Genomic DNA, 60,948 nt, shown 5'->3' with positions numbered 1-60,948 from the left:
ACGAGTTATGCACAATAAAGAGCAGACCTCTGTGAAAACTGTCCCCCTCATTCCCTGGTCTATTGCGGTGTAACACTAAGAGTCGCCTTGGCCGTGCTTGTGAACAGGAGGGAGTCCGCCGCTGTTGTTTTGACTGAGTTGTCTGTTTGTGTTTGTACGCAACCTGGACACCTCCTCTGGTCTGGTTTATTTCCAAAACTCTTGAATCCAGAAGCACACAGCTGCTTCGAAGGTCTTTACTCACAGCCTGAGGCAGCAGATCTGTGCCTTCATCTCTTTTGTAAAACCTGATGGAAACAGATCAGACGGACAGATCATTTTTATTTCCCTTCCCATTTCCCAGTACTGTCAATCTGAAAGCATTGTAAATATTAATATGGTTTCTGTATTCAAATTACTAGATTTCTCAGGACTATAATAAGTCATCTCAAGACTTTTTAATCAATTTTCTCTTTGTTTTAGGGAAGAGTCACCAGTTCTAATAGAAATTTAGAGCTGCAGAAATTCTCATTCAGACATTCTGTATCAGGGATCCTACTGTACTGTATAGTTCTTAAGGAATAACAACATCCAAGAATCAGGGGCTTTGCAGATGTTTGATTATTTAATTATAAAAAGTTTTGGTTTTATCTGCTTTGTTAAGAGGTGATCGAATGAGGACGTTCGACCTTCAAAAAGAAGCAAGTGAACCCCAAAACCACCAATGCAGAAACAGACAGAAGGAATATTGAAATACTTAAATAACATTAAAGGAGAAGGCAAACATTAAATATGTGGGACACTCTGAGACAGAGATTGACCATTTGCCTGTGTGTCACCTGATCGACACTGTTTGTCCCAGAGAGTAACGGGCCGACAGTGTGTACTGTCTCAATCTCTCTGTCAAGATACCTGTTACTGACTGTGAGCAAGCAATTTACAGCCAGAACTGATCTGTCCTTAATTAAGAAATGGTATATATATTTGAGACATGTTAAAACAAAACGGGCAGATTACAGGTATAAATCGAAAAATGCTAGGCTTTTTATGCATTTTATTTGAGTACTTTGTATGTGAGTAAAAATACAGTTTGTATGAATGATTTTTTATTGTTGCCTGGTAGCACTGGAGCCCTGGATTCAATTTCCGGGATGATCACTGTGTGGAGTTTGCATGTTCTCCCCAGGATCACGTGGGTTTCCCACCAGGTGCTCTGGTCTCCTCCCACCATCCAAAGACATACTGGTAGAATAACTGGCTGCTGGGAAAATTGACCCCGGCGTGAGAGTGTGTGTGTTTATGTCTGTCTGCCCTGCAATGGAATGGCTTTCATATAGAGTGTATCCTGCCTTGCACCCTTTGCAAGTAATGTAATGTAGAATCATATTGTATTCTGTATATATGTGGTTGTTTTTTTCTTGTATTTGTCATTTTTTTGTATCTCTGTTATTTCAAGCACACCACAAAAGAAAAGGTTTGGTTTGGCATGATGTTTACGTTGACATTGTGCCCCATTATAAGTTAAAGTGGTTAGGAAATGGATGGATGGACTTTCTGTCCCACCAGGAATCATGGTTCTTGTGAGCATGATCAATACCAGAGATATGAGATGTGATCAGTATCTTGCTTTTAAGCCTCATAATCAATATGATTTAAATGAGAAATAATATAATTATATTTCTTTGAATATTGTGACTGTTTTAAAGGTCTCTTACAGTACTAAAATAAACTTGTAAGTGCACCTGCAGTAGGTCCCAGCTGCAGCAGTGCAGTTGCTGTGCAGTCCTGCTGAGGGAGGTTTTTGTATGGCTGTGTAACACTGTGTTAACAGTTCTTTGCTGTTGATGTAGTGCCAACTCTTACAGTAATAATCTGCTGCATCTTCAGCCTGGACTCCTGTGATGGTCAGATTGAAGTCAGTCCCAGATCCACAGCCACTGAAACGCTCTGGGATCCCAGTATGACGGGTAGTTGCATAAGAGATCAGGAGTTTAGGAGCTTCTCCAGCTTTCTGTTGGAACCAGGCTAGGTGATTATTACGCACTGCAGCACTGGTCTTACAGCTCACAGTGACTGTTTGTCCAGGGAGAATATATTTCACTGCTGGAGTCTGAGTCACAGTAACCTGTCCACTGGATTCTGTAAACAAGACAAAACACAGGACATGCAGCAATTTAACTTGAATGCTTTAGTCTCTTTTAGCTATTTTACACTTTTCTGTTATACTCTGTCACAAATGTAAAAAAAAATAAGTCAGCATCCAGTCAAGTATTAAATTATACCTTTAGCAGAGATGAATAGCGTCCAGATGAAGATGGTGATGAAGGTCATTGTTGCTGTTGGTTCTGTTGCCATGAAGGGCAGCTCTCAGTCATGAAGTGTTAAACTCACAGGGCTATAAACACTCCCAGAGCACTGAAGCATGTGCTGCCAATGCAAAGTGTCTCTTCTATGCAAATTGTCTTCCTGGGTTGAGCAGCACTTGTAGCCAGTCAGTGCTGGAAACACAGGCTTGGTGCTGTGTATTGTGACAGAGCAAGAGGAGCAGTTTGCATGAACACTCCCAGGACAGCAGGACTAGACAGAGGGCAGCTTTATAAAGAGCAGAGAATGAGACACAATCAGCTGAGCCCTTATTCCACTCAACACAGTTGGAATGGAGTGGAGTATGGAGAGTCTGGTTAAAGCAGCACTTGGCTCTGTGTGCTCAGACACATCAGGACTGAAGGATTAAAGATCAGAATTATAAGGAATCAGTTAACTTTTTCTTAAAGTCAGGTGAGTAAGTCCCTCCTCAATTTCAGCACTTTGTGTGGGGGCTGGAGAGCGAAACATTGAACAGGACATCTCTTGACTTCAGGGAGAAACTCTAGGGTAGTGATCCCTCTTGTGGAACCAAAGTTATAGTTTGTTTAAATGAAAATAAATTTACTGAAATCTCCCCCCTATAGATTGTCTTTTCACCTGAAAATGCAGCCAGAAAATTATTCCTATACATTGTGTTTCAACATGGAGCACATGCTTGTCTTGCCTGCTTAGATAAAATGATCAAAGAAGGTACAAACTGTTCAGAGAAACAGGGATACAAAAAAACAGGGAGGCTAGTGGGCCCATCTTGCTGTCTCGTTTCCAGTTAGGTAATTGGAAGACTGTTGTTTGAATTTTCTGTTGTTGTGCCCTTTTAGAACACACTTCACCCAGATTGCTGCAGTAAAATGCTTGGATGGATCAATGGCAGTCTTAAAAATGACAGCCAAACTAATTGGTGATTTTTGATGATTAGTGGTGTTCTTCCAGCCTCTTCTTGAATAGAATCACCTTCAACACAGCAGCTATGACAGTTTGTGCCACACACCTACACTTCTGTGTATAAAGAAGTACTTTCTGTTTTCAATCCTATAAAATCTCTTTCCTCTCCTATTACTTTCCCAGAATCCAGCCTTGATCCAGGTGTTGATCTTGACATAGGATATTTGATAACCTTAGACCCTTTCAGGATTTTGAATTTTCAATCCCAATTCCTCTCTTGTGCTCTCTGTTTTCACTGTGAATAATGTCTGAGGTGCATTTGGCTTCATTCAAGATGTTTTGGCCACAATATTTCACCAGGGGGACTGGAGAATAGGACATCTGTGACTTCAGAGAGATAGTCTGGGAGAGTGTGCCCTCTGGTAGCACCAAAGCTACCACCTCAGCTGTGACAGCTTGTTCCATGCACCTACACTTCTGTGTGTAAAGAATTACCTTCTATTCTCAATGCTATAAACACTCTTTCCACTCTGTGGTGGCTCAAGCCAAGGCTTTGTCCAGGGCCTCTCCTGGGAGTGAGAATTGGACATACCTGGCTTCACTGCCTGGTCAGTGTCCTGTGTGACTGGAATGCCACTGGAGCTCATGTGATTGGTCCAGTGAGCAAGGCCAGCCCTGGGCACAGGAGAACTAGGACACTGCTCAGGGCCCTGAGGCCACCAGTGGGCCCCCTCAACATGCAACAGAACATCTTTTTAATCGGCAAGTTTTTAAGTGAGAAAAAAAAGTCCCTGTAGTGGCTTCTGTTGCTGCTGTGGCTTATCCTAAAAAATGGCAAATCATAATAATGAACGTAATGCTTCCGAAGCACAGAAAAAAATAGTGGGATAAGTGATCGCAAAATAGAGGTGCACTCAAAGTATTATAATAATGCATAATATGCATGATAGTGTAAAACATTGTATTTTATTATGTTTTGAATCTGTCAGATCAATGTAATTAGCAAGCCGTTTCAAGTCCCAGTCAATGCTGAGGGCAATCTTTTTCCAATTATAGAATGTAAGTTGTATACTGTTTGACTTGTATTAATTTTAAACTGTATTACAGCATATTAAATATTGAACTAATTAAAGAGGAGGTATATTTTACAGAAGCAAGATTGGTCAGTTGGATATATAAAACATAGTTTATTATTATACTGTAGCTTGTGAACGAATTGGGCCTCTTTCAGGTTTACTGTATATAATCTTCTTAGTGTAGACTGTAGTTCAGGACCTGTTAACTGATAGTAATTGTTTTTTATCTATCTGTCTGTCAGAGAGTTAGTGTAAAAATACTTATCAGTTACTTTCAAAAATAGAACTGCCTTGCATGAGCACTTGTGAAACACTACAGAATTGAAAAAGATGGAGGATCACTGCCATTTAACTATTTCCAGGCAGCACTAAAAGAAATAAGGCCATGCATTTGTAGCTTTTTCGATTGGTCCTGACATTGTTTCTTTTTCTGCTCACACAAAACACAGTCACTTTCATTATTCTGATGAAAAAAAGGTTTGTTTTTGCAAAATGTTCATGATAATGAAATCTCCAGCAACAGACCTCACTAAAATGCACACTGAATATCAAAAAGCCATGTTACAAAGGGTGAGAAGAGGTACAGTACAGAGCAGAACTCTTTAATTATTATTATACTCTGGGCTCTTGTTTGGATTTTTTACTGTATCAGATGCCAGCAATTGCTTATTGCTTCTATTTTCACACAAAAAGGGCAGGGTAATTAGATCTGTTAGCCAACCATTTAAACTGCTTCTAATGCAGATAGAATAAACGCTGAATGTGCGTTTCTTTCTGCACAGGATGCTGCTGAAGGACAAGGCTATGCTTTCCCTGAGCTTGTGGAGAGCAACCAGACAAGCCAGCGAAGACCTCAGTGCTGTCACTGCCCAGCTAGTGAGGACTGTGCTCATGTCTGGTTTCCACAGCACAGCTACTGGTGTTTAAGCCCTCAGGATATATTCACAAGACATCAGGCTCTGAAGACCATCAGCAGTCAATCCAGTGCTTCCTACATTCATCAGAACGAAGTATTCAGAATTAGAATTAGAATTAGAATAACACTTTTCTCAGCCTCTTCCTAAATTTACATTGTTAGCACTTACAGCTGTATTTTTAAAGAGGTGTAACTGGTATGGAATTAATTACATTATTTTTTCAAACAGGAAAAAATGTATACTTTTTTGTTCAGATGCAGCCATTCAAAACAAGCGGGCGATACTGCATTATTTTGCGATGCGCTTTACACAATGTACCGCGAGTTACCGTAAATTCTCCTATAGTACCGCAAGTAAAATAATAGTATCCGGAATTTCCGCAAGGTAGAGCTAATAAAGCTCAACCTCTCATGTTTGAGCTGTCGCCATCAAAGTCTTTAACGAAGATATTACTAATAGTATTAATAATGAATGACCTAAAAGGTCCTGACTCTCTGTGGTCATTAAAAATCCCAGGGCGCTTCTCGAAAAGAGTAGGGGTGTAACCCCGGTGTCCTGGCCAAATTTCCCCCCTGGCCTTTACCCCATCATGGCCTCCTAATAATCCCCCTCTATGAATTGGCTACATTACTCTGCTCTCCTCCCCACTGATAGCTGATGTGTGGTGAGCGTTCTGGCGCACTATGGCTGCCGTCGCATCATCCAGGTGGATGCTGCACATTGGTGGTGGTGGAGGGGAGTCCCCATTACCTGTAAAGTGCTTTGAGTGGAGTGTCCAGAAAAGCGCTATATAAGTGTAAGCAATTATTATTATTATTATTATTATTAATGTACTGTCTGGCGGAATAAACTGAAGAGGTTAGTTAATGCGACACGGAATTATTAAGAATTATCACCTCTTTTTACAATTTAGAACAAATGAGAACATTCCACTCAGTGGGCGGTGCATTGTTATCTCAATCACCTGCTAATTCGTTTTACAGCACTGGACGACAGGAAAATGTGACTGTATCTGTACAGAATGTGTGTTTCAATCAATACAGTAATTGATTAAAATTGCAATCGCATGTTTAATTAAATGCCTTTTTGATTCACAATATGAAAATTAAAACCGCAGTAAAGTCACCTTGAATTAAAAATAATGATTTTGGCACGCCTGTAGCATTTTCACAAAACCTCCTAGAGTTGTGAGAACACTTGCTTTGTGTATAAAGTACATTGTGAATGTTTTCACAGCCTTCACTTTGTCGTTTTTATGCCATTTTTTTGACCACGCATGAATATTCCTATGTCCGTATCTTCGCAAGGGAATCAGTGTGACTTTTAATACTAATTAAATGACCGCAAGCACTTTCCACCCCCTCTACATTCTCAGAGTAGAACAGACTAACCTTCTAATGTCCACCCCCCACGGACAGGAAAAGTGCCCACAGGCACTTAAACTTAATATGGTCAGTAACAGTAAACAGTAACATGGTCAGAAGGAGCACGTACAAACATTTCCGAAATAACCACATGTAAGACTCTGGTGCTTAAAACGTTTAGGGAGAAAGTGGAATACTGGTGTGTATTTTTTCTTTAAACTACCAATACCAGCCATATACAGTCTGTAACGTAGGGATTTCTATATGTCTTTATATAGTGGTTACATTAGTGATAAAGGCTAAACTTTTAGCTTCAGTAACGCGTACGCCGTATCGCATACATGTTTGTTTTGGGTTTTGCTTGTTCACATATCTCCCCTTTTTATAAAACGACATGGTTGAAAACTGTTCCAGAGCCACTGTTGTTTCATCAGTGAAAAGTACATCATGAAATGCCTCTCCCTGTTCAATCCACTGGAAAAAAGAAAAGGATCATAAAGTGTCTGATGGTCATAAACAATATTAATTTAGGAACAGCATCAGAGATATGTTTTAACTGCACTGCATCGGAGAGAATACCATAGTGTGTTTTTTTTTACTCCCTGGCGGAAACTGGCTTCCATAAGAATCAGTATGGCTCAGAGATTAAATAAAACTTCACTCGCACCAAAAAAATTTAGATTTCTAAATATCACAACATGATCGAATTTAAGTCATTTTAATAACAATGAATAATCACCTAGGCGTTACAATATAAACATTTATATTGATTTAAATCGCGTTTTGATTTAAATCGCAAACGCGTGGTTTAAATATATGTATTTTATGATTCACAATCAGACAAATGCAACATAAATTGATATCGTTGTCTTCTAAGTATCTTAATAAACTTTCAGCATAGCTTTCTCCCCGTTTAGATTTATTTTTCTTGGGATCTTGGGATCAAACATGGAAAGATTAGATTGTAATCGTTTTTATTTTTTAAATACATTTTAGAAAAGTGTAATCTATACTAAAAAGCTGTACACCACCTGCTATAAAGATACATATTGTAATACTTTCGGGTTCGGATAGGACAGACACAAGAACTTTAACTAAAAGAGTTAAAGCAAGTTAAAGCCTTGATTTTATATATCACCTTTAAAAGTGGTATCTCAAAGCAAAGTAAATACCCAACACTGATTGTACCCATCTGTCATGCTAATAAAGCACCTTGAATTGAATTGAATTGAATTGAATTGAATTGAGGGGGGGGCGAACGAGCGAGAGAGCACAGCCAGGACAGACAGGCAAATAAGATACACTCCACAGACATTCACAACAGCGACATATCATAAAACTTTTGCACATATTGTTAAATTATTATTTGTTTTTCAGGAAGTTAAAAAAACACTTGAATTACTTATCCAGTCTCTCGAAATAAAATTATTTTTCAAGCAATGCAACTACCATTGGGCAACGTGTTTTTTTTAATTCAACATTGATAGCCAAATCTTAAATCTTGTCAGTCAGCTCTTTTTTCTCTATTTGAATTGTGGCGATTCAAACAACCTGGGATAACAAGTGGTCTCAAAGTCACTGAGCTCACAGAGCTTCATCAACAGATGACAATTCCCTTAGTCCTTCTTTAGTCTTCCTGAAATTGTCAAATTATGAGTGAATAAAAGCATTTTATTAAAAACGTAATAACAATTATTATTTAAATTATTTGTTTAATTTAAAAACTCCCTTGCTTTTAACAGAGCGTTTCATAATTTCTAACTACGAAAATTATTTAAACTGCGACACTTATCATTCAACCAGAGCTCGAAATATCACAAGGATCCTCAAGAGCACAGCAAAGACTGTATTAAAAGAATACTAGTGACAAACTAGTATACTTTAGATCTTTTTTTCTGAACCGGGGAAAATCTGATCATGTTTCTCTATAACAATAATAAAAAACATTATTTTACATATCACCTTTATGTGATATCACCTTAAGGACAGCACATACAAGGGTTAATTGCACAATGGACCGCACAAAGAAATTTAAAATAGTCTTCTTTAGGTGTGAGGGCAGGAGTGGATCGCAGAAGGCATAATCAGCAAATTAGGAAAACAAAGAACAGGACAGGCGAGACGTTTATCCAGAGAGCGAATGATCAGAAAAAGGAACAGCTGTTACGCCCAGGTTTTACGCTCTCTCTCTCTGCTGAATGAATAAAAGCATTTTATTAAAAACGCGTTTGTGTTTGTCTGGGTATTTACTTTGTAATCTGTGGTTTACATCTACTGTATTGCTTTGAGATGCCACTTTTAAAGGTGATATGTAAAATAAAGTTTTTTATTATTGTTATAGAGAAACATGATCAGATTTTCCCTGGTTCAGAAAAAAGACGATTAAAATCTGTAATCTTTCCACTTGTATGTCATCGGAAAATACAAGAAGTTTCTGCTTTTTGTAAGGATGGTATCAAAAAGTAATCTAAGTGGTGAGAAAGCTGTGCTCCTCAAAGCGCTTTACAGGATAAAAACAATAACAACAATAGTGTTAGGCTGGGCAAACGATTTTTTTATAGAAATACAAAATGAGATATAATGATGTGTTCCTGTTTAGACATTAAAGAGTACAACCCCTTTCTCTGTGGGAGTGCTAGCTGTGACGAATTAAACCGGTTTCACAGGTATTTTCAAAGTAAAAGGGGGCGAGATTTCCAGCGAAAGACACCTCCCCCCTCCAAAACCAAGGAAGTACAGTACTTAGTAGTTAAGAAAGCTAGGCTCCTCAATGAAATCGCTTTAACATGCTAATGCATTGGTGTAACAAACCGGGCATGGCAAGCTTCTAATGTCAACTCGACTACGGCGAAAGGAACCCTTCTTTCATTGGAAGAAAATTAACATATTCTAGCCCTTAATGAATTAATAGCAAACATGGTTTACATAAAATACATTTTTCCAAGAAAGTTTATAATAATACAATCTATAGTTGAAATCTGAGCCTAAATAAAAAGAAAAAGCATTTTCAGAGAGCAATTACGCTGTGTTTATGTAGAAAAAGTGATTAGGTTTATGAGCAATCTAATTACTTATTTGTTTAAAACGCTATATAAAATAAAGTTTATTATTAATTTGCTGGACAGAGCGGTGAACATTATTATGGATAAGACAAAGATAACGATCCTGATCAGTTTAGAAATCTGCGTACACTGTAAGGTTTTTACTTCTTAAACTTTTAAAATACACGTTTCGAATAGAAAGAAATCATCTTCCTGGTACAGTATGTATAGCAAACCAGCACGTCTTTTTTCTCCAATCAGAGGGGTTAGACGCTTGGTTAAAAGCAAAGAAGATTCGTCTGTTATAGTGGACATAAAAACAAGAGTTTGCTGGTATTATATCCTAGAAGACATAGATCGGCGCCAGACCGGGAGAATGCCCGCAGCGTAAAAGAAAATGCCTGATGAACTAGGGATTGGACAGTTTCCAAGTGCTTGTACAATCGATGGAAATGTTCAAATAAATGTGCAAAAGAAATAAAATAATCATTTATTTCTTTATCATATTGGCTAGATAATGTCCTCTCTTTGCTAGTTAGTGGCTGTGTTTCTGCGTTGTGTAGCAACGGGTGACTGTTCTCAGGCGGAAGATGTAAACAGCTTAATTTTTGTGTTAAATATTTATTTTTTTTAAATTAAAATTCATTCCATACAGCAATTTGGGTACCGTTTCATAAAACTTTCATGCTTAAAATGTTTAGGGAGAAATGGAAGACTTATCATTCATTCCATTCCATTCCATTATCAGTGTCGCAGTTTAAATAATTTTCGTAGTTAGAAATTATGAAACGCTCTGTTAAAAGCAAGGGAGTTTTTATGTCCGTTGCAGTAAAAGAAAATGCCTGACAAAGTAGGGCTTGGACAGATTCCAAGTGCATTTTTGCAATTTACGTTGCATTGTCCATTGTGCTGCTGTAATACAGTTTAAAATATGTTTAAACTGTATCAGCTTTATTTATGGGTTGCAATTTAGAAAAAGTCAAAAACCGCACTCAAAATGCAATTTAGAGCTTTCTGGCAAGAGGAGACACCCAAATTAATAATGTTACATGTCACTGTTTGTGCATGAACAAAGTTATACTGCTATTTCCTTAGATAAGCGATTAAAAAAATACATTTTTTGAATCCCCAGGGGAACACATTCCATAAGATTCAGCGCTTTTATATATCGCCTTTAAAGGTGGCTTCTCAAAACGCTTTACAGGATAAAAACAACAATAACAGCAACAACAACAATATTGTATTTTATTGCACTTTGAAAACCAAGTAATAACTTAACTATATGTGCAAACGTTTTATGATATGTCGCTGTTGTGAATGTCTGTGGAGTGTATTTGCCTGTCTGTCCTGGCTCTCTCCCTCAATTCAATTCAATTCAATTCAAGGTGCTTTATTAGCATGACAGATGGGTACAATCGGTGTAGGGTATTTACTTTGCTTTGAGATTCCACTTTTAAAGGTGATATATAAAATCAAGACTTTAACTTGCTTTAACTCCGCAATGTATTTAAAAAATAAAAACGATTACAATCTAATCTTTCCATGTTTGATCCCAAGATCCCAAGAAAAATAAATCTAAATGGGGAGAAAGCTATGCTGAAAGTTTATTAAGATACTTAGAAGACAAAGATATCAATTTATGTTGCATTTGTCTGATTTTGAATAAAAAAACACATATATTTAAACCCGTGTTTGCGATTTAAATCAAAACGCGATTTAAATCAATATAAATGTTTATATTTTAACGCCTAGGTGACTATTCATTGTTATTAAAATGACTTAAATTCGATCATGTTGTGATATTTAGAAATATAAATTTGTTTGGTGCGAGTGAGGTTTTATTTAATCTCTGACCAAGGGAAACGTTTCATTTTTTCAAAGAAATGTTTGTTAAAAAAAGTCATGGTTCCACAGTGGGATTCAATCACAGACCATGTGACATGGGAGTCAGGAACCTAACCCACAGCGCCACCGGCAAGGTCACATGCAGAGTGTTGAAAAAGCACTACAGAAACATTATCAACAGACAATGTACAGCATGTACTATTCTTGTGTTGCGGTACATGAATATAATTATATCGTTATTAATTTCTTTAGATACGCGATTCCATATTATATTCCCTTTTAATCAAATTCTAAAAGTATGCTTGTTGACTCCAGTATCTCGTTAGTTAAAGACTTCGATGCTTAAAATGTTTAGGGAGAAATGGAATACTGGTGTGTATTTTTTCTTTAAAGTACCGAGACCAGCCATATACTGTATGTTTATGTTCCAAAATTAATATCGTTTATGGCCTTCACACGTGTTACAGTATGCTCCTATTCTTTTCATGCTCAGCTACTAAGATTTCCCTTCAGTGGTAAAATTCCATATAAATATTCAATATTACAACGGGCAGATTAAAGACGTTTAATGTAAATCTTTCTACAACAGACCAATGGATCACGAGTGCCCCTGTCGGTCAACCAATCACGTACCGCGGTACCGCGCGTCATCGTGCGTCACAATGCACGACACCGTAGCCAATTACCTCCGGTACGTGTCTGTACCGTGAACTTTGAATGGCTGCATCTGTACAGTAATGTTTATGTTCCTAAATTAATATCGTTTATGACCTTCATATGCGTTATGCTCCTCTTCTTTTTATGCTCAGCTACTAAAATTTCCCTTTAGTGGTAAAATTCCATATAAATATTCAAAACTAAGGCGATTTAAATGTGCACAGTAAAGACATTAAATGATGAAATCTTTTCACTACCAAAAGTGGCTTGTGGGTAGATTACCGTACCGCGGGTTTGTACCACGCATTTTGAATGGCTGCATCTGTATATAAGTGTATATATATATAAGCTATTATAATTATTATTATATGTATTAGTATTGGGAAAATGGAAGTGGAATTACTGACATTGCTTAATGTATATGTCCCACCTGGTAGTGATTTTAATTTTTATAAAAAAAATGTTCGATTTGATGGCTAATGCACAAGGGATACTGATTTGTGAGGTGATTGGAATGTGCGTCTTAACCCAGGCTTGATTCTACAAATATATCTTCTCAGAGGGCTAATTCATTGCATAAAAAGATTAATTTACTAAAGGGGGAAATGGGAATAATAGATCTCTGGAGCGATGTCTATCCAAGTGAGCGTGATTACACTCACTATTCCTTCCCTCATTCATTATATACAAGGATTGATTATTTTTATATAATAATAATAATAATAATAATAATTTCTTACACTTATATAGCGCTTTTCTGGACACTCCACTCAAAGCGCTTTACAGGTAATGGAGACTCCCCTCCACCAATGTGCAGCATCCACCTGGATGATGCGACGGCAGCCATAGTGCGCCAGAACGCTCACCACACATCAGCTATTAGTGGGGAGGAGAGCAGAGAGTAATGAAGCCAATTCATAGATGGGGATTATTAGGAGGCCATGATTGGTTAAGGCCAATGGGAAATTTGGCCGGTTACACCCCTACTCTTTTCGAGAAACGCCCTGGGATTTTTAATGACCACAGAGAGTCAGGACCTCGGTTTTACATCTCATCCGAAGGACGGCACCTGTTTACAGTATAGTGTCCCCATCACTATACTGGGGCATTAGGACCCACGTGGACCACAGGGTGAGCACCCCCTGCTGGCCCCACTAACACCTCTTCTAGCAGCAACCTTAGTTTTTCCCAGGAGGTCTCCCATCCAGGTACTGACCAGGCTCACACCTGCTTAGCTTCAGTGGGTTGCCAGTTGTGAGTTGCAGGGTGATATGGCTGCTGGATATATACCACAGAGATAGTCATAGGATTCAATGTTGCGATATTGGCAGAATTGATTTTTCAGACCATGCTCCTACTGTATGTCATTGTCCAACCGATTAAGTAACAATCGATACAAACAGGTAAATACTTATGCAAGTAACATATTTTGTTTTTTTGATCATGTTTGCTGTTTTTAGAGACATAACTTCTTTCACCCATAAAACTGAAACAGGGTTTCTACGTACTGGTGCAGGTACTGGCTGTGCAGCTGATAGAGAGAGCCTCCTGGAACATCAGTCTGCGCTGGAGAGTCACAACAATCTGGACTCTGAGGGGAAAGTGATTTAAAATAAGTTATAAATGTTTATAGATTGTGAATCTATAGGGTATAAGCACTCAGAATAACCTGAGTGTGACAGTCAGGGTGAGTCACTGCTTAAGAGGAGCCAGCTGTCAGTTGTTATAGTGCTGATGCTGGACAGCTGAGCTCCTCCCTGTTTAAATATCTGGCCTCTTGTCAGCAGGGTGTGAAGCAGCCAGGAGAGCTAGATAAGGAGCATACCTGCACTCTGTAGAACAGCCCAGTATCTGAAAGAAAGACTGAGAGAAATACAGAGAGAGGGAGGGATTCTGTCCAGTTGCACTCATTATTTTTAAACAGCTTGCAACACCTAGATAATACTGTACATTTTTCATTAACTCAAAGGTTGTAATTGCATATTCAGGCATAATATTTAGAAAGATAATATTCTTTTTCAGAAAAGAAGGTTTCCTCTTCATCTTCACATTCAGGCAGGAGCCCCAGTGTCCCCAGCAGTAAAATCAGTGACATCATTGTCCTGTGTGTCAGTGACTCTGAAAGGGCTGTGTTTTACCTAGAAGTGAAAGTGAATGTACAGTACAAAAGACTGTTCAAAGATTATATGTAATTGGCATTAAAATGCATGTTTTTTTAAGTTTCCCTTGTATTTCATTAAATGGTGGTATTGGGAACCCAGCTTGTACCCCTTCGGATTGCAGTCGCTCTCCTAGTGACAGCAGCAGGAGCAGAGAAGAACTTTTTGAAGCTCAAGTTGATTAAAACATACCTGAGGTCTAAATTACAGGCAAATTAATTTATAGATTTAATAAATCTTTCCCATCTGCTTAGCCTGACTGATCTCATCTGCCTTGGTATTGAGTGCACTTGTATTTTTCAAAATTTCTTACATAATTTTATATTTATTCCTGCAATTCCTTTCTACAAAGGTTTCAGTGCAGTACTCTGATTTAATCAAATTTGGAAGTAACAGAGATCCTGTTTGTCATTATGTATTGTTGTTAATGCTCCTTTGTATTACTTTCAATGTTAGAATATGTTATCTTTGTAAAAGGTATGCCTCATGTGTCCTGTGTATAAGTTCGTTATTATGTGTTACGTTCTGTTTTTTTTAACTCCCCTCCCATGCGGGAATCCATTTTTGGAAGTGGGCGTTGTCACACCCTGTACACCTAGAGGGTGCTGCTCTCCTGTCCTGTTCCTAGTTTCCTGTGATTATTCATGTCTTTCTGGTGTGTCTTGTTGTGTAGCCTATTTACTTCCTGCTTCTGTTCTGCTCCTCACTCAGCATTGAGGTTCGGATGTCCTGAGACCCGCCTAGCACCAGGTCACTCCTGTCCTTGACCTGAGGGCATAGGTTTCTATACGGCATGTCCTGAACAGCTGAACCCGGGCTAACCCCCATCTCTCCGCTATGCGTAGGGTCTTTTATGCTCTCCTGCCATTTCATGGTTCGTCCCTTCTGACATCCGTGACAGGCGTACAGTATGCCTAAATTAAGTCTCTCTCTCTGGATTGGTTGAAGAGAGCGGTCCAGTTTTAAATGCCGGTACAGGACTTCCTCAGATGAGTTTGAAGTGAGGTGTAAGAAGAAGAACGGTGAAAATGAGAGAGGTGTCAGACTTGTTTTCTTAGCTGTGGTGTTGGGATTGTTGTGGCACCTGTGTTTTGTTTATTTTTTTTAGTTTAGTACAGAGTAGAAAGATAGCTTGGTAAAGACTTTTCTTTGGCTTTGCTTCTTTCTCAGATACATGGGTTGTGGAATAGTGTAGTTAGTTGATTTTTTTACTTCCTAGTTTTTTCCACCATCCTACACATAGGGGTGTATTTCTGTCTGTTAAACCTTGGCTCATATGTTAGTCCCCATTCGCCCCTAGACTGAGCCATATTGGCGACGTAACATATGTGTTCATCAAAGCTGTATAATTAAGGTTTTCTAGTATATAATTCATTTATCTTAAAGTGATATCTTATAATCTGTTATCAATGAAGGCCTGTTTCCTCTCTCATCATGCTGTCTGCAACAACACCTGTGGCTCCCGCCCATCACACTATTACGCTTAAAAAGCTCTTGCAATGCCCACAAGAGGGTGCTCATTGCCAACATCAACAGTACCAATATCACTGAGCTGCTCTGTTTCTGTCTCTACCTGGCGTGAGTGGGTTCCAGCCTATCAGTCTTCTTCCTCTTCTCTCCAGCTCTATCAGGCTAATCTCCTTGTCTCCTATCTCCTCTCACACTGGGCATATTTTATCCTCATGTACTTTTCAAAACAACCCACTTTTCACACAACATTATAGGGCAGTTAATAAAAGCTTAACTGTGGCTATCTTTACCTGTACTCGCGAATGAAGAAATGGGACACTTTTACATCCCTGATTTCTTCTGAAAATTATTATATTATATTTGCAAAAGATCTATACATTTGTCAAATTACACTTTGCACAGTGACAATGTAATGAGAAATACATTGCAATGAAAAGCAATATAATTATTAATATTTCATCTGTATTGGTATAATATGGGAACATTTAGATGGTCAGATGAAGATCAAGACTGAGAAAGAATTAAACTGCAAGGAATCTGGGAATCAAACTTATTGAAGGACACTTGGATATCTTTGACTGATCGTGGATGTTTTTTCTGGTTTGAATCCCACCTGTGGAAGGACTCAGAGTGTGTCCTCTCTCTTTTTGCATCTTCTAAATGTTTTTTTGAAACATTAAAAAATAAATTAATTTCATCCCTTTTTTATATCACGGGCAACTTTATTTCTTCAGGAAATATTTTAATACAGAGACGACAGAAGGACAGTGCTGGAGATCTTGAGTGGGTCCTCCCTTGTCTTTAAAGTCTTTTGTACTGTACCACTGATGGTTTCTTTAACTTATAGCTCAAGGGCTGTTTGTTTTACTGCTGCTATCAAACATTCCTAATCAACAGCAGTGTATTCTTTATCTCAGATTTTACATTCCAGGTGTTTACAGCTGCCATTCAAGTGTTTGTACCATACACATCTGTCCCATGTCAATATGGTTGTGCATGTCCCAACATGTGTGGCACAGTTCCATTAAAAGAACTAACTAAAGTAAACCAGAAGCTTAATAATAATAATTGCTTACCTTTATAGCGCTTTTCTGGACACTCCACTCAAAGCACTTAACAAATAATGGGGACTCCCCTCCACCACCAGCAATGCGCAGTATCCACCTGGATGATGCGACAGCAGCCATAGTGTGCCAGAACGCTCACCACACATCGGCTATCAGTGGGGAGAAGAACAGAGTAATGAAGCCAATTCAAAGAAGGAGATTATTAGGAGGCCATGATTGGTAAGGACAAATGGGAAATTTGGCCAGGATGTTGGGGTTACACCACTACTCTTTTCGAGGAACGCCCTGGGATTTTTAATGACCACAAAGAGTCAGGACCTCAGTTTTACGTCTCATCCAAAATACAACACATTTTTACAGTATAATGTCCCCATCACTATACTGGTACATAAGGACCCACATAGTCCACATGGTGAGCACCCCTTGCTGGCTCCACTAACACCTCTTCCAGAAGGTCTCCCATCCAGCTATTGATCAGGCTCACACCTGCTGAGCTTCAGTGGGTTGCCACTTGTGAGTTGCAGGGTAATATAGCTACTGTCCCAAATGTTTCTTACATTCTGGGTAAATTATTAAGATTGCCAAGTGTAGGATAAAAGACAGAAGACAAGCCAGTTAAAAAAGAGACCAGAACAGAAAGAGAGAAAAGAGTGGATAAGAGGGTACAGAACATAAATTGGTGGTCAGGTAAGAGGTCCTTGTCCAGGTAATCCATAAAGACCAGATTGGAGCTGAGTATTTGTACCTTGCTAAGAGCGAACTATGATTTCCTGAGTGAGGAATCCCTTGGTTAAAAACAGCCTTTCTTGATTAGTTGGTGCATTTTAGAATAGGAAAATAGGTTCCCATTCATTTTATGGCATCCAGACGTAGAGAGAGAAATTTAACCACAGGTTGTAAGACCATCTCCTGTTCTTCTGCTGAAGAATTTCCCAAAACATTCTTCAGGTTTTCTCAATTACCAGGTGGCCAAATCAGCTCATGGCCATAACACAGCCAAGTGACAGCAAGCCATATCTCTTTGACTGCAGAAGAAAAGAGGAAAACCAACACAAAACCCAAACAAGCTCCAACTGTTTTCACAGCTCAGATTTCATCTAACTGTCTGTGACATGATTTGTAAACAGGAAGGAGATTTGCATACCTGTGCCGCCTTACTGCTCCAAGCACTTTAAGACTCACAGTGTGGATCAGTCACTGATCAGCCCTTTCAGAGTCACTGACTCACACAGGACAATGATGCAACTGATTCTACTGCTGGGGACACTGGTGCTCTTTGCTCAAGGTGAGGATTAAAGTCTTTGTCTTACTATTGTCTTACTATTAACATGTATGTCCGCAGACTGTACATTACAAGACACTCGTTATCCATCTTGAGTTACACACGACTTTGCATACACTTTCCTGTCGGCTAGCTAGCTCATGAGGGTGCACACTCGGGGCTTGGCTAGCAGTTTCCTATTTTCATACACGCAATACATTATCTCCTCTTATTTCAAAATCCGTTTCTGTTACCTGAAGAGACACAAACACAAACTCCGTTTATCTTCATTTGTACTTATCTGTGTGAGAGCGCGCTCTGTCTGTTTGACTCTTCCGTCTTGCTATCCGAATTCCTGGTATGGTGGCCTCTTGGGTCCAAACTCAATACCTGTTTTCAGCTTGGCTTTATAATGTCAACGTGGAGTGGTGCATGCGCCCATCTTCCAGTAAAGGAAGTACCATTTTTACAGGAGGTTAAAAATAAGTGAAATATATTCAGGGTTGGTGTTTTTTATACATTCTGTTTACACTATTCTTTAAAAGAAAGAGAGAATTCCCATGTTAGGGAAATTAGTTTATCTGGGGTGAAATGCAGCTCCATAATTTTCTAACAGTGGTACAGTCCAAGGGAGCAGGGCCATATGGTACCTATTTAGGAAGGGGGGATAGATCTAACGGGGTTTTAGTCTCGTTATCGCTACAGTGTGGAGCTGATAGAACCTAAGTGTGCTAGAACTCCTGACCTCTTTCTTAGAGAAAGGGTTTTTTTTTTGTTTTGCTATATATAAATAGTCTGTGGGGAGCATTGTCATAATATACCATCATCTTTGCACCTAAGCGCAATTGAGCCATCATTTACTTTTAAAAGGACTCACTTGGGCACCCCTCCTGCCCTCCCTGTGACAATGTATCATAAGTACAAAAGGTAAGTTTTAATTCCTTAGTGTAAATGTAGCACATGTGTTTACTGAGACAAGTTCATACACAAATGTTTACTGTATAACAAGCAAGTATTAACAATTCTTTTTGTTACCATCTCACTTTCAGAGTCCAGTGGACAGATTGTTCTGATTGTTCAGTCTCCAGCTCAGTCTGTTCTCCCAGGAAGCTCTGTCTCGATCAGCTGTACAACTAGTCAGTCTGTTAGCAGCTATCTCAACTGGTACCTGCAGAAACCTGGCCAGGCTCCACAGCTCCTGATATATTATACCTCCAACCATCAGTCTGGGATTCCTGACCGTTTCAGTGGCAGTGGGTCTGGGTCACAGTATAAACTAACCATCACAGGAGTCCAGGCTGAAGATGCAGGAGATTATTAATGTCAGCAGGGTGTAAGCTTCCCTTTCACACAGTGATACACGTCTGTACAAAAACCTCTCTCAGCTCTACAGGAGCTGCTCGGGCTTATCAACAGGAACTACAGAGGACTGAGAGCAGCTGCAGAGCTGCTTCTTCTGCATTGAACTTAGCTGGGTTTGTATATCATTTATGAAATGTATTCTTATATTAAATTTTAAAAGTAATCTGTAACAAAAGTACAGTTATTGTTCATAATGTTCTGATACAGAATATGAAAATATGTTATTTTCTTCTAAGAGTTGCATTACTTTACTGTTTTAAATTTACAATAAACAAAAACCTTTTTTCAAGTTAAACAATGAAAGTGATAGAAAGTGGACAAATCTCTAACTAGAGCTAAACATTAGATTTACTCCTCACCAAAATAATATTACAAATGGGGGGTTACAAAAAAGGGAATAGCAGACAATGACCAAGCAGATTATATATAGACAAATATACCCAAACAGTTTATATGATTAGAGGCACATGAGTTCTTTGTTTTCTGGGACAGCTATGGTTGAAAAAGAAATAATGAACACTCACTGGGTTAAACAATATTTATGTCATTTATGTCATTATGTCATTTATGGTTACAATATTTATGTAATTTACATATTTACAATAAAAACTTGTTCAAGTAGGGGCTGCGTCAGCATTCGTAGGCTACAAAGGAACAAGTAAGGATTTATTCCATGCTGAAAAGAGAAGAAGAGAAACAACGTTTTGGTTGTGGAGCCTTCCACAGACACCTGAAGAAGGCTCCACAAATGTTATGTTTCTTTTTTTGTCTTTTCAGCATGGAATAAACCCTTACTTGTTCGTTTACAATAAAAAGAATGTGGATTTTAAAATGGTTAAAACTGTTACATTTATTGTAACATGATGGATTTTGATATGCATATGTTAAAGATGGTGAACCCTAAATAAAGAAACTGCTTTTAAAATTAGCTCTGTAGCATTTAAGACTCCTTTTCCCCCACAGTAGGGTCTTTACAGATGCAGCCATTCAAAGTGAACGGTACAGACACGTACCGCAGGTAATTGGCTGCGGCGTCGCGCATCATGATGCAAGATGACGCGGGATACCGCGGTACGTAATTGGTTGACCGACAGGGGCACTCGTGGTCCGTTGGTCTGTCGTAGAAAGACTTACAGTAAACGTCTTTACTGTGCCTGTTGTAGATATTGAATGTTACCAATGAAGGGAAATCTTAGTAGCTGAGCATAAAAAGAATAGGAGCATACTGTAACGCGTGTGAAGGCCATAAATGATATTAATTTTGGAACATAAACATACAGTACTGTATATGGCTGGTCTTGGTACTTTAAAGTAAAAAATACACACCAGTATTCCATTTCTCCCTAAACATTTTAAATGTTCATTTTGTAACGCATAGGTGACTATTCATTGTTATGAAAAAGACTTAAATTCGATCATGTTGTGATATTTAGAAATATAAATTTGTTTGGTGTGAGTGAGGTTTTATTTAATCTCTGACCAAGGGAAACGTTTCATTTTTTCAAAGAAATGTTTGTTAAAAAATAAAGTCATAGTTCCATGGGATTCAATCACAGACCATGTGACATGGGAGTCAGGAAACTAACACACAGCGCCACCAGATTTGATAACGCTATAAAAACGCTATAAAATAATGTGACTAGGCACAGAACAAGTTTACAGCACAGTACAATAATAAATGCTGACCATGACTTTAGAAGCATAAATTACCTTACACTCAATTTAAACACAAGCTGTCTTTCTGTATGAACCTCTAAGCTGGTTCATACAGAAATGTAGAAATCCATTAGCCTGATTATGATTAAAAAACACATAATTAAACACGCGTTTGCGATTTAAATCAGAACACGATTTAAATCAATATAAATGTTTATATTGTAACGCATACTGTCCAGCCTCCATTTCTCTATAAAAATTTACTCTATTGCACACACACACACAATAGAAGCAGGAACCGTTGTCAGAAGGGAAGAAGGTGACTATTCATTGTTATCAAAAATGACTTAAAATTGATCACGTTGTGATATTTTGAAATATAAAAGTCAATTGATTGTCCATAATATCGCTATTCTATTTTTTCGAAGAAATGTTTGTTAAAAGAAAAGTCCAGTACCAGCTGGATTTGAACACACAACCTGTGAGTTGTTAGTCAAGCACATAGACCAGTAGGCTACAGGGGAAGTTGCATGAACAGGGAGGCAAAACAGCCCTACACAGCCCTGTCGCAGTACACGAATATAATCATATCGTTATTAAATTCTTTAGATACGCGATTCCATATTATATTAGCAGAAAAGCTTAAAACTACCACTTTTTCACACGCTATTTCACATGCTAGTTAAATACTTCGATGCTTAAAATCGTTAGGGAGAAATGGAATACCGGTGTGTATTTTTCCTTTAAAGTACCGATTCCTGGAATCTGACTGGCTGACACCCTTCTGAAGTGGTTCCATAAAATCTGTCATACGGAAAAGAAAGCGTTGATACATACAAGTATCTTTTAATACAGTCTTTGCTGTGCTCTTGAGGATCCTTGTGATATTTTGAGCTCTATTTGAATGATAAGTGTCGCATTTTAAATCATTTTCGTAGTTAGAAATTATGAAACGCTCTGTTAAAAGCAAGGAAGTTTTTATGCCCGTTGAAGTAAAACAAAATGCCTGACAAAGTATGGCTTAGACAGATTCCAAGTGCTTGTACAAATGTGCTAAAGAAATTATACTTTGAGTATATAGCTTGTCCAAAGTCATCCATTATTAATACTATTAGTAATATCTTCGGTAAAGGCTTTGATCCATAAATATTTCTGATAAAGGTATGTTGTGTACTTTTGTCCAACTGAGCAATCTTGCTTTCATAAAATATACCAACATTTTAATGACTGATGATTAACATGCTGTAATACACAGTTTAAAATTAAAAGCTCAAATGCTGTACATGAGAGGTTAAGCTCCCCCTGGCGGTTTTACAAGGTGACGCCGGATAGTTTTCGGCAGAGCGTCAAATGACATGCGATTAACCACGTGTCACTGCGTGTCACCGCGTGATACCGCGACACGCCCACCGGGGTATGCCGCAAAATACCCCACCCATTTTGAATGGCTGCATCTGTATATCTCTCAGAACCACCAGTGCACCCACAGTCCAGCACCAGACTTTAGTCTTGCATAAATGCAATTTATTCTTTAGTGATTACAACATGTCTCACTGTGTACTCAAAAACATTGAACCCACGACACACAAAGTTTCTCCGAGGGACACACTCGATCACCAGAGGTTCAATAACCCATTTACTGTAGGTAGAAAAGAAAATGGTCCTTCAATATTATTTTCCCTATACAGTACATCAATTCACAAACAAGGAAACCATTTGTCCCCAATAGTTCCTGTTTGGAAGAAGAAGCAAGAACTCCCCACAGTCTAGTCTCCCCAGTCTCTGTACTGGAAATCCTCCCCCAGGCATTGCTCCACTCTGTCTGTGTCCTCAGTTCTGACTCTGCAGCCCCGTTCCTTTGTTCTGCCCCCAGGAAAACGAAGTTCTAGTACAGGGCCTCAGTTCTGGCACTAAGGTCTTTCCTCTCCCCTGTCTTACAGAAGACAGCTTCTCCTGCTCTGCCCATCATGCATAGAGGCCCGTGGGAGGAAGAGAGTCCTGTATCCATTCAAGTCAGAGTCTTTTGTTTCCTTTTCTGCTTCCCCTCTGCCTCAAGTGTGGTCCGGAGTGGATCAGCACCACCTCAACTTTCCCCATGTCAATTTCCAAGGTGTAATAATTGTAGGGACAAGGCCTATTATTTCACTTAGAATTAAGTGATATTAAGTATTTCTAAAAATCTTTGGGTGCCTGGACCAAACAGCCTGTTGCCTGTCACAGGAATGTAGTGAAAGAGGCCCTTCTCTGTGTTCAGCCACAGTATGACCTAGAGGTCTTTGCGTGAGAGCAAGTGAGGGAGACCATTTTATCTTTTGGATAAGGATCTCTCCCGGGACAATGCAGAACCATTATCAATTCTCCCTTAAGATGAATGTTGACTGCTAGCATCTGGATGTCTGGCAGAGGGACATAGGCACATCCAGAAATAATCAGAATCAGAATCACTTTTATTCGCCATTATGTGTCAGTTACAGGAATTTGCCTTGGCACATTTGGAACCTGCTCAACACAAAAATCATAGAGGTGCAAAAGGAGCATTAACATTACTAACATAATTACATTGGACAATATACAAAAGGTGGGAAGTCACAAAAACACAGTCATAATACGTGCTCATAGTTCAGTACAGATATGCAGAACATATAGACATTTCTAAGACACAAGAACATTCACATTTTACAGTACAGTGGAAATGTACAATCAACATTATAGTATATGCAGGACACATTGTAAGTTCAGAGCATATGCGAAAGTACAGTCTGAGGAGTTAGCTGCAACTATGTAAAGATGTTGGGAAAACGCACTGGTTCTTGTGCAAAATCTATCTACAAGATATACTGTATGAACCAAGTTGGCAATAATACTAACTCAATGTTTTTCAGCTGAAATGGGGAGTTGTAGGAGGAGGATGCTGGTTAAGCAGAAATATGGCATTGGGTAAGGAACTGTTCAAGTGTCTGTTGGTTTTGGTTTTTATTACTTTGAAGCATTTTCCGGAGGGAAGCTTTTGAAATAAGTGATGTCCCGGGTGGGAGGGATCTGCAGCAATCTTGGTGGCCGGATTTACTGCTCTAGATTTGTAAACCATGGCAAGGGATGAAAGATAAGGCGCTGCAATTGGTTTTTGGACTGTGCAGTAGCGGAGCCAAACCGGACAACAATAAAGGAAATTATCACACTTTCAAAAATTGCTCTGTAAAATATGAGAATAGATTGTGCAATGCCAAGCTTCTCGGGATGTCTCAAAAAGTACACGCTCTGCTGTGCTTTCTCTATAATGGAAAAATGTTTTCATCCCAGTGGAGAGTGTTAGAGATAACATGACCCAGGAATTTGCAGGATTCCACCACATTGACAGTAATGTCCTTAATTACCATGGGAGGAAGGTGCTGGAGGGTGCTTTCTGAAGTCAATTATCTACAGTTTTAGTGGTGTTGAGATCCAAGTTGTTAGTGATACACCACGTTGTGAGGTGATCCACTTCCTTTCTGTACCGGCTCTCATTGCCATTTGTGACGAGGCCTATAAGAGTGGTGTCATATGCAAACTTGATAAATTTAACTGAGGGGTCGCCAGAAGTGCAGTCATTGGTGTACAAGGAATAGAGTAGAGGAGAGAGCACATTTGTGCTGATAGTTCGACAGGTTGAAAGATAGGGACCCACTCGAACATACTGCTTATGGTTAGTCAGAAAGTCGAGAATCCATTTACAAATGGACTGGCTTACATTAATTTCTGAGAGTTTGCTAGGAATGATTGTGTTGAATGCTGAGCTAAAATCCACAAACAGGATTCTAGCGAACGTGCCTCTAAGGTCCAGATGTAGCAGGACAAAGTGTACGCCCATATTCACAGCATCATCCACTGACCTATTAGCCCTAGATGCAAACTGCAGGGGATTAAGGTGAGTAGCAGTGACAGTCTTCAGGTTATTAAGAATCAAGTGTTTAAATGCATTAATTATCACTGATGTTAGTGCGATGGGTATGTAGTCATTGAGGCAGGTTATTTTGTCCTTTTTTGGAACAGGAACAATGATTGAAGATTTAAAGCAGTGCAATTTAAATTCACTGCTTTATCAGTGCCTGCTATGAATCCTTAAGGTGTCCATCCTGCAATGTTGTTATGAACAATATCAAGTGCATATCTGCTATCAGCATATACTGTATTGTGAAGTCTTTTAGATGACATCTACTGGTTTTACATCCATTCCCGGAGGACATTAATCTTGGGTTCCACTTTGGTGGCTGAATTAAACTATCCTGTTGCTGTTTACTGAGCACTATTCAAAAGTAGGTGATGTAACTGCTCACTGTAAATGAAATAATTTTTGAGGGTCAGTAATGCCCAATGCTGGAGCAGCAGTTCATCAGATTTTGCTCTGTGCAAGATCTAAGGGGAACTGTCAGTGATTCTTTCAATCAACATTAACAACAAACTTCTATTAGTCTTTTTGTTACGGTCAAATTATTTTTTTTTATTGTTGAAACGTATCTACTTACATCCTGTATTTTCCTCAGCATATTTTATAAATTGGCAGCAATAGGTGTGAAACAAGCAGTTCTATTATCCAGATGCTTATAATCAATAGAGAATCTCCAGGAGCCATCTCAAGCTGGGACTTGATATACTGACAAATGTTTATTGGATATCACTGGAGATACCATACCCTTAGCACAGCTATTGGATTTCTTTGAAATCTGCTTCAGTTTCTTTCATTGTTTCATAAGGTTATGTGGTTGACCTTTATTTACAATTTCCACACATTCACCTCAATAATTTTTCAACATCACCTATACTTTAGTGTGGTTCTTAAAAATAATACCTATATCTTTTTTTTAGTTTCAATGTGATTCTAGCCTTGTTTGTTCCCATTTGACTAAAGTCATGTTGTATTCTGTATTATTTTAGTTCCTGTAAAAAAAATTAGAACTATGTTTTGTGTTAGTGGTAAGGTATGACCAATCCTTGGCAAATATTCCAGGTTATGGTGTTAGTGTTTAACCCTGTGTATTCCTTGTTGTGGATAAACAAGTGATAATTTGTAATAATTTAATCATTTGTGTACTGCCCATATCGATTACCAAAAAGGCCCCAGATCAGAGCAGTACAAGAAGTGATTTTGTGAAAAATAGCAGTAATTGGTTTGCGCCTAGCAGGGTTGTTAACAGAAGAAGTGGTCAACTTGAAAGAACAGGATGTAAACCACCCAAAACTGAATCAAACCCACCTCACCAGTTTGTACTGCAAGAGGCTATACTGTTTTAGAAATCTTTAGTAAGTTGTCTGTTCTGAGAGGCAGACTCCTCACTGTGGTGTTGCATATAATGGCTGAATCTGCACAAGGGCGACTCCTGCTCCTCTGTTGAACAACCATGGGAAGAAAAAAACAAACTTCACAAAAAACAAGATCATCTTTCTTTATAGCATAAATAAATGCGGATTGAAAGATGAAAACTATTTTTTCTCAATTGCGTGCACATCCAAAGATGACTGAAGTTTGCAGAGAAATGTGCTTATCTTATAAAGTTGACCATATGGGAGCAGTGATGTTTTTCACTCAATATGGGAATGAAATTTCTTTGCTTGTTTTCAGAAATTATGAAATCAATGTTAAAAGTCAAACCCCTGTATCTGAGATGATAATTTAAGAAAAGTACAACATTATTTGAAGTAGTAGTTCAGGTGGGTAGCTGCGTCGGCATGTGTAGACTGCAAAGGAATATAGGTTTATTCCATGCTGAAAAGATAAGAAAGAAAATACAGTGTTTCGGCTGTGGAGCCTTCTTCAGGTGTGAGAAAGACAGGGCAGTAAGCAAAGATAATGTAGTGGGAGAACAAGAGCTGGGAGAGAGGAGGAGAGAGGGGAGGAGCAGGGGACAGAAAGAGAGGCCAATCAGGAAGTATGAAGTCAGTATAGGTGAGGAGGGTGTGAAATGAAACCTACAATGAATAGAGAGAATTTAAAAGAAAAGTAGTCTGTCGTTGAGAGAAGGGGGAAGGTGTGATCCTAGCTGCAGGATAATTTTAGTTTCTGTAGTCTTTCTGATGTATGACTTAGGAATTATATTCATTATTGAAGTCTAGTTAAATGACTTTCAGGTGAATTTTCAGGTGACCCATCACTGGAGATGGTATTTTATATTAAGTATACTGTATATTGAAGATATAAATACAGTTTACTGATGTGTCTCAGTTTGAACAATGCCAGTCTATATTTGGAAAACTTGTCTATTTACTAGCTTTTTGATACAAATACATTTAAATTTTGCAATCGCTTTTCCTAGATGTAAAGAGAACCTCCACTGTAACTAGATTAGAGTTTGTTAAATAGTTTACTTTCCTTATATTTCAATTAATACTCAACCTGGCTCTTCAGGTAGTTCTGTTTTGCTGATGAGTTAAAGCATTTATGATGTATCTTACATTTTAAAAATACAGTCTAATAAAATAAAATGTAATGAGAGAGTAGTTGATATTTCACAAAGATGAAGAATTAAAAAAAAGAAAATTAAAGAAACAATGAGCATTCAGATATTTAAGAGTCTTTATTTTCTGAGTTACCTCTAGAAAAGACATTATAGACTGAAACACCATTTATTGTCACTTACTGAGCAAAATATAATTCCAGAAACCTTTCCACTAATTTAAGTCAAACAGGGGAAATAACACAGCATAGCTTCACTGCCTGACATTCACAATGTGATCTGTAGTAGATCTGTGACAATTCCAAAGCTATATTTTACTGCATATGTTTACTGGCACTGATCACTCTATCTGAAAAGACAAACAGAAACTTAAAAACTTTGGCTAAAACATATTCATCCTTGTTACATAACATTTGCCAAATTAACATGCATGTCTTTACACAGATATCAAATGATTATTTGCAGTCTGGTTTCATTATGTTGAAGTTTCTGCAGACGTACAGTATTACAGAGAATTAGTCACAGTCATTGTTTCTTGTCTTAACAGTTCTCTCAAGGTGAATCTTTCCCCGCCAGCAGCCTGATGCTTTCCAAAGGGTTCCAGTTCATATTCAGCTGCAGCAAGCGTACTTTGAATGATGCTTTCTAATTTTTCTTTGGCAGCAAGGGGCGCACATGGCTGGCCACATCATTGAAGGAGATCTTGACATAATTGGGAACATTATCCCCAGGGAAGGAAACAAGCTGGGAGCCCTGGCGATTGACACCCTCGTACAGCACCCAGACACCACCTTTCACTTTGTGGGAAGAAGCTATGTCGCTGAAAGCGATTGCCTGAAGATTGGTTTCCTCTCGTAGGATCACTTCCCTTCCTTTGTAATTGACATGCTCAAACAGCTGGATTTCAGGGTTGTCCAGTTCATCTGTGATCATCCGTAGGGAAGAAAATTTTCCTTTGTCATCAAGGGTAGGGTACTCTCCTTCCTCAAACACCCGTTGCTTTCCAACAAAATTCTTTTCATAATATGCTACCCATGGCGCACCGATAACTTTCAAAGATGAGATGGCGTTGTCGAAGCCCCTTTCCTCTAGGTCATGGACATTGTTCTTGAATTCAGCTGTTCTGCCGGTGAACCCCTCGTTTGTAAAAACAATGATCTTGCTCATTTTGAATGATGGCTGGACGAGGTCAGAGGCTGGGAGAATGCAAGTGCTTCTTATGCAGCTTCTTGTGACTCTGCTGAGAACAGTGACTGTTACCTGGCGAGCAGAGCTGCCCTTTTATCCTAATCTCTTCCAAAGTGGGTGTTGACAAGGACAATGCGATGGGCGTGTCGCATCATTTCGCGTCATGTCGCGTCATACCGCATCATATTGTATGCAAATTAGATTATGTTAATAGTATCAGGAATCACCTTGTAAAACCACTAGGTGGAGCTAATAAAGCTTAACCTCTCATGTACAGCATTTGAGCTGTTGCCAGACAACACCTGGTTTTGAATCCCGATCACTGCTGAGGGATAATCTTAAGAAATTAAGTTGTATACTCTTTAGACTTTTAAATTTAAACTGTGTATTACAGCATGTTAATCATTATACATTAAAACGTTGGTATATTTTATGAAAGCAAGATTGCTCAGTTGGACAAAAGTACACAACCAACCACCTTTATCACAAATATTTTAATTGTGCAGAAATATTTTATGCATCAAAGTCTTTACCAAAGATATTTCTAATAGTATTAATAATGAATGACCTTGGACAAGCTGTAAACTCAAAGTATTACCCTGGTCCACATTCTTTGTAACCGTCTTTGTAAACCAAAATACTGACAAAAAGTAACACCACAGCATTTTGTTGATCCGATCACACATTCGTTTCCAATTATACAAAGTAAGTCTTGCCTTTCACACGCTCATAAAAGATATTAATTTAGGAACATAAGCATATTACTGTATGTAAACTGTACTGTATATTGCTGGTTTTGGTAGTTAAAGAAAAAATACACACCAGTATTCCATTTCTCCCTAAGCATTTTAAGCATCAAAGTCTAATATGTGGTTATTTCGGAAACGTTTTTACATGCTCCTTCTGACCGTATTACTGTACGTTTATATACTTTGAGTGAAAAGTGATCGTTTTTCTGCGAATTCGCTCGTTATCGGAGTAGACAAGAGCATTCTTTTAGAATTGGATTAATAGGGAATATAATATGGATTTAATATGGATTAAACAATATAATTATATGTACTTTGTACTGTTGCACAAACAGTAGTATAAGACTTTCCATTGATATGTGTACTTCTGTTTCACTGTTTAGCATGTGTCTGTGGCATGATGGCTTAAGTGACTGACTTATAAGGCTAAGGTCGGGTGTTTGTATTTGGCTATCATCAAGAGTTTTCTTTTAACAAATAAACATTTCTTTGAAAAACTAAAATAGCAAATATTATGGACACTACTGTATATTGACATTTTTTATATTTCTAAATATCACAACATGTTCAAAGCTAAGTCATTTATTTATAACAACGAATAATTTCAAACTGCTACTGATATTATTACTGACTAAATATTATCAAAACTATATTGAATTTGTTGGTCTTTCTAAATATCACAAAACATTCAAAGTTAAATGAGTTGAGCGATTACCATTTTCCATGAATTCTTGCGCTCGTTATCGCAGTAAAAGAAACTCATACTTTTCAGAATTTAATTATTTAAGCAATAAGGCATGAGAGGCCGTGCTATATTGTGGATATAGTCACAGTTAAAAGGTGGTGTTAGGCCTGACGCGATGCAGAGGGCCGGCAACCCTTTTAACTGTGACTATATCCACGATATAGCACAAGCCTCGAGTGCCTTATTGCTTTTATAAAACTGTCCCCAAATATGCGATTGCTGTATAGAATGAATTTTAATTTAAAAAATTTATTTAACATGAAAATAAAGCTGTTTACGTTCCTCCGCTTGAGAATATAGTCCGTCATTGCTATGCAATGCAGAAACACAGCCACAAGTAACATTAACTAGCAAAGAGAGGACATTAGCTTGCCAATATGATAAAGGAATACATTTTTTTGTTTATTTCTTTAGCACATTTATTTTAACATTTCCATCGATCGTACAAGCACTGAAAAACTGTTCAATCCCTAGTTCGTCAGGCATTTTCTTTTTTGCTGCGGGAGTGCTCCCACTGGTACTGGTCTCAGTGCCTTCTAGGATATAACGCCAGCGATTTGTTGTTAAAATTGGGTTTCCAATAACGCCGTAGCGAACTCTTGCTTTTATGTCCGCTATAACAGACATAATCTCCCTTGCTTTTAACCGAGCATTTCATAATTTCTAAGAATGAAAATTATTTAAACTATGCAACACTTATCATTCAACGAGAGCTCAAAATATCATAAGGATCCTCAAGAGCGCAACAAAGACAGCAGAAAAAGATACTTGTATCAGATACACGAGAATCCAAGCTTTTTTATCTATGCTTTCTTACCTACGCTAAGAAGTAGTCTTTAAAATTTCTTTATCACACAGTAAAAAGTCAAATTTCTGGGATGTGCGTGTATCAGAGAATATAGCTTCAAAAGTGTATCAGCCAATCAGATTTCAGGACCGGAATTATCCGTTTTATAATAGGGAATATAATATGGAATCATGTATCGAAAGAAATTAATAATTATATCAATTTAAGGATCTAAATATCTAAATAAATGTATCTATATAGCTGGTAGTATTACTGTATTCCACTTTCTTTGTAAACACGTTTTATTAACACCCAAATTGCAGCCGGTGTGAAAGAGAAAAAAGTGAATCCTGTTTTTTGTTATTGTCTGTAGCTCAAATCCTGCTTAACTAAAAATTAGACACAAGAAGAGTATTATTGAATAATGTTGTGAGGCTCTGGCACAAGTTCTCTGTAAACTGAAGAGTTATAGAGGAGACACGTTGTGTATCGCCTCTTTTTACATTTGTAAAAAAAACATTCCAATGTTAATACGACACAGAAGATATTATTAATAATGTAGCATTTTAGGGCTCACGTGGGTTTGCGCCCTACACCCTGAGGGACCGCTGTGCACATACAGAATGTTCACAATTCGAGAATTACTGCTCAACACGAGTTCGTGCGAACAACCCGCATAGGTGATATTTAGAGATACTGTATATATTGTAGTATTTTCGGGTTCGGCGAGGATCGTTGACTGAAAAACTGCACTTTTATTTTTTGGCACAGCTAGAGCACCACAACTCACATTCAACCACATCACAGCACAGATCAAACAGCAATATCTTACACACTGGGAAACACACACACAAACACATCATAAACTGGAATTCTACAGAACCCTAAACAGCCAATACACACTAGCTTAATATTTGACCAAGATAAGAAACAGCAAAAAGAAACAGACCTTGAGGAAGTAAAGGCTCAGTGACCACAGCCTGGCCATAGAAACTGGACACAGGCAGACCTGGCTGCCCAGAGAGGACAGGCTGTGCTCCCACTGCCAGCAGGGAGAAATAGAGACAGAGGAGCACTTCCTACTGCACTGTGACAGATATTCTGGGATTAGAGAAACATTCTTCCCTAGTTTCAGAAATCTAATCCCAGAGTTCCCACACCTGCCAGAATCACAATGGGTCCCAATTCTACTGGGAGAGGGAGGCAGGAACTCAGTTGAACCGGCAGCCCAGTATGTGATCTCCTGTCACAGCCTGAGAAACAGTGAATTTTTCTCCCAATATTACTCAATATGTATACAGTATAAGTAAATATTTTATGATATTTTATGAAACCTCTAAGTCATACTGTGGCTGTAGTCATACAGAGAAGGGCCTCTTTCGCTACATTCCTGTGACAGGCAACAGGCTGTTTGGTCCAGGCAAACAAAGATTTTTAGAAATACTTAATATCACTTAATTCTAAGTGAAATAATAGGCCTTGTCCCTACAATTATTACACACCAGGGGGAAAGCTTAGGTGGTGCTGATCCAGTACAGACCAGACTTGAGGCAGAGGGGAAGCAGAAAAGGAAACAAAAGACTCTGACTTGAATGGATACAGGACTCTCTTCCTCCCACGGGCCTCTATGCAAGATGGGCAGAGCAGGAGAAGCTGCTTTCTGTAAGACCACAGGAGAGAGGAAAGGCCTTAGTGCCAGAACTGAGGCCCTCTGCTGGAACTTTGATTTCCTGGGGGCAGAACAAAGGAACAGGGTTGCAGAGTCATATAAAAATGTCCGTATTATTTTGCACTGTTCGCCATATTACTTTTGCACTTGTTTTGTCCAGTTTGTATACTTTTCTCTGTGTATCTGCACAGTTTTTCACAATTTTGCACTGGTACCACACTGTTGTTTACACTGTTATTGTTATTGTATTTCTATTGTCTTGTCTGCTGTTCTATATATTGCATCTCATAGACTAATGAAAAACATTTTTCACTATACTATACACCTGTGTAAGTATGATGACAAATAAAGTTGAATTGAATTGAATTGACAAGTGAGAAGGGAATTGTCTCCAAGTAATCAGGGTCTACAGTCAGGTGGTGTCCATGACAAACAGTGCTGAGAGACTTGTAGATGGAGAAGAGGCTGGCTGCCACTCCAATGATATCTCGAACCACAGACCAGCAGCCAGAGTGAACACAACAGTCTTAAATTGAATTAATAATGATACTTAATAATTAAAGCAAGCTATATAGTAAATAAGGAAATCTAATATTTGTGTAAGCCATGCAGTGTGTCTCTTACATGATTGTCTTTTGGGATGGAGATGTCCTAATCTTAATTTTTGAGCACTATTAGATGGATGTGCACCTTGAATCCAAGGTATAAGCATGAGACGCAAGTTTGCTGATGTGAAGATGTAGCAGAGATGCATGATCTATATGATCCCTTGTAGCAATACTGTGTGCACACCACTTTTGGATTGAAATAGGCTTCTGAATGTAAAAAGAATGCCAGGCACTATATCTTGTTATAATGTTTCTTTAGATAAATGGATAAAGAGATCCAGTTTTGAAGGAGTCTCTTTGTCTGTAACAAAATAATTAGAATTATATATACTTATATTACAATTAGAATATTTATGAACAACTGAAAATGTAAATGAACGCACTCCATCCATGGTCTTTCAACTCTGAGCTGTATCTTAAGTGAGATGCAGAAATGTCAGAAATCAATTGTCTTCCAGAAAAAAAAAACACAAATTGCATATTTACCCTCACACCTTTCCAGTTAGGTCGTAACGAACTCTGAGTCACTCCTGGTTAACTGGAAAAAGGAACAAGTTCATTTGAACTCTAAATTGCACCTCCAGTGAGATGCAAAATGATCCAAATCAATGTTCTTCAGAAAAACAATATTTCACTATATTTTCCAGGTAACCAGAAAATAAAAAATGTGTCTGAGATTAACATCCAACTTAAGGGATAACAAGATCCAGTTTTGAAGGAGTCTTTGTCTGTAACAAAATAATTAGAATTATATATAATTATATTAAATTAGAATATTTATGAACAACTGAGAATGTAAATAAACACACTCCATCCTGTGGAGCGGTGGCTCTGTGGCCAAGGATCTGTGCCTGTGGCTGGTAGAAGTATCCTACTCTGTAGGGCCCCTGAGCAAGGCCCTTCACCGTAGCTTCTCCTGGGGTGCTGTACAATGGCTGACCCTGCACTCTGAACCCAAGCCTTCTCTCCTTGTCTGTGTGTCTCATGGAGAGGAAGCTGGGGTATGTGAAAAGACAAATTCCCAATGCAATAAATTGTATATGGCCAATAAAGTGATCTTATCTTATGGTCTTTCAACTCTGAGCTGTATCTCAAGTAAGATGCAGAAATGTCACCAATCAATGGTATTTCAGAAAAAATAACACAAATTGCATATTTACCCTCACACCCTTTTTCCAGTTAAGTCGTAACGAACTCACTCCTGGTTAACTGGAAAAAGCAACAAGTTCATTTGAACTCTGAGTTGCACCTCCAGTGAGATGCAGAAATGATCCAAATCAAGGTTCTTCAGAAAAACAATATTTCACTATATTTTCCAGGTAACCAGAAAAGAAATAATGTGTCTGAGATTGACATCCAACTTATTAGATAAAATCAAAATCACCCACGCTTGAATTTCTTAATGTCTTCGGGGCTGAATAATAGCTGTTTTTAAATCCTACAAAGCACTATTGTCTAGTTCCTACTGTAGGTGTGCTCAATATGCATCACCTGTAACAGTTAATGGCAAGAAACAAAACACCTGTATTTGTGAACATTACTTCAGTTTTCATACAGGTTACCACAGATACAGTTTGTGCTTTCAGCTGTTTCTCCAAAACTGCATCCGATAAGCTTCGTCCTCTTGTCATTTTATTTGGAGAAAGGAAAGTGAGGATTATTTGAAATATTATGTTTCTTTAGATAAATGGATAACAAGATCCAGTTTTGAAGGAGTCTCTTTGTCTGTAACAAAATAATTAGAATTATATGTACACTGTATATCATTATTAGAGTATTTATGAAAACATTGAGAATGTAAATGGACCCACTTCCATGGCCTTTCAACACTGAGCTGTATCTCAAGTGAGATGCAGAAATGTCAAAATCTATATTCTTCAGAAAAACAATATTTCACAAAGTCCAAGTTTATGTTCACACTCTTTTTCCAGTTAACCAGGAAAGACAAAATGTGTTCTGAGATTGACATCCAACTTAATAGATAAAAACAAAATCACTAACAGATTATGTTCTAAATGTCTAGTGTAAACAGTATGATGGTGGCACTGAACCAGGCACATTAGGATAACCGTCTGGGATGGGTACAGTCAAGTTGTTGAGGCTCAACAGGTGAAACTTTGACCTTTTCATTTTTAATTTTCAGCTTTGAATTAAACATTGCACATTCCTTTCCTGTACAAGTGCACTGATGCAGCTCCCAGCTCAAATGTTTTCATTCTGTGCTATGTTCATGCTATGACCTAAGTTGGCATGGAAAAAGGCTCAGTAGCTGACAAACACAGAGAGGCAAAAACAAAGACAAGTAGAGATTCAGGATAAAGAAAAGAAGTTTAGCAAAGGTCAGGAGTACAAAGCAATGCCTGACAAAGCCAAGAGAAGTATTAGGGAATACAAACCTTGAGAGACACAGTAATGGAAATCCATAATGGAGCCCAGAACACAATCAGAGCAGTCTTTAAATATCCCCCTGACAAGCGAGAAGGGAACTGTCTCCAGGTGATCTGGGTCTCCTGTCAGGTGATGCCCATGGCAAACAGTGCAGACTAGTGGATGGAGTAGAGGCTGGCTGCCACTCCAAAGATAGCTCAAACCACAGACCAACAGCCAGAGTGACCACAACAGTCTTAAACTGAATTAATAAGGATACTTAATAATTCAATCAAGCTATATAGTAAATAAGGAAATCTAATATTAGTATAAACCATCCAGTGTGTCACTTACATGATTGTCTTTTTCGGGATGGAGATGTCCTGGGAGAGTTCATCTTTGACCACTGTCAGATGGATGTGCACCTTGAATCCAAGGTATAAGCATGAGACACAAGTTTGCTGATGTGAAGATGTAGCAGAGCTACAGGATCTATATGATCCCTTGTCATGATACGGTGTGCAAACCACTCTCTCTCTTTCCTAGCGTTAATCCCACATCAGCAGGGTTCACTTGTCGGCACATCAATCTCCATTTGGTGGTTGGAACCAAATCTTTGACCTGACGTTGCCATTAACTGCGACCGTGAAATACTCCAACTGGCACGTCGCTCCACCTGCCGTCAGAGTGGTGGGGGGGGGGGGGGGGAGGAGAACAAAGTAATGTAGCCAATTCATAGAGGGGGATTATTAGGAGGAAAGGGAAATTTGGCCAGGACACCGGGGTTACATCCCTACTCTTTTCATTTGAACTCTGAGTTGTAACTCCAGTGAGATGCAGACATTTTTCAAATCGATGTTCTTCAGAAAAACAATATTCAGAAAAAACACCCTTTTTCTAGGTAGCCAGGGAAATAAAATGTGCCTGTGTTTGGCATCCAAATTAATAGATAAAATCAAATTTACAAAAGCATGAATTTCTAAATGTCTTAATGGCTGAATGATAAATGTTTATTTACATTTGAGCTTTTGTTTTTTTAAATCCTACAAAGCACTGATTTGCTCAGTTAGCTGCACCTGATACTGTCTGCAGTGAACTAGCTGAATGTGCCACTGATCCAGACACATTACAATAACTGTCTGTTAGGTACAGTCCACCATAGTCCACTACTTGAGGCTCATCAGGTGAAGGTTTGAGCTTCTCATTTCTGTTGTTCAGCACTGAATTAACCTTTATTTGTATAGAACCTGTGACAATACCATACCCTTGATTATTCAAGCTTGAGTACTTCAATCACGCTACTCTGCATTTCAAGTTATAGAGCTGGTGAACAAAAAGGAAATATCAATGCAATGAAAGACAATGCAGAATTTCTTGCCAGTATTGGTATTGTATCAACATCTAACAATAACTTTTTCACACCGAAATGTAAAAGTCTTGGCACGAGATTTATTTCTAAAAACACAGTTAAACTAAAACTGGAACTATGCAATCTATGTGGTTTATGAATTTTGTTCTGTTACCACACTCTGTGATGAGATCCAGATTGTAAAATGTAATCATGTGTCTGGATGTTAAAAATAGAACCAGTTGTATTTCTGTTGTCCTGAGAGCATTCTTGACAGCTGCACTCCAGAGTGAGTGCTCCAGTGTATCCATACCCTGTGAATGCTTTCCCCAGTCCCTTTCCTACACAACAAGTTTGTTTTTGGAGTACAAATCACCTCATACATTTGTAAGCAGTGTTTGAAACTCCTCTCTGGTGCCTGAGATGCTGGAGGTGTGATTCAAACCTGTGAGGCATTCTGACCCCTTTATTTTTCCTCCAATACCAGGCCTCCTCGGTCCCTAACAGCCCCATATTAACACCTCAGCTCCCAGACACCTTCAGACTACAATAGACCCACTTTAACCTGTACTTGGACATGTCCAGGTAAATCTCCTGCCCTGGCAAACTTCAACCAAAAATTTTATTTTTCAACGAGAATATTATTTTCACATACTGTACACTCATGCATACGCACCAACCAACACACTGCTGGCCATGACATAGAGGAGCAGGGATGTTACTTTTCATGATGTGTGCATTTGCTGTACTCACTGCTAGTGTTCCATAGTGTTGTTGGAATACAGAGTCTGGAAAAATGGATAATCTAGGTCTCTACAACCTCTGAACACTTATATTCACACACTTTGTTATTATGGAATTATTTGTAGTTGTGTTATTTCAGTGATCATAAACATTTATATTACAAACAAATGAGATAGAATAGTCATACTTCAACGAAGTGTCAACAAGCATGGTAGGTCACATACTGTTGTAGTGGCAAGGGTTATTAAAGTACAGGAATTAAGTTTGCTGCTCCCTTGCCAGTCCCTCTCTCCTTCATCTCAGTGGTGCTTGATGCAGACAGGCCTTTGTATCCATTTGGTTCACAATTAAGGTGTTTTTCTAGCTGATAGAGTGTCCTGATAAGGAACAACTCCCAAAGCTGAGATTCTCTGGTGTCTTACTGTCTGGGAGAGTCTCATCCCAAGTTGTCTACAACTCTAAGGTCAGAGTGCATTATTACTCATCATCAGCCAATCAGGAACTAGTAGGGCAGGTTAACCCCACGTGGGTCTCGGATGCCCATGAAACTTTCAACCAATGAACCTTTGGTTCCTCCAGGTAAAACTCAGAGTGCTTCCTGAACATTCTCGACTCAGAGCGCCTCCTGGACATTTCTCAGACTCAGGGCTCCTCCTGGGAATTCTTAGATTCAGCTCGGACAATCACGTAACAGCCAGTGTGTCCGAGTGCAGGACTTAGTACTTTTTTTTGTTCTAAAAATCGAGAACGGAGGTTGCCAGAGCGCAACCAAAGGATCCACCCGAGGTTAGCCCAGCAGCAAGCCTCGTGAGCCTTGTGAACACACCGCAAAGCTTACCTGATCAACAAGTGAATTAGAGCTGTGGACAGCTGAAATCAGTATTCAGAACTAGCGCTACATCGGAACAAACCGGTCTTCTTCCCGTCTAAAGAGTGTGACCAGCTTGAACCCGCAGTCACTTTTCTCCTGTGCACAACTCTGTTAGTAAGCCAGAACTAACTAGCCTGTCTTCAGAGAGCCCACAGGTCGATAATTCAATTGTTACCTCAACCTGAGTTGATATCAATTTAATTCCTAAGAGTGATGTACATGCTTTTGAGTATCTAGTGTAGAAGTTGTAATCCAAGTTCATTTACGAAACGGTCTAATTGAATGATATACTGAACGTATGTCCCTCTTGGTATTTGTAACTCTTCGTGACTGAATATATACCTTTTGTATTCTGCTAACCCTCATGATAAGACCTGTTATGTTTATATGCACATTTTATTTATTAATAAATGTATTCTCATGTATTAGTATCCGTGTGTGCGTTGTTTGAGTTATCCCACAAGGTTGATTCTAATAGCCATCAAAGAATCATTTTGTGACTAACTGCTACAATTAATAATTGTCCCAGTTAAGCACAAAACCCCTACATTTACTGGTGCCTCGTGAGAAGATGCCTACTCTGTATATCTACACATTGTGAGCCACTTATAGAATATATCTCCCTCCTTTTTCTCTTACAAGCAATTGATTATGTTTTGCTTTTTACCACTTTCTTTATCCAAATGCATCCATTTGCTCAGACATCAAACAGATCAGGTTTAGATTATAGTGCTTACTTACTGTACATCATTAGTTACATCTTTATAGATCTTATCCAATGCAAAAATATTAGGTACTATCCTGTACTATATGCATTTAACACACACAAGCATTTAGTTCAAAAAGTTCAAATCTAACAAAAAATAAAAAGTGAAACATTAATCTGAGTAGATGTAAGAAAAAGAAGAATTACTGTAGAAGGCTTGTTTTCATTAACAACAGGTGGAAATTACTACATCAAACTCACATGGAAGGAAATTGTATTCAGTGAGATGTATCCGGAGAAATTCAGTTTTTCCCAGGTGAAGCTGGTACCACCGAATAATAAGCTTAATACATTAATATTTAGGTGTATTAAAATTAAACATTTAAAAAACTTAAAGGTAATTCTAAAGGTTTTAAAGGTAAAACTTGTAGGTTTTTAGGTTTTAATTAGTGTCTTGTGTCTTTTAATGCTGTGGCTGGTGATTTATATGAACCCAAGCGCAAGAACCAGGAGAGTGGCTGGACATCCAAAGAGACCCGACAGATAGGGGTACAAGCGCTCTGGGACGAAGGGAGAGTGAAAAGCGAAAGAAGTTGATAATTAAATAATTGATTACTGATCATTGGGGCTAAATCAGTCAGTAATAGAAAAGAAAAGAGGAAGGCACATAGATTGCTGGAGAAGCCAGGTAACTGCATCCCTGGCAAACAGCGGTTGTTAAACACAGCCAGCGAGAGAAACTGAATAGTGAACCTCGTGAGAAAGGGGACCAAACGGGTGTGCAGGACAGGCTTCAGGTGCTTAAAGCTGCTGCAGAGTGAAGTGCCATCTTGCTCAGCAGAGATCTGTGGAGAGAGAAAGCAGTACTGTGATTTGTATACAGGAAGGAGCTTTGCATACAGGAAGGAGCTTTGCATACCTGTGCCGCCTCACTGTTCCAAACACTTTAAGACTCACAGTGTGGATCAGTCACTGTTCAGCCCTTTCAGAGTCACTGAAACACACAGGACAATGATGCCACTGATTCTACTGTTGGGGACACTGGGGCTCTTTGCTCAGGGTGAGGATTAAAGATGATTGTTTCATTCTGTGACTGAGATTATTATAGTAATATAGTAAATGTTTTTTTCCAGGTAAAACAACACATACAGTACATGTTTATAACAAGTAATTATAAATTACTGTCTCTCTTACTTACTGCATAACTATTCCCTCTCCAGAGTCTAGTGGGCAGATTGTTCTGACTCAGTCTCCACCTCAGTCTGTTCTCATAGGAAGCTCTGTCTCTATCAGCTGTACAGCCAGTCAGTCTATTAGCAATGAGCTCAACTGGTACCTGTTGAAACCTGACCAGGCACCACAGCTTATAGTTTATCATGCAACAAACTATCAGTCTGGGGTTCCTGATCGATTCACTGGCAGTTACTCTGGGACAGTCTAAACACTGACAATCACTGGAGTTCATGTTGAAGATGCAGGAGATTACTACTGTGGGCAGGACTGAAGCACTCCATTCACACAGTGACACACCTCTGTGCAAAAACCTCCCTCAGCACTTCTCTGGTTTATCAACAGGTCTGAGGCTGACAAGAATAGTTGTGCTTTGACAGGGGAACTGAAACAAAACTGAGTCTGTACATAATATAAAAATCTATAGTATAATATGTTATACTACATTTTTTTACTAATGGCTTTTTGAATGTACAGTATCTATTACTAAATAGGGTGCCACACTGGTTTGTATGCCTTGATGTGCTTGGGCCCTGGGACTTGGGGTGCTGTCTGTGTGGAGTTTTTACTGTATGTCCTCCCCGTGTTTATGTGGGTTTACTCCAGGTTCTCTGGTTTTTAACCACTGTCTAAAAGCACACCAGAAAGTTTATTGGCTTCTGGGAAATCTGACCCTTTTGCAAGGGAATTGACCTCCATACTGCCTTTTTGTTCTCAGTTATTACTCTAAATTCACAATTGGTCTTTAAACATTTCATTTCTGGTACATATGTACTTTGAATATGTTTTAAACATATGTGTAAATCCCACACATAATTCATTGCAAATCTACAGTATTTGGTTAAGATGACCTAAGATACCATTTTCATGTATCCATTATATCCATTTGGTTCATGCCTGTGTACTTCTCTCTTTATTTCTCCTTCACAGTTTATTAAACTGCTCTTTGTTAATTAAAAGGTATTCCTTTAATAAAACCCAGAAGCCTTTTGTGGTTAAATGCTTAAACATTTCTTAAGACAGGAAGACTTCTGTATAGTCAGATCTCCAGCCTTGGAAACTTAATGGAAGTTTGATTTGGGGTTGATATAGAATTATTTTCTGATAGAAAAATCAAACATTTCAAATGTTCAATTAGCTTAAATTAAAAATTAATTTCTGTACCCTCTCCCCCATTCCACATTCATAGTGGGCTGAAGAAATAATTTTGCTGCAGACAATATTAATTTCCTGCTCTGGTCTGGCAGTGAACAAGGCCACTCACAGTCTTCCTCTTAGTCCAGTATGCTGGTCAAACTGATTGGCAAAAGAACACTGGGGCTGAGAATACAGACACCAAAAGTGTTGAGATGCTCCTCAGAATCAGAGACATCGTGCCTGTCGGGTGACATTGAAGAAAGAGGTTTCTTTGCAGAGTTCGTATTTGACCATTAGTAAACTGCTGATGTGAAGCTGGGTTCTGCATGGCAACCTCTATGATGAGTGGTCAATGAGTGCTGAAGATGTACTTTAGCATGAATTACTGCATAAACTAGGAACAGTATAACTACTGTATACCTGTAGGTAAAATATTTCTCCCATTTACTGGATAATTAATTCTAGCACCCTTAATTAGCTTTACAACTTAGTTATATTTGATCTTCACACACAGCTTTATCTTTTCACTAACCACACTCACTTTAGCACCTGCTCATTTCTCTCTTCAGTTCTAACAGCTAGCTAGAACCATGTGAGCCTTAATCCTCTCTTCCATTAAAAATACATTTTTAGTACATTAACATTAAAAATGTCTATATCTAAACAAAAAGACAGGAACCCCTGTCAAAATTCTGAATAGAAAAATTCAGAATTCTGTCCCTAGAAACTAGACAGTAATAGCTTGACCAAGTTTTTTTAGGTTGAGAATTCCACTGTATTTGAAAACAGATGTTCCTGATATAAAGAATATGCATCGTTCCATTATACTAGCACTGGATGTGCCCTGGCCTTGAGCTCACAGATCTGATTTTAGAGAGAGGAGTGAGACACATCTGTCATTGATTGCTACTGGGAGGAATTGCTCGGACGGGAGCGTTGACATTTATTTCTTTTCACCACCTGGGACCAGCTCCCCACAGTCTGTGTCTCTGTGTTTCTGTGACAATCCAGGTACCCAGCTCCCTGGGCCCTGGTTGTGTCATTTAACAGGTGTTTAACCTTCTCATTCAGTATCTGAAATCTGTGGATGCTCCACTTTTCATGGAAATTGCATTCCATGCATTGGCAGCACATGCTTCAGTGATCTGGGAGTGCTTATAGCCCTGTGAGTTTAACACTTCATGACTGAGAGCTGCCCTCCTTTCCCATGAGTCATGTATCAGACTATGTAAAGACATGTACCAGGATTAAGTCGCCCCGTATGAGACCGGCAAGCTCACTACAACCCTTACCTGCACCTGATTGTCCCTGGTCTCACATCACTGCTGACTTTATTACAGATCTTCTCAAGAGTCATGGACATATTGGTTATCGTTGACAGATTTTCCAAAACTACACATTTTGTTTGGCTGACTTGTTTGTTTAACATGTGTTCAAACTTCATGGTCTCCCAAAAGACGTTGTCTCGGACCATGGACCACAATTCATCTCCAGGTTCTGGAAAGCCTTCTTCCATTCTTTATTGGCATCGGTTTCTTTAACATCTGGTTACCACCAACAGTCCAATGGACAAACAGAACACATAAACCTGGAACTGCAGACATATTTATGGGCCTACATGTCATCAGTTCAGGACGAATGGATACGTCTCCTACCTTGGGCTGAATATGCACACAATTCCCTCTCAACGTCCTCAACAGGTATGTCTCCTTTTCAATACTCTTTGGAATATCAACCACCTCTCATACCAGAATCCTCCCCAGTACGGTACAGTGGACTGGCAAAAGAAAACCATCGACCACTACCATTGTGCGGTATCCCGGCTCAGACGTGGACAATTTGTGTGGTTATCTACCCTTAATTTACCACTTCGGCAGTGTTCCCGCAAATTTGGCCCTTCAACCCACTCTCAGGATTCACCCTGCCTTTCACGTTTCACTACTCAAACCCTACCATAAATCTCCATCGTTGCAACCTCAGCCTCGTCCACCCCCACCTTGAATCATTGATGGTATACCAGCCTACACAGTAAATGAAATCCTGGAATCCAGCTTGCATTGTTGGAGATTGCAATATCTAGTTGACTGGGAAGGCTATGGATCAGAGGAGCGTTCATGGGTATCCGAGAAAGACATTCTTGACCGCACATTAATTCATGATTTCCACCACTAATTCCCAAACCGTCCCGCAAGGGTGTCAGGAGCTGCCCCTAAGGGGCCGGTAATGTTATAGTTCCAACATCCTGCCACCACAGGACATCCCAACCAAGAGAAAGTGCTTTATCCACTCTTGGGCAGCGTAGGTTAACCACACATACAGGCCTTCTACTGCGTTACCTTCTCTGGAATCCTTCTTGGTTTTTGGACTTTTGGTTACCCTTTTGACCATGATTTTTGGAATTCATCTTGGAACCCTTTTGCTAAGTTTCTTCTAGTTTATTGGCTCCTTGACCCTTTTGCTAGTCTTTGACCATGACCTTGGATTTCCGTGTTGCTTCAGTGTTTTGTGATATCCTGCCCGCATAAGGTCTATCCCTTTACTAATCGCTACCCCACAGTGTAACAGTAGGAATGGGACTGAAATAATTTAGTTTTACTTAATGTGAAAACAATACATTAATAGAAAATATATTGAAATCAATTTAATTAATGAATTAGTGTTTTCAATATTTTTCTGACACATGTATTATTTTTCTTTTCATTTTCAGAATTGAGTGAAATATGCTACTACAGGACAGTCGCTGTGAGCTATAATGTGTGCAGTGCACACTGATGGCTCTAAGCACTGCCTAGCCTGGTGCCCAACAAAGGCTGGAGAAGCTCCCAAACTCCTGATCTATCAGGAAATGACCCACGAGAGTGAGATCCCTGAGAATTTTATTAACAGTAGATCTGGGACTGACTAAATATCTGACCATTACAGGAGTCAGGCTGAAGTTGCAGCAGACTATTGTTGTCAGAGCTTACACTTGCCCAAAAGTCTGGGGGCTACACACATTGTGCTACACACCCTTACAAAAAACCTCCCTCAACAGGACTGCACAGCAACTGAACTGCTGCAGCTGGGACCTCGTGCAGAAGCTGAGGGTGAAGATGAAGACACAGGACATCCTGAGAAGGTGCTGGAAATTTCATTTAATTGTTTCGATTCCATCTCTTAAATTAGTGTTGCCATTTTTTCAGTTTCTTTGTTACTCTCCATTTTGTGAAACATGCTGTACAGTCAGTTCTTACACTTTACAGTATTTTGAAGGATGTTATTTCTTCTGTTGAAGAAGGTGATTCTGCCCAGTAAGATGCATTATTCTCATGTTTTCCATAAACTCTATTACATTTAAAACATAAAATGCAATCTAAGACAACATAATTAACACTGAATAATGCTTATAGTAAAGAGTTCTTTATTTTCAATGTTTTTTTCAAAATTTCCTGATCAGGTCATCATTAAACAAGTGATTGTTATAGAGCATTTTGCAAACATTCATTCCTCAAAGGATAGTTGTACCTTTCCCTTTGTGTAATTAATTAAATTAAACAGTAAAAATCAAACAATATACAGGTGTTTTCAATGTACAGGCGACTGATAATACCTTTAAAGTTTTGCCCAGAAACATAACATTCTTCATGGGTTAGATTATCTTCAATGGTTATGTATCATATCGATTTTAAGATTGTTCTCTATATTTGCAAGCTACAGAAATAAAAGTTTATTGAGGCTATTTGTATGAGACTATTATGTGGAAATTACCTTCTAAAGAGCCAGTAAACATTTGCATGGTCACATGATTGTTCTTTTATGCTACCGGATTAGTCGTCTGACAGATTTTGGTTCATACACTGTTTGACTTCATGGTCTGAGAGGTGGCAGAGTGAAGCTCAGCTGGGGACAAACTACACTTGTGACAGTGGCTGTGAAATAGTGTTGTCTGTCTTGGTCCCTGCAGCCCCAGTGTCCTCTGCTTTCTGTTCCAGCCTGAACTCTCAGTAACATGTTGAGTTAAATAATGAGATTCATTAAGTATATTACTTCTAACTTGTCTCTGAGGTGTTTCTGAAGTCACTGTGTTGAGGTAAGTGTAAAAAACCATAAGCAACATCCTGCATATGTCTGAGGGATACGATAGTAAGGTTAATTGTTTAATTGACTGCTCAGATTGTCAGGAATCCCTGATGGAGAGATACGAGGATCCTGTGCAGACGCAGGAGTGGGTAGCTGACAAGGCAGGCAAACAATCCAATACGATAGGTGAGTTCATGGTCCAAAAGAAAAGGGTGTTTCAGTAACCAGGAAGAGCGATAGAAGCGAACAATCCAAAGCAAGAGACAAGGTCGTGTTCAAAAGTGGTAAGGTAAATCGTAATCCAGAGAGAACATAGAGCAAACAGCCCGAGGAGAGAGGCGAGGTCCAAAGTCGAAAAGGCAGAAGGGGTCCAAAATCCAGAATATACGAAGTACGGGAAAAACGCCAGGTAGAGCTCTCAAGGAGCAGTCTCAATACCGAGCAGTGGGAAGCAGGTTAGGGTGGTATAAATAGCGCAGCGTGCCGCACGGTAGATCATGTGCAGGTGAGTTAACACGTGCAGCGGTGCTTGTTAATAATAACCCGCTGCTAGTGCTGATTAGATCGCTTAAGAGTTGGTCTCCGCTGGCTGATGGTCGTGACAGAACCCCCCCCCCACGGGCGTCCCTCTGAAAGTCGCGGATTTGCAAAGGGTCCAAAATATCCTTCTCCGGAACCCAAGATCTCTCTTCGGGGCCATAGCCCTCCCAGTCGACTAGATACTGAAGGGTACCGTGGTTCCATCTGGAGTCGAGGATCTTGTGGACCGTATACGCCGGGCGCCCCTGAATGAGATGCGGGGGTGGCGGGCGACATTGGGGAGCCGCAAGGGGCGAGCGCTAGAAGGGTTTCAGGAGGGAGACGTGGAATGACGGGTGGATTCTGAGGGTGGGGGGAAGTGCAAGACAGAATGTAACCGGGGTGATCCGGGAGAGAATCCGTAAGGGGCCGATATACCTAGGCCCGAGCTTCTTGGAAGGCAGGGGTAGAGTTAAGTTCCTCGCTGATAGCCAGACAAACTGTCCTGTCCAAAAACGGGGAGCTGGTCTGCGGTGCTGGTTGGCGAATTTAGCCTGGCGCTGGGTTGACTTGGCGAGAGCTGTCCTCGCCGTTCTCCAGGTCCTCCGCAGCTTGGAAATATATTGTCCACCAACGGCACTGCTGTATCCGGAGGGTTGACAGGAATGATAGTGGGTTGATAACCTAATGAACAGAGGAAGGGAGAGAGACCTGTGGAGGAGGAGCTAAGAGAATTGTGGGCATACTCTGCCCAGGGAAGCAGCGACGACCAATCATCCTGTGAGTTGGAGGTGAATTCTCTCAAAAAGGTAAGGAGACTTTGGTTGGTGCTTTCCACCTGACCACTGGCCTCAGGATGATAACCCAAAGTCAAAGATACATGGGTCCCCAGAGCTTGACAGAAAGCCTTCCAAAAGGCCGAGACAAATTGAGGTCCCCTGTTCGTGACCACATCGTCGGGCCAACCATGTATCCTGAAGACCTGCTGCACAAACAGTGACGCCATTTCCTGGGCTGTGGGCAGTGCTGGGAGGGGGACGAAATGGGCTGCTTTGGAAAAATGATCGGAGACCACCATGATTACCGTATGACCTTGACTGTTAGGAAGGTCCGTAATGAAGTCAACAGCTATTTAGGACCAGGGGGGTGAAGGGGGTGAAGGAGGCCGGCCTTCCTAGTGCATGGAGTCTTGGTCCTGCCACAGACCGGGCAAGCCCGGGCGTACTCTGCAGCATCAGATCACATGGAAGGCCACCAGAAGTCCCTCATGAGGAGGTCCAGAGTGCATCTGCAACCAGGATGGCCCGCAAACCGGGAGTCATGCCCCCACTGCAGGACAGCAGAACGCTAGTGGTCCGGTATAAAAAGCAGAGAGGAACTGTAGTTCTGTTGAGGGCACGTCTGACCTGATCCTCAATAGAGCAGTGGATCGCCCCCAGGATTCTGTTGGATGAAATGATAGTCCAGATCCGGGGGATCATGGATCTGAGAAAGAGCATCAGCCCTCCCATTCTTGGAGCCGGGCATATAGGTGATAATAAAATTAAAGCGAGAAAAGAAAGGAGACCAACAGGCCTGACTGGAGTTGAGGCGTTTGGCAGACTGAATGTAGGCCAGGTTCTTATTGTCCGTAATAATGACAAAGGGGTGATGAGCCCCCTCCAGCCAGTGTCTTCATTCCTCCAGGGCCAGCTTGATAGCTAGGAGTTCACGATTACAATTTCGCATTGTAATTAACCACGGCAGGGGAGAGCTTCTTAGAAAAGAAGGCACAGGGATGTGGAATGTACTTTTCTCCGTGGCGCTGAGAGAGGACTGCCCCTACCCCATAGGCTGAGTTGTCAACCTCAACAATGAAAGGCTGAGAGGGATACGGGTGTCGTAGAAGTGGCGCCGAGCTGAAGAGTTGTTTTAAGCGTAAAAAAGCCTGGTTAGGCTCCGGGTTCCATTTACCCAAGCCTGGTCGGTTGCGGGTTAGAGCCGTGATGGGCACCACGACGGAGCTAAAGTTCCAGATGAAACGTCTATAGAAGTTAGCAAAACCTAGAAATCATTGGATTTGCTTTAAATTAGGAGGAGCTGGCCAGTCATTGATAGCCGCAACCTTAGCAGAGTTCATCTCTACACCAAGGGGAGAAATGATGTAACCCAGAAAGTGAATCTTAGAGGCGTGAAAAACACACTTCTCGAGCTTGGCATAGAGATTATTGTCAATGAGTCTTGACAGGACCTCCTGGACATGATGGACATGTTCCCTAGGGTTGGCAGAAAAGATGAGGATGTCATCCAGGTAAACCAAAACAAAATTCCCGATAATGTCCCTAAAGATGTCATTCATGAATGACTGAAAGACCGCCGGGGCATTAACAAGACCAAAAGGCTTGATACTCAAAATTCCCGTGCATGGTCATAAAGGCCGTCTTCCACTCGTCCTCTTCAAGTATCCTGATTAAATTGTAAGCCCCCCGTAGATCTAACTTCGAGAAGATAGAGGCTCCACGTACGGACTCCAAGGCGGCCGGAATTAAAGGCAGGGGGTAACGATGTTTGACAGTACGTAATGGAGTTCAGTCCTCTGTAATCAATACACGGCCGCAAGGAGCTGTCCTTCTTCCCAATGAAGATAAAACCCGCACAGGCTGGAGAAGAGGAAGGACGAATGAATCCTGACTCCAGAGCCTCCTTAACATAATCTTGCAAAGCCTGATTCTCTGCCTGAGTGAGAGGGTAGATCCGTCCTTTGGGTGGAAGGGTTCCAGGGAGCAATTCTATAGCACAGTCGCAGGTCCGGTGAGGGGAAAGCAAAAGAGCCTTCTGCTTATCAAAGGCTTGTTTCAGATGCACATATTGGGGCGGGATGGTAGACTGCTCCTCCAGAGGGGTTACTGCAGCAGCAACCTTAACTGGCGGGTGAAAACTGTTGTCATGACAGGCATGGCTCCAGGCGATGATTTCATTCTTGTCCCAGAAGATGTGAGAATCATGCTTCTGGAGCCAGGGAAGACCCAGGATTACCGGGTAGGCAGGTGAGTCCACGAGAAGGAGTGAAATATTCTCAACATGTGTCGCACCAACTGTTAGACAGAGAGGAACGGTCTGCCAGGTAATCCATCCAGGCGCAATCAGTGATCCATCCAGAGCTTGAATACAGATAGGGGGCGAGACCGGAGCCAGAGGAATATTCCACATCCTAGCAAAAGTGGTGTCTACAAAGTTCCCCGTTGCCCCCGAGTCAACAAAAACCGAAAGGGGAAGGTATAAGTCAGTCCAAGAAACCTCTGCCGGGCCCAGACGAAGTTTGAGAAAAAACAGCACTACTGACTCTAACAGTAGGCTGTGGAAGGGTTCGAGAGGGATACGGGGGTCTCGAGGGACAAGCAGAGAGAAAGTGATCTGGTGCAGCGCAATACAGACACAGTCCCTCCTGACGGCGCCATTCCTTTTCCTCCGAGGAAATGGGTGCATGATGCAGAGTGGCCACCGTGGGGGTAGTACCATCAGGACGTCCGGGACTCTGCTCTCCACAGCCGAATGCGAGTGTCCAATTCAACCACCTGAGCGATCGCCGCCTCGAGAGAGCGGGTGTGAAGTTACGTTAGAAAAAAGGCAAATCAGGGCTTCAGGGCTCCAGTCAGACTTTTGGGCTCGGTATTCTGTCAGGAATCCCTGATGGAGAGATACGAGGCTCCTGTGCAGACGCAGGAGTGGGTTGTTGACAAGGCAGGCAAACAATCCAATATGATAGGCGAGTTCGTGGTCCAAAGGAAAATGGTGTTTCAGTAACCAGGAAGAGCGATAGAAGCGAACAATCCGAAGCAAGAGGCAAGGTCGTGGTCAAAAGGGGTAAGGTAAGTCGTAATCCGGAGAGAACACAGGAGGCAAACAGTCAGAGATGAGAGACGAGGTCCAAAGTCGAAAAGGCATAAGGGGAGCCCAGAATCCAGAATAAATGAAGTACGGGAAAAACGCCAGGTAGAGCTCTCAAGGAGTAGACTCAATTCCGAGCAGCGGGAAGCAGGTTAAGATGGTATAAATAGCGCAGAGTGCCGCACGGTAGAGCGTGTGCAGGTGGGTAAACGTGTGCAGCGGTGCTTGTTAATAATAACCTGCTGCTGGTGTTGATTAGAACGCTTAAGAGTTGGTCTCCGCTGGCTGGCGGTCGTGACACGGATTAGAAACAATAACAGTAAAAACTAGGACCTTCCTCCAGTGCAGGTCCACTTCCCTTAGGTGAGTTTAAACTGTCTCTTTTCTTTTTCTTATAAAAATCTTATCAATTGTTAAGTTTGTGACACTGCACAGCAGAGACTCTGAAAGCGATAGCGATTAAAAATTAATTTGATAAAATTTTTAAAATATTGATCAGATGGCATTGTCTAAAAAATGCAGGCCTGAAATTATTAAAGAAATAAAGGAGATGAAATTATCCTCAATCACTATAATGCAGACTTACAGATGCAGCCATTCAAAACAAGCAGGGTACGCTGCAGTAGACCTTGGTGGGCTCGTTGCATCAAAACATGTCTTAAAGCATCATACCGCGCTTTACCGTATGCAAATTATACTATGTTAATAGTATCCGGAATCATCTTGTAAAAGCACCAGGTGGAGCTAGTAAAGCTTAACCTCTCATGTACAGCATTTGAGCTGTCACCAGAAAACACCCGTTTCGAATCCCAATCAATGCTGAGGGACAATCTTTATTCAATTAAGAATTTAAGTTGTATGCTCTTTAGACTTTTAAATTTAAACTGTGTATTACAGTATGTTAATCATTATACATGAAAAAGTTGGTATATTTTATGAAAGCAAGATTGCTCAGTTGGACAAAAGTACACAACCTACCACCTTTATCAAAAATATTTTAATTATGCAGAAATATTTTATGCATCAAAGTCTTTACAGAAGATATTACTAATACTATTATTAATGAATGAGCTGTAAACTCAAATTATTACCCTGGTCCACATTCTTTGTAATCGTCTTTGTAAACGAAAATACTTTATTTTTTCATTGACAAAAAGTAACACCACAGCATTTCGTTGACCCGATCACGTATTCGTTTCCAATCATACAAAATAAGTCTTGAGAATCTCCGATTCACCATGCCTTTCACATGCTCATAAACTATATTAATTTAGGAACATAAACATATTATGTAAACTGTACTGTATATTGCTGGTCTTGGTAGTTTAAAGAAAAAATACACACCAGTATTCCATTTCTCCCTAAACATTTTCAGCATCAAAGTCTTACATGTGGTTATATCAGAAACGTTTTTACGTGCTCCTTCTGACCATATTATTGTACGTTTATATACTTTGTGAAAAGTGATCATTTTAACCTTTTCTGCGAATATGCTCGTTATCAGAGTAAACAAAAGCATACTTTTAGAATTAATAGGAAATATAATATTGATTTGCGTATCTAAATAAATTAATAATGGTATAACTATATTCATATAGTGTTGCATTGATATGTGTACGGCTGTCACATGACTGCATTGGTGGTGAGATAGCTTACATGACTGACCCTGAGCTCGGGTGTTCAAATCCATCTGTTGCCATGCGTTTTCTTTTAACAAATAAACATTTCTTTGAAAACTAAAATAACAAATATTTTTGGCATTATATTGACATTTTTTATATTTCTAAATATCACAACATGTTCATACTGTATATACACAGCAGTACCGCAGGGTGTAGGGCAGAAACCAACGTGAGCCCAAAAGCCCTACATTAATGTTGTGCATTCACCTGGCGCTGCGTGACTTTCACACCCCTGTGTCCTCTCTGCAGGAGTGCTGGCTGTGCCGAATTACACTCCACAAAGGCTCTGTGTCTACATTGTTTTTGTAAACAAACCAGTTTCACAAGTACTTTCTCAGCTTCATCATTTTCAAAGTAGAATAGGGCAAGTCTTCCAATGAAAGACTGTCCACCTTCCCCCTACGGACAGACTGACACATGTTTTCTTGTGTCAGTCTTCTGTGTAAAAAAAAATCAGTTTGAATACCATGGGTACTGTTTTTAATAAGCTGCTAAAGAGTAAAGAATTGGAATTTTCCTGCTGTCAGCAGTATTGTGTATATAGTTTTAAGTACAGGCTGCGAAAAGTTTCACAAGTAGAGGTCTTTAAAATTAGGCTGGGCAAACGATTTTTTTCATTCTTAAAAAATAAATCAAAAACTAGATATAATGATGTATTCCTGCTTAGAAATTGCACGACTTTAAAAGGTATAAAAACAGGTTTGTATAATTAATAACCACTTTTTATGCGCAAAAAATGGGTGATTTTTCTTCCTCAAGTTCAGTTTAGAATCTTTGTGTTTGCTGTAAGGTTTTTACTTATTAATTCAACATTTAAAGAACACAAATTTCATCAAAACAACACACGTTTCAAATAGAAAAAATCATATTCTGTTGTCTTCCTCCTATATATATATTTCATCTATACATACACCACAAAACATTTCTAATTTTTTTGTCAGAATGCTATGTTACACTGTTTTAAATACATCTAATTAAGAAAGTTAGGTGTTAGCATAAATGATTAGTAATCAATAATATTAAATTTAACACTGTAATAAATTGTAAAATATAATTCAAAATATTATATTTTGCTAACAACGTTAACTGTTTTTAAAAATAAAATGTATTAACTAAGGAATAGGATGGCACAGTTGTTAGTATGCTTTTGCTATGTTTTTTTCATAAATACAACAACCAAATGTCTCAGTAGCCATCAAAATTAAATTATGCACGCAAACCTCTGAACAAGAAATATAAGATATCCATCCATTTCTAATGGTGGCAAAGTGGTTAGCATTGCTACCTTGCAGTACTGGGGCAGGTTCAATTCTTGCCATCCTGTGTGTGGAGTTTGCATGTTCTTTCCGGGTTCCATGGTTTTTCTCCTTATGTGTGATATGATTCCCTCTCGCAATCCAAAACATACTGGTAGGTTAATTGGCTTATGGGAAATCTGGCCCTGTTGTGTGTATGTTTGTGTCTGTTTGCCTGTCCTGTGATGTACAACATCCACAGTGCTGCAACCAAGTGTTTTACACACCAGACAGCCCCCCTCACCTTTTACAACCTTGCTTTGGGTTGTGAAACTTTTCTTTATTTTTTCTATACAGCACCATTAGAGAAGCAGTACATGGGGATAGGGGGGTGCTCTTCACATGTCAATAGCTTTTCAAGCACAACATTCACAATATTGCAACCAAGTGTTTTACACACAAGGCAGACCCCCTCACCTTATACAACCTTGCTTTGGGTTGTGAAACTTTTTCTTATTTTTTATTAAGAAATTTTATTAATAAAAAATGTATTTTTATTTTTCCAATACGGCACCATTAGACAGGCAGTACATGGGGAAAGGGGGGTGCTCTTCACAAGTCAATAGCTTTTGCACTGCCATACACATTATGCTGTAACTGTCATGAATGACCCGCTGAGCAAACGGGAAGATGAACCCTATGCAGTACCTTAGGGGGTCTAGAGATGAGGGTGAAGTTCCCGAAGGGAATGAGGGCAAGGCGAGAGGCGAGGTCCGAGTTTAGTTCCGAGGTTAGTAACAAAAGGTAGGCGAGTAGGTTCCTCTTATCATACATGGTATGCTATAAAGATCTCTGCCAGGATATAATTCACACAAAAATCTCTCTTACTGTATCTCTCACACCTACTGTAGCTGAAAACAAAGTGCCATTAAGAAGTTTATGATTTTATTAGCAAAATGTATGATTCCAACTTAGAAAGCTATATAATCAAATTATATTTGCTTAAAATACTGATAAGATTGTATAAGCTCAAGTTCCAAGGGTTGTATTCTGAATCACTTTAAGTGTTACTTAGTGAATAGCTTAACAGTCTAAATGCACTGCACATACAATAACATGGAAGAATAATGATAAAACAGAATTATTTTTTTAGGGACAATTTTAAAGCTTCTTCAATGTTTATAATTGACCCTTTTTGGATTATTCAGGTGTTTTCTCAAAAGATGAATCAATAAATAACTTACAATGACAAAAATTATTTATTTCTTGAATTCAATAACTTCAACACAGAACTTACCACCCTCTGTCAATGAACGACTATGTACATCAAAGTATTAAATGCTTGACACTGACCGCTAAGCATTGCTTTGAAGTTCCTTTCTATCTCTCAGATCCTGGGCTATTGCCAGAAATACTTAGAGATACTAGACTAGGTTTTCTACATAAAGTTCACAACAGGCTAAGAAAATGTAATTGGCACACAGTTTACATCAGCTTTCCTATGAGGAATGGCTTTTCTTGGTTAAACACAATCAAAAGGCCTACTTGAAATGGACACATTCACCAAATCAGAAATGATGTTTCTGTTTAAAAGCATGGGCATTTCATACTTCAGGTGTTTATAATTAGATACAGTATAATGAAATATAAAAATGATGAATGACTACATAGTTTTCAACATTTCTGAAGTTGGTATTTGGAATTTCAGTATTTATAGTATGAGTTGTTGTTCATACATCAAGAACAACTGAATAGTTGTGTCGTGTTAAGAAATCCTGTATTCTATGTTCTATGTTTCAAAGTAGACAGGATAGGAGCTGTGAAAGTCTGGCTTGCAGATATACAATAGTTTAGGCTACAAACGGATATTGCTGAGCATGATAATCTCACTGCCGAGGCTAAAAAGACAGCACATTGCAACCAGCCTTCATTCCAATATTACTGCAGCTTGTCAGAGACATAGTCATTTTACAGTACAACAAAGCTACACAGCACCACATACAGTAGCTAGAGATACATAGACTGGACTTCATGGCCCCTGTTATGGCTAAATACTTGTGGGACATGGTGGGTTATCATGTTCAGCATAAATGTACTGAATCACAGAGAATTACACCATTGGAAGTTCTTCCATAAAGAACTTGTAAAATGTAAAGTGTCAGTTTCAGACAGTGCCTTGTAGACTAGAGGGTACAAGCTGATCACATCAGTTACTCATCATCAGTGAACACAGTATGTTTTTATGATATCTGTTCTGCCTCTTGAAGGGATGCTGCTGTTTCAGGGTCTAATGGAGGAATGTCACCTTGCAATCACACAACCTCCTTTTCCTGGGCTGTGTGTGTCCCCTGCACTCAGTCCCAGGCCGATGGGATCTCTCCTCGAGCCTCTTGCTTCAGAGGAGAGGTCTGTAGCTGGTGTTGGGGGGGAATGTCTGTATAGACTACAGTACTTGTAATGTCTAGACACCAGGCCCAGCTGTCTGCGCTCCCTGACACTCCCTGGTCCCTGGTCTTGGATGTTCCTCTGGGGTGCAGGATGATGTCCAACCTGCCTGGGGTAGCCTGTACAGATTTCCCCTCAGTGGTGGTCTGCAGCAGGGGGTCCTGCACACCATCCTGGGGGTCAAATTTGCGTCAGTTCTGGATCCAGCGGTGTCTAACACCTGTCCCTTCTGCACCCAGAGGGAGATGCTGTTCCACTGATACAGTGCCTGCCGCCACCTGTCGCCCATGTTTGCTTTGCTGGTCCGGCTCTTCATCGACCTCGGCCTTGCCTTCAGTGACCCCTTTGTGTTTGGTGTGGGTTACACAAAAAAAATAGAATATTCAGACCGTCCTCACTAGCTTTCTGCTGGGCCAGGCTAAACTTGCAATCTACAAGACTTAGAAGAATACAATCTCTGGTTCCAGGGCTGTAGTCTTGTTGAGGATGTTTGAGGGGTTGGTGAAGAGCAGGGTCACATTAGAATTGACGTTCTGTAAATTGCACAACAATCTTGGTGATTTTGAAAACTTTTCGTGCTTCAAGAACATACTGTATTGTGTAAAATTATGAACTGTTTAAGTTTGGTGTTTCAACTATGAATACCTTTTTTTGGGGGTGAGATGTAAATACAAGTTAATTTTTTCTTGTTTTTGTTTTTCTGTCAATAAAGTCTAATTGAACTCTTATCTGAGCTGAGATCAGTATCACCTTTGATAATCTTTAGAAATGTGACATAATTTAATAAAAATTGGTAATACTAATAAGCATCTCAGTTAAGCACACTGATTACTCAAGTTTGTATAAAAAAGATTTAAAATAAGCTCTTTTTTTCTTGTATTTTATTCTGCTCTAGCGATGTCACCAGTCACTGCTGTATTCAACGTAAACTGTATTGGATTAAACAGAGCATTTTACAGGTCCACTATACAGTATGTTAATTGGCATTGGCAGTAATACATATAAAACAGTAATTAATTTTTTAGGTGATAAAATTATATTTTAATACAACTCAAAATCATAGTTCTTGCTTCAGATATCCGATTGAGAACAGATCTCTCCGAGAGTTGGGTATCCTGATTTTCAACAAGAGGAACATTTGACTCAACATTATTGAGGTATGTTGTGTTTCTTTTCTTCTCTTTTCAGTGTGGAATAAGCCTTTACTTGTTCCTTTGCAGCCTACGCATGCTGACACAGCTCCCCACTTGATACTTCACAGATGACAATTTAAAGAAGATCTTGAGAAGACATGGAAATACTCAGTTGTTGCAAATTAACCACAGTAACCATTTGATTCCAAAGATATTCAAACAATACTTCAGTCATATCCAGATGCTGTCATCTAGGAGGTGTCTGTTAGGAGGTGTACCTCCAAATTGAGCTGCTGGTCAAGGGCAATTCTGGATAGGGATGTAACTGTGAGGTCATTGGCTACTCTTACAGTTTAATAATGTGTTCTGCAAACAAATCAGACTTGTATTAACTTGTATTTACACCCCCCCCCCAAAAAAAAAAAAGGTATTCATAGTTGAAACACCAAACTTAAATAGTTTAAATAAATAGTTATATATTGTGTCTAATTATAAACACCTGAAGTTTGAAATGTCCATGCTTTTAAACAGAAAATTCATTTCTGATTTGGTGAATGTGTCCATTCAAATAGGCCTTTTGATTGTGTTTAACCAACAAAAGTCAGTCCTCATGGGAAAGCTGATATAAACCGTGTGCCAATGATATTTTCTAAACCTGTTGTGAAATTTATTTAGAAAACCTAGTATAGTATCTCTAAGTATTTCTGGCAATAGCCCAGGATCTAAGAGATAGAAAGGAACTTCAAAGCAATTCTTAGCAGAAGTCAGTGTCAAGCATTTATTACTTTGATGTACAGTATATAGTTGTTCAGTGACAGAGGGCGGTAAGTTCTGTGTTGAAGTTATTGAATTCAATAAAGAAATACTGTTTATCATCGTAAGTTATTTATTGATTCATTTATCTTTTGAGAAAACACCTGAATAGACTGCAGATGAGAAGCTTTAAAATTGTCCCTTAGAAAATAATTTTGTTTTATCATTATTCCTCCATGTTAGTGTATGTGCAGAGCATTTAGACTATTAAGCAATTCACTAAGTAACATTTAAAGCGATTCAGAATACAACCCTTGGAACTTGAGCTTACACAATCTTATCAGTATTTTAAGCAAATGTAATTTGATTATACAGCTTTCTAAGTTGGAATCATACATTTTGCTATTAAAATCATAAACCTGTTAATGGCATTTTGTTTTCAGCTACAGTAGGTGTGAGAGATACAGTAAGAGAGATTGTTTTTGTGAATTATATCCTGGCAGAGATCTTTATAGCACACCTTGTATGAAAAGAGGAAGATTTTCAGAGCCAATCTCAGGACACAAATATTTTTTTTTCTCCTCATCAACCTATGCATTTCTAATTAAATTATTATTCATTATTGTTTAGATCTCCAAACAATTTGTGTTTATATGTTATGTTTAAATTATGTATTGATAGACATGGATATTTCTTAGCAAGTCAGGAAAAATATATCACCGAAACCAGAAGAAACATTTCAGTATGGTGATGTGAGGGCCAGTCATTCATTTACTGAAATGATCTGAAATTGAAACAGTAAATTTCTGGAGTGCTTTAGGAACTGTTAGTGATCAATCAAACACAACAATTTACAGTCTTATACAGTACATGGAATCTGAATACTATGTGGAGCAATATACTACAGTATGTGGAATCTTTTTTGCATGTTTTGTTTCCTTACTGTGGAAAAGGAATATCATTGTACAGTATAAGAGTGTTATTTGGAGGTCTACCTGTTGTCCTCTATTTTTATTGAAGATTCAGCTTTAGTGAAGAAAAGTTAACTCCAAAGTGAGCTACTCATGTTTACGGGAGAACCATTCTTGAAAGATAGTGTATGTAATGGCCGTAATACCTACGACAGAGCTAAGCAGATACAACATGATTTAATGTGTTCATATGGAAAATTTGGGAAAAGTGCCATCTATAAAAATACCACAAAACTTGTATTTCTGAATGTTTTCTGAATGTCACACTTATTTTAATGTTTTATATACAGTACATCTAAATAAGAATGTCAGGTGTTTGCATATAGTATTAGAAATCAATAATTAAGATTAAAATTGGCAATGAAATAAAGTGTTGAACTTTTTTCACATTTTGTAAAAATATTAATTGACAATACATTTTCAAATATATGATTAGTCTGACTATCATAAAATAAGTAAAAGACAAAATTATAAAATATCAAAAAGGGTAAAATATAATTTAAAATATTTTACTAACTAAACCATCAACAATTAATAACAATGTAACTGTTCATAAAAATTAAATGGTTTACCGGAATAGGGTGGCACACTGGTTAGCATGCTTTTGTATCTTTGTCATAAATTCAACAGTAACACTAGATGGCTCAGTGGCTTTCAAAATTAAATAATGCATGCAAAAATTTGAACAAGAAAGATGACTATCTATCCATTCATTTCTAATGGTGGCACAGAGGTTAGCATTGCTATCTTCCAGTGCTGTGGTTCAATACCTGGAGTACTGTATGTGTGGAGTTCATAAAACTGCAAATTCATAAAAATTGCACTTCTCTCTGGGTTCACATGGGTTTTCTCCAGGTGATCTGATTTCCTCAAGTTTATTCCTCAGTTTGCAGAGTGAGCAGAACCCCTGATATACATGACTAGGCAGTCCACCCCGAAGGTGGTTGCATTGTAACAGTGTGGAATTTCTGGCTGCCTTTTTGCCGGCAGAGGTTCGATACCTCAGGTTGAGGTAAAGAACCAATGTGCAGTCACTTTGAGTTGCGTTCTTTCAGCCCACAGGAAATACTGAATAGCGAGAAGCGAGAAGGAAAAAGGGCTTCTGTAGCCTTTCAGCTGGTGCCGTAGATCACCTGAGAATGTAATATAGGGTTTCTAATGATGACACCAGGTGGTGGGGATATACATTCTCATCTGGAATTAGATAGAGAGGGAGCAGTTAGAGGGCCCTCTAGTGGTGCACCACACATCCTTCCCCCCAGCTTAGAGTGGCGATTCTATAGCCCACTTTACGACCAGACATTCCTATTCGACCACGGTTTATTTTTGTTCTCTCGGGAGTAGTTTCCTGCTCAGGAACATAAGAGGATGCTCCACTACATCAAATTCCTGAGACAGAACGCTGCCAATTCCCTTCTCTGAGGTGTGGGTCTGTAGGAGGAACAGCTTTCCGAATCCTACATCATAAGAACGGGCTCCTGACAGCGGGCATCTTTCAGGTCAATGAAGACTTTGGCTGATTCTGGGGTCCAGTGTACAATCTTTGGAGCAGAGGTAAACATCAGGCCATTCAGCAAGCTGGGGAATAGAATGCTGATAATAATAAAGTAAGCCCAGGAATGATTTTACTTGTGTCTTTGTTGTGGGGACCGGCCAGTCTTGGATATCCTGGACTTTATCTAGTTGAGGCCGTATTTGTCCTTCACCCACCTTTTCTTTACTTTTCATCTCTGGTATTTGTAATATATACACAGACCTACACTGCTTATTTATGTAAAATGTACATTTTTTTAAAGAGCTCATTTCTAAAACAATGTAGATTAAGCCTTATTGGTTTTGAACTAATCGAGTTGTGGCTGTCGCCAAGCTTTTTACTCAAGGCTCCTCTGTTTCCTGCAGCGGGTCATCCCCATCTTCCTCTCAAGACCTCGAGACTTGAGAGGGCTGGGGATGTTTTTTCATAACAGTCTGTAATTCTGTTGACCAGTAAGATACAAACCTTAACGAAGAGTCAGATAAAGTTTAAGCGAGGTGTTGAAAACCCCCCTTTTGTCACCGACATCCAAAGGGACTAACCGTGGGGAGCAGGAGAGCGGAAAAAGACCCATATGCGTAGCGGCGAGACGGGAAAAAGGCCCGGGCTCATTAGTGCAAAGAGTTCAGGAATGCCGTATAGAAACCTATGCCCTCAGGGAGCGGACGTGGGGCGCCCTGGTGCTAGGCGGGTCTCAGGACATCCGAACGTCAATGCTGAGCGAGGACAGAGTGCAAGACCCATAAATATATAGCCCAAGGGAAAGAGAGGGACCGGAAGGACAGCAGACCGGAAACTAGGGACAGGACAGAGAAGGAGCGCGTGACACCTTTTCAGACAGTAAATGGGTTGATATGATCAACAAATTAAGTTGCATTTATTTTCTGTTACTCAGTGTAATGTCTGTAATCAGTCATTCACCAACATAAGGACAATGATTTTGCCTGCTAACAGACAAGCCTCCCTATCCAGAGAAGTGGTGCTCTATGTGGCAGCGGAGGTGTCGTCCTTGCGCTCGCAAAATTTGGATTATTTCACAAGTGTGACTCCTCCACAGAAGACAAGCAGTG

The 60,948-nt window shown here is 39.4% G+C and overlaps 2 long non-coding RNA genes across 3 annotated transcripts; one reads left to right on the top strand and one right to left on the bottom strand.

Moving 5' to 3' along the window:
• Window positions 1–1,812: 1,812 nt before the first annotated feature.
• On the bottom strand, window positions 1,813–17,856 carry LOC148646787 (uncharacterized). The gene is made up of 4 exons (XR_015927529.1): window positions 16,834–17,856; window positions 13,637–13,719; window positions 2,262–2,571; window positions 1,813–2,118 (listed from the first exon to the last, which is right to left on the bottom strand). It is a non-coding gene; the product is annotated as an uncharacterized LOC148646787 (long non-coding RNA).
• A 137-nt stretch (window positions 17,857–17,993) lies between these two features.
• LOC148646786 (uncharacterized) lies at window positions 17,994–25,396 on the top strand. 2 transcript variants are annotated; one of them, XR_015927518.1, is made up of 3 exons: window positions 18,002–18,109; window positions 19,135–19,560; window positions 23,044–25,396. It is a non-coding gene; the product is annotated as an uncharacterized LOC148646786 (long non-coding RNA). The 2 variants fall into 2 exon arrangements; XR_015927517.1 differs by lacking the exon at window positions 23,044–25,396 and having other exon boundaries at window positions 17,994–18,109; window positions 19,135–20,375.
• The last annotated feature ends 35,552 nt before the right edge of the window (window positions 25,397–60,948 follow it).

This window comes from Lepisosteus platostomus, chromosome 16 (assembly GCF_059453375.1).
Source record: "Lepisosteus platostomus isolate fLepPlt1 chromosome 16, fLepPlt1.hap1, whole genome shotgun sequence".
NCBI lineage: Eukaryota > Metazoa > Chordata > Actinopteri > Semionotiformes > Lepisosteidae > Lepisosteus > Lepisosteus platostomus.
The sequence above is the reverse complement of the archived record's forward strand: the minus strand, read 5'-3'. Positions and strand labels throughout refer to the sequence as shown.